At 32.7% G+C, this 72,089-nt stretch overlaps 3 protein-coding genes and 1 long non-coding RNA gene across 7 annotated transcripts in view; 3 read left to right on the top strand and 1 right to left on the bottom strand.

The window, feature by feature from the left end:
- The first annotated feature begins 6,367 nt into the window (after positions 1-6,367).
- Positions 6,368-7,432, top strand: LOC8274814. The gene is made up of 2 exons (XR_001535558.3): positions 6,368-6,880; positions 7,119-7,432. It is a non-coding gene; the product is annotated as an uncharacterized LOC8274814 (long non-coding RNA).
- A 396-nt stretch (positions 7,433-7,828) lies between these two features.
- Positions 7,829-12,141, bottom strand: LOC8274813 (3-hydroxyacyl-[acyl-carrier-protein] dehydratase FabZ). Its single transcript, XM_002524120.4, has 4 exons — positions 11,693-12,141; positions 11,548-11,608; positions 11,259-11,403; positions 7,829-8,356 (listed from the first exon to the last, which is right to left on the bottom strand). The coding sequence occupies exons 1-4, from the start codon at positions 11,946-11,948 to the stop codon at positions 8,105-8,107; spliced, it is 714 nt and encodes a 237-aa protein (XP_002524166.1). The 5' UTR covers positions 11,949-12,141; the 3' UTR covers positions 7,829-8,104.
- A 22,796-nt stretch (positions 12,142-34,937) lies between these two features.
- Positions 34,938-48,754, top strand: LOC8274812 (serine/threonine-protein kinase OSR1). The gene is made up of 21 exons (XM_015722372.2): positions 34,938-35,389; positions 36,398-36,652; positions 37,137-37,261; positions 37,814-37,858; positions 37,953-38,034; positions 38,133-38,201; positions 38,286-38,456; positions 38,549-38,614; positions 39,353-39,421; positions 39,514-39,639; positions 39,747-39,817; positions 44,322-44,561; positions 45,310-45,401; positions 45,546-45,643; positions 45,720-45,761; positions 46,835-46,957; positions 47,073-47,121; positions 47,210-47,271; positions 48,064-48,125; positions 48,220-48,271; positions 48,366-48,754. Exons 1-19 carry the CDS (start codon positions 35,231-35,233, stop codon positions 48,118-48,120), a joined length of 2,001 nt encoding a protein of 666 aa, XP_015577858.2. The 5' UTR covers positions 34,938-35,230; the 3' UTR covers positions 48,121-48,125; positions 48,220-48,271; positions 48,366-48,754.
- Positions 48,755-66,566: 17,812 nt separating this feature from the next.
- LOC8274808 (tRNA pseudouridine synthase A) overlaps positions 66,567-72,089 on the top strand; it is a 6,191-nt gene continuing 668 nt past the window's right edge. Inside the window, exons 1-9 of one of the 4 annotated variants that reach the window (XM_002524115.4) lie at positions 66,609-66,768; positions 66,887-67,064; positions 67,191-67,296; positions 67,700-67,881; positions 67,975-68,120; positions 68,752-68,843; positions 68,959-69,299; positions 70,400-70,463; positions 71,934-71,996. In XM_002524115.4, coding sequence (XP_002524161.1) covers positions 66,913-67,064; positions 67,191-67,296; positions 67,700-67,881; positions 67,975-68,120; positions 68,752-68,843; positions 68,959-69,299; positions 70,400-70,463; positions 71,934-71,996 — 1,146 coding nt within the window. In that variant the 5' untranslated portion in view covers positions 66,609-66,768; positions 66,887-66,912. Of the gene's footprint in view, positions 66,769-66,886; positions 67,065-67,190; positions 67,297-67,683; positions 67,882-67,974; positions 68,121-68,751; positions 68,844-68,958; positions 69,300-70,399; positions 70,464-71,933; positions 71,997-72,089 lie in introns of all 4 variants that reach the window. The other 3 variants (XM_015722377.3, XM_015722376.3, XM_015722378.3) reach the window with 3 other exon arrangements.

Genomic DNA, 72,089 nt, shown 5'->3' with positions numbered 1-72,089 from the left:
CATGTGGGCATGCTAAACAAGGCTTTGTATGATTTAAAGCAAGCACCAAGGGCCTAATTTGAGAAGCTTACTCTAGTTAAATGGGGTTTTTTAAATTTAAAGTGTGATACCTCATTGTTTCTCTTTAAAGATGATAAATAGGTTATGATACTCTTGATATTTCTAGATGATATAATTGTGACAGGAAGTAGCTTAAGGTTAGTTCAGCAGTTCATCAAGAGATTGCACAACTTGGTTGCTTTTAAAGACATGGAGAACTTCATCATTTCTTAGGATTAGAGGCCAGAAGAAATGGCACATAAATATATTTGACACAAACAATATACATAGAAGAGATCTTGAAGAAAGCGTAAATGAGTAATGCCAGGAACTCTCCAACACAGCAGAAACATGCAAGAAACTAAATGATGAAAAAAGTGAGTCCTTCAAAAATCCCACTGCCTTCAAGAGTATTATTGGTATTATTGAGGATCTTTGCAACACTAGACTAGACATGACCTACCCTTTTAACAAACTCAGCCAGCACATGTAAATCCTATTGTCTCTCATTGGCACAAGATCAAGAGAATTCTAAGGTATCTACAAGGGACTAAGGAGATGGAACTTCACATTAACCTTGTAGTAGAAAATTGACCTTGCAAGCTTTCTTTGATGTTGATTGGGCATGTAGTAAAGAAGACGTGAGGCCAAGGAACTGGTTATTGTGTCTTCTTAGATGACATAACAGTGTCATAGTCTTCAAAGAAACAAGTTGTGGTGTCCCTGTCAAGTGCAAAGTCTGAGTACAAGGCATTATCTAGAGCAGCATGTGAAATTGCTTGGATTCAAAGCTCACTGCAAAAGTTGAGCCTAAGCAACAAGATAACACCAATCATTTGGTGTGATAACATAAGTGCAAGTTCTCTAGCACAAAACCCAGTCTACCATGCTAGAACAAAACACATTGAAATTGATATTCACTTTGTTAGAGATAAGGTATTAGCTCAGCAACTTGAGCTGAGTGATCATCATAAAAAGGTTAAGTAATTTATAAAAGCCCACAGCTACAACCATATACCCAACACCCCCAAAGAATCTAGGAAAATTGGGTCTTTTTGACAGAAGCACAATCTTTTACACCATCATCGTTGATGTCGTGACTAGGAAAAGTGAGTAAAAATAAAAATGGAGAACACGTTGGATGGGATAAAACTAGTGAAATAAATGATGAAAGATCAAGACGAGTTAACCGAGCTAAACCAGGCAAACTTGGTGGAAAATCAGTTTAAATGAGTTCACTAAGATGTTTAATGAAGTTCTAAAATCAATTAAAGAAGAATAAGCATATAATCCAACTGAAATTAGTGGTGATAGATACTTGTATTAGTTGCAATTTAAGCTTTCTTCTTGTGGTGATGAGTAGGAAGGAGAACACTGATAGGGTGACAGGGTAGTGTTTTGGCAATGGTGGTGTTGATGATATTGAGAGAGTGCCACGTGTGCAAGCTCTACTAGAGATTTCAAATTTTTCTCATCAGGAGATTATTTTTGAAATGAAAAACATTGTGGTATAATTAAAATTTAAAACTTCTAGAAGAATTGGACAATATTGAAAATAAATTGAAAGCTCAGGATTAAATAAGTAACTAAGCCTTTTAAAATTGTAGTTTTTATAAAAAGTTTAATAAATTTTTTTCAATAAATAGTGTGGTAACATTAATTAAAAAAAAAAATTACATTTCTTAATTCTCATATAAAAAGAAAGTGGAATATCAATTTAGAACGAAAGAAATAGTAAAACTCTATCCCAAAGATTTGCAATGACATAATACTTCTCGAGCCACCTTTACTTGGACAAATTAGTCAACCAGCCCCTTCAACTTTAAAATTCATCCATCAAAGACTTTTACTTGCAAAATTAATAAAAAAATAAACACTCATTGTTTACCTGGCAATGCTTGTTACTTCAAATGTAAGTCCTCTTTAATCATCTGAGTTCTTTTGTTGTTTGCAAAGGCTTTAATTTCTTTCCCATCCTTCTTTATTTTCTTTGTCTAAATCATTTTTCTTTTTATTTTATTCTTTTAATTTAATCTCCTTGATACTGCATCTTCTCTTCCATCTCTATAGAACTCGCACCTTCCCTCTACTGCCTCTCACTATTTTCTCCGTACTTACCACCACTCTTCTCTTTACATGGCTTCTCTCTTTCCATGACTTCTTCTCTTATCTCCCTCTTTGATCAAACCTCCATTCTTCTCAACTCAGTTACAACGCAGCAAGTTATTTGGCCATAGGGTGACTATTCGACTTCTATTGAGTTATTAAACCTTCATTCTTCTCAACTCAGTTACAATGCAGCAAGTCATTTTGGCCATATGGTGACTATTCTACTTGTTTTGAGTTATTAACTGAATTAAGCTTATCTTCTTTTTATGAGTTAACTCCGGTTTAGAGAAAGTTGATGCAATTGGAATCACTTTTAAAAAAGATCCAATCCACTTGGTTACTCATACTCATGATGACTTTAGTTGATTAAAGGCAGTTAATTAACACTACGTTGGCTATGATTATTCAATCTAAGTGAGAGTTACATGCGACATGTTTGATAAAATGTTGTTTTAGAATTCGGTTGTTATGTCTAGGATGGCATTATGTTTCATTATACTTTATGAGTCATTATATTTTAAATTGTTAAAAGCTTGTGTATAATATGAACATGGGGTTTAGTGAAACATGTGGATGGGTTTGTTATGGAAATCAAATTAGTTTCCACCGACAAATAAGCTATTAAATAAACAATAAGAAAAGAAACACCAGAACTTTAACGAGGTTCGACAAAAATTATGCTTACTTCCTCGGACACTACTAAAATAATATTTCTTAATTCAATAGAATTACAAAGAAATATTAATAAGAAGAGAAAAAAAAGAAATACAATTTAGTCCATAGAAATATAAAGCTCGTTGTTTTTCTTGACACTTGGAAAAGGAGAGAAGGGCCACTATTTATAGATTTGGGACCACTTCTTCCTTTTCTTAGCTTTTCAATGTAGGATAAAGAAGCAAAAAATAACAAATCTCCACCTTGGCGACTTCCTAAGCCCAATCAAACATTCTCTATTTTCTCTCATAACAAATTTAGCAATGCCTCCAAATGCGCTTGAAGCGCCCATCTTCAAATTTTTAAAATATTTATCAAGTCCAGACAATGTTGGAACTTGACTCCAATTACTACTTTCGTAGTCATATCTGCAGGATTTTCAGCAGTTGGGATCTTCTGAAGAAGTATCTCATTTTCTTCAAGAATTAAACCACTCCCGGTTGGGATACATATGGTGGCTACAGCCTAAATCAATAATCTAAGCTCCCAAATTGTTGGTTGATGGCATCATTACTAATAAAAAATTAGAATCACATTCAGCTACATTTGTATCTGTAACAACTTTTCCTTTGGCTTTTTCTTTCAGCTTCGGACAATCTTTCTTCCAATGCCCCTTTTTCCGGTTAAAGGCACATTCGTTTTTGCCAACTCTAGACTTTGATCTTCCCTTCTTCCCTTTACTTCTTTTCCCCGAACGGCCTCTCACTATCAAAGCTTCCACTGCATTACTGGAGCTACCATTTTTATCTTTTCTCCGTAATTCATAACTGTATAAAGCAGCACAAACCTTACTGAGAGACACCTCAGCCTTCCCATGGAGTAAAGTAGTCTCAAGGAATTCAAATTCTTCCGAAAGAGATCCCAACAACATCAAGGCCAAATCTTCATCTTCAAATGTCACATCTAAATTCGTCAAGTCAGCAACAAGCTGATTGAAGTTTGTTATGTGATCATTCATAGTGGTATCAAGAATATACGTGAATCTAAACAATCTTTTCTTCATATGGAGTTTATTTTGACTACTCTTTTTCAAAAAAATTTCCTCCAGTGCTTTCCACAATTTACTAGCAGAAATTTCTTTACAGAATACATATTTTTGCTCTCTGGACAAGCACGATCGAATTATACCACATGCCAATCAATTAATTGTTTTCCACTCCTTCTCCTCCACACAGTCTAGTTTCTCATCTTCAATGGCAACATCTAGACCTTGTTGGAATAAGGCATCTAGAACTTCACCTTGCCACATACCGAAATGATCGGTACCATCAAATATCTCCACTACAATTCTGGAATTCGCCACTGCATTTCTCACTGAAATTGACGAATTTAGTGCTACTATTGTGGCTGGTGTAGAGGTACTTTCCCCGTCAGCCATTTCTGCTTCGATCTATATTTAATAGCTTTCAAATATAATGCGGAATGACCGAGATTCTTTTCTGATATGGAAGATCAATTTAAACTGCAACCACTTAACAACCTAGATCTGATGCCAATTGTTGTGGAAATCGGGTTAGTTTCCACCGACAAATAAACTATTAAATAAATAATAAAAAAAGAAACACCAGAACTTTAACGAGGTTCGGCAAAAATTATGCTTACTTCCTCGGGCACTACCAAAATAATATTTTTTAATTCAATAAAATTATAAAAAAAATTAATAAGAAGAGAAAGAAGAGAAATACAATTTAGTACATAGAAATATAAGGCCAATTATTTTTCTTGACACTTGAAAAATGAGAGAAGGCCCACTATTTATAGACTTGTGACCACTTCTTCCTTTTCTTAACTTTTCAATGTGGGATAAAAAAACCAAAAATAACAGGATTTATTACTGGAATTTAGTATTCTTAACAAAATATGTATTAATGTTTTGTTAATGGATTCTTATGGGAGATTTAGGTGTCTAGAATTCTAACTCTAGGTTTAATAAGCTTTACCGTCACTTTTACTTTTTTAATGTATTAATTTTAATATTTGTTTGTTATGAAAATTAAAATGGAGAAAAAAGAAAACCCTAATTTTGTCATACATGCGAAGTCAAGCTCAAAATAATCCTACTTACATGTCAAAATATTCAACGGATCAAAACGCGTACACATCACGAATTATTTTATTAATTTTATAAGTAGAAATGTTTAATTGATAAATTTTGAAGCTGAAGGAACTAGGTGACTAATATGTACAAATACAAGTGCCTTTAGATGTATTATGCCGATTTGGAATACACAAGTTACGAATTTGCAAGATTCTTGTTCACAGATAACAAAAAAACCCATTGCAATAGCAGAAGGCTAGATATCTCAATCAAAATGTCTCAAGGTTTGAATACCACTCAATTGTTTTTCCTTTCTAACAGAGAAGAACGCTAAACTTAGGAGAGGTGAATTATGAAAATGCAAAAACCACCCAGTTAACTTGCTCATTTTGATTCACGCTACTTAACAAGTTTCATAATCTATAATTTTGATGCATGGATGAGAAACATTCTCCAGTTCAAAGGACATTTTGCATCTAACATCAACTGAATGGTTTTCTTTCTCATCACAGCATGCCACCTAGTAGGATGAAATTAAGATAGGTCACGTATCCCTAGTCACTCTTCTTTTCTACTTGGATTGATCTAAAAGAAAAGGGAAAAGGTTTGCCCCTAATCTACGGTGTGAAGAGTGGATTAACCCTTAAACTATTTTTAGGTGCAATTGAATTCTTAAACTATAACGGTTCGTTTGATATATGAGATTGTTTAACTAAGCCATAATATTAGTAAAAAATGCTATGTTTATGATAAAGATTGGGCTTAACAATTTCAATAAATTAGTTAACTTATGAAGTAAGTCTTATCTAAAACTAAGTCTCCACTTTCCCCATGTCTTTAGTAAATCATATCTAGTGGGATTACTAATCTATAACTAATAAAATTTTAATTCCTAAAATAAGCCTTGAGTTTTTATTTTCTTTTATTTAAAATGACCTTAATTTGTTAATTTATTTCACAATTACCTATACTTATATTGATATACTTTAGAGTAAAAAATAATAGTTCGAGCCAAAAATTGATGTAGACTAGATAAACAAATTTAAAATACATTTTGAAAAAAGAAAAAAAATTAGAAAACACAAGTTTTATATATAAGACAAAGGTGTTTCAATAATTTAATTACTATAATAATTTATTTATCTAGTTAAATAATACTACCTAATGAATAGGCTAAATTCATCTTATGGACTAACATATTTGTGCCGAATAATATTTAAAATAAGTAAATTTATGATTTAACTAAATCTAGCATTAAGTCTAATCCTAAAAATTATGGATGTGAGCCAAATAAATTATAAAAAATTTATTGTTTAAGCCTATTGTAAAAAATATAATTAACGGTGGTTATATCTAGATGAGGTGGCAATAAAGTCGACTAATTATCAAATGAGTTGGCAAAATAACATGGGACCAAGTCCATACATTTATGACATTCCCTTTTTCTTTCTTTCTCTATCATTCCGTTTCTTTTTTCTTTCTTTCCTTCCCTTTCTTTTCTATTTCTTTTCTTCTCTTTCCTCCTTACCTATCAACAGTTTATAAAATCCTCCATTATCACTAAATCAAATCCACTTAAAAATAGAAAATCAAATCAAACTTCACTTTTTCACCTCACTTTTCAATCTCAAGCCCGCCATAATTACATCTTCATGTAACCAAAGGTTGTGTAGCCTTGGTTCTAGGATAGAACACCCCAGATTCCTGCACATGAAAAAGGGAATGTGACGAAAGGAAAAGCTATTAATAATGCGATGGTATCATCCATTTTTTGATATGCAAATTTAGTTCAATTAACATAATATTCACTATGCGACCAGGCAAGAGATGAGAAAATGCATGGCAATCGAAGTGTGGAACTAGAAACAAGCAAGCTAACAATATATGGCATTCATGTACAGCCAGAATTCTTTTCTTTTCAAATCTTTTCAAATGACACTTAACATGAAACCAATCCAGCTATATGAGTTAGCTTTTAAGGTAAAAACACATCATTAGTAATTTTTATCTTCATTTCTTTTACTTAATTTTCTTTTATCTTCTTTTCTTTTACTCATTTTTTTTGTTTCTAAATTATTTATGGGTTGGATTTTTTCTTTTACTCCAAATCAATCACTGATACTATTCAAATAAGTAATCATCGAAGCTGCTACCTCCTTATTTGTTTAGTTAGCTTCATTATCTAGCTTTATTTTTAGTTTATTTGATTTTCTAATAGGTGGTGATTGTGTGGTTGCAACTCAGTCCATCCCTATCGTTGCTCAGCCAGTTCCTACCGTCATCGAAGCAACAACGTTGCAGCAGCAATAACCACAGCATAATCTCATCTTTTCCAGTTCTTTAACAGCACTGTAATCTCTACAAATGGTTTTGTTAGATCAAATATATGAAATTAAGTGATTTTTATTTTGGGTGTTTTGTCAGCTCAGTGATGGTTGCAGTAGTGACGGGGGACGATTATGGTGGCGGGATGGGCGGTGGTGAGAGAGGATGTAAATTATTTATTTTATATTAACCAATAATTTATTGACACATCATCGGTGATGGGATCATCTTTTTAGTCTTGTAAAAGTAACTGCCACATCGTGGTTTAAGTCACTGTTAAGCGAAGAGCTTAAAATATAAGTTTTTAAGAGTTTAAGGGTTTAATGGCACCTGAAATTAGTTTAAGAGAAGAGCTTAAAATGGTTTAAATTGCGTCCAAAATTAGTTTAAGAGTTAATTCGCTGTTCGTATTAAATGTTTGGGCGAAATTGCACCTTCTCCCAAAAGAAAATGATATTGCAAGTCACCACACTTGCAAAACAATTTTTCCATATACCAAACCCAGAAAATTTAATTCATGCTGCTAGCAGTAGAGGTCGCTGAGAAAAAAGCATAGCTAACACCTTTCACAGGTTAAAAGAAAATAAATAAATAAGAACAAAATAAAATGAAACAGAAGGTATTGCATACTTGTGTGGGTTTTATCTGAGATGGAAATGTACCTTTTCTGGCATCAAACCAAATACTAAGTTTGCATCAAATCCATAGAAGTACCAAGTTCAAAGATAATGAGCTCTCTCCCCTCAAACCCCTTTGGTTTCTCTCCCCTAAAACCTTTCCTCCCTTTGATTTCCCGGAATAATCACGAAATGAGAAGAAAAAATAACACTGAGAAACAAGATAAAAGCAACAATTGCAAGAAATACTAAAACCAGTAGGTTACTCACTACCCATGGCCATCAAAAACTCTCCCTCACAAACTACATCACCTCCAACATAAGCTTTTCCTTCCATCTTTGCTATTCCAAAGCGTTTCTGCAGCTTCACAAGCGTCATTCTAATGACTAAGGTATCACCTGCAATTACCGGCTTCCTAAATCTTACTTTGTCAATACCAGCAAAGAAGAAATTGTCACGAGAACCTCCAACTTCTGGTTGCAGCATGACCAAGCCACCAACTTGTGCCATTGCCTGGATTTATCAAACACCAACAAAGATCACAACTTGGCTAGGATAGGAACATATCATAACTAAGAAAAAGAAAATATCACGACATGGCTATATCACAACTAAGAAAAAGAAAAAATTAATAGCTTTTGTTGGACCCTGAAATATATTCATGAATAAATTGTGGGTGAATGATGTAACTGTTTTGAGTTTTCTCTATTGTGCCAGCTGTGACATACAAATATTTCCAACCAATGAAATAGAATAGAAGCCTTGTGTAAAGAAAGAGATTCAAAATCAATTTTATCACAATTATCCTCATTCCATGATAACATATCAAGTAAAATGACCAACAGAATATGCATAACAGTGTAAGAGGGTCCAATGAAGACTAAATTATAAGTAATGTTTATAGTGAAACATGAGGTATGCAAGAAAAAAAGAGGTTGATGTATTATTCAAAAGAAAAATGACGATCCTTTTATATGTTAACTTCCTGAATATATAATTAACAGAAAAGCAAAGCAACTAAATTTATCAAATATTAAAATCTTTTGACCAAGAATACAAATGAAGACAGATCACAGAAAGTGCAGGCTGCAGAAAATGGCAGCAACAGAATTGCAACTACTTCTATTTTCTTTTCTTCTTCAAAAGAAAAGATTTATTAAAGAGAAGAAACGAAGAATCAAAGCTGGTCTTACAAAAGCCAAATAAGTATTGAATCCATGGTTTACAAGCAATATTGCTGAATATAATGCAAACATCATTCTCTAGAGAACATCTATGGCATGCTAACACCTACAGGACAGGGGAAATGATAACTACAGAAGATCTCAGGTAACAGCATAATTGCCCTTCCCAAATTTATAAAGTAAGAAATCAGTGAAGAACTTTGCAAGAAATACAGAAAGGAAAAAAATAAAAACTGCAGCAACTAGCTAGCAAACAAAGATACAGCTGAGATTTTACAAAATTATAAAAGAAATGAAATAAAATAAAATAGCTCAAACGATGCTATAGCACCAGCCAAGAAGAAAGAGCTGATAGGGCAGTGATAAGAGAACCAAAAACAGATTGTTACAATAAACACATAAACCAAAATCAGACTTGGAAGATGGAGATGAAGTTGCCAGTCAACACAAGAAGGAGCTCCACTGAACATGATAAAAAAAAGAGGGTTCAATTCTTGGTTTTGGGAGGCTGAAACTCCAAAGGATGAATGGGACCAACCCCAGGAATTGTAGTGAATCATTTAGGAACTTGTGAAATCTCCATAGAAGGACTACCGAACCAAAAGAAGAGAAAACAGCCAATGAATACAGAAGTTAAGTCAGGATGGCGTTTTAAAATTGTAGAACCACCCTGTTCTTTGGAAAACCAACTAGTTACCTCAGATTAAAGACAAATCAACATGCAGAAAGAAATCTGCATCACCAATGACAAATCCACATGCAAATAGGAAATGCACAAACAAATGAAAAATCAGCATCAGCATCCAAAAGAAAATCCAAAAATTGGGATAAATGAAGATATGGCCACTCAGTACTTAATATCACATAAGAACTTGACATCAGAAACTCCAAGAAAAATCACAGAAGCAGAGACTGAATTGCCGAGGAGACAACAAAGTAAATCTTCCAAACAGGAAAACCATCAAATAATAAAGATACAATAAATTTCAAGTCACAAAAGGAAGATCCATAGAGCAAATGCAAGATAATATCAAAACAGCATAATCTAGAAACCAGAACCATGGAGACATTCAAGAGCACAAAGGGCCTGTACATTGACCAAGGCAACCGCAATGATATGACTTCCTCTAATTTGTGACTGTTGTTTGCTGTAAAATATGTTACAGAGTAGCAGGCCTTTGGAGCATATCAAAATTAGAAGTTGTGAAGATTGGGAAGCAAGGTCTTGATGTTATCAAAGACTTGAGAATATAGGATCACGAAGGAATCAAGAAGTGCATAAATGTTTAGTACTGTACTGTACTGAAGTTTCATGGTAAAAAGAGAGTGTAAAACCAATTGAGACGAGATATGATTCAACCTTTTCTTATGGCTTCATTTCGAGACGTTAGCTTTCTTTCAAGAACCATCTTCCAGTTACTTCCCTGCCTGTTTGCCTATGATTTAATAGTAATATTCTCATCTAATGAACACATGTTCAACAAATAGTAGAACTTTCAACAGAAAGCATTAGACAAATAGCCAAGAAAGGCTCAAAAGTAATTTACCATGTATTTGTCTAATTTCCTACCAATCATAACTTGCACAGAAAAAAGCCCGTGCAAATTTCTTTCTCCTACTCACTTCCCTTAAGTTGTTGTTATTTCCACCTTCCTTGGTTCTTCTCCTATCTTTTCCCCCCTCTTACATTTCTTTTATCCTTTAATTTCTGGCCAGCCACCATCTTCACCACAGCTGCCCTTCTTTGCCAACCATTGTTGCCCAGCGACACAATTTTCCCCCGCAGCCCACTCTATACTACCAATACAACAACCACCTCTACAGCTGTACCACTAATCTACAACCCATCAAGCAGCCACGTTTGTCGCCTTACCTATCTTTACCTAAGTATGCAACAACCTAAGGGCACATACAGAGGAAAGAAAGTTGAAATGATAGTTGGATAAAGGTGCTTTTGGCAAATCAAAGTTACACCTCTTTACACCCTTATTTCCTAAATACAAGCCACGCATAGTGATATCAAACAAAATAAGTATTTAATATTTCAACAATAACAGCTCTAGTAGCATTGCCGTAGTATCATATGAGGATATTGAACTTTCTGACATGTATTATTTCGGAGGAAAAACATTTAGAAAAATTCAGCAAAATCATAAATTTCACAATTGCATTCATGAGAAAAAAAAAAAAATAACAGGAAAAGCAATAGCTGAGAGAAAACAGAATTATACCTCAACCATGAGGACACCTGGCATAATTGGTCTTTCAGGGAAATGTCCAGGAAAGAAATTGTCATTGATAGTGACATTCTTGATAGCAACAGCTGAAACTCCAGGATTGTACTCAATCACTCTATCCACAAGGAGAAATGGAAACCTAAAACAACACCAAGAAACAAATAAGAAAACCCATTGACAAATCAAAACAAAACTAATAAAAGTAATACCAACCCGTCTCCAACATCATGATTTCATTGCCTATAAACCCATAAAAACAAGATTAAAAAAAATAAAAACTTACCGGTGAGGTAAAATCTCGCGAATCTGATTAATGTCCATGACAGTAGGATAAGCCGGGTATTCTGCAAACAAAGAGATGCAAAAGAATATACTAAACATTGAGAAATTTGATGGGTATAATAAAAGAAAACCCAAATGTAACTTACTTAATTCAATAGGAGTTTCTTCTGCTTTTGGGTCTTTAGCAGCAGCAGCAGAAGCATCAAGAGAACAATAGGCAGTGAAAGAAGTAGAATTTTTCTTTTCTTTCAAATGGGTACAAATGGGAGGCGACCTTGAATTGGGAAATAAAATTCGAGGGAGAGCCAAAGCATTATTACTAGTGGGTCGAGAATTAATTGATGATGAAGAAGAAGAAGAAGAAGGAAGAAATAGTGAATTTGCAAAAGCTGTGCTTCCCATTGTGGAACCAGAACAAGAAAGAGAAACGAGATTTGCTAAAAGTATGGTTTTGAAAGATGAATTTAAAAGAAGAGGATGGGGAAAATGAGGCAGGCGACAGCAACGAGGTTTTAGAAGAGAATGGCGGAGAATTCAAAGAGTAGTTCCTCAACCAAACTAAACTTGCAGAGCTGGTTTTAAAACCCGAGCCCCAAAAAATGATCCACTTTGTATGTTTTATTTTGTTTAAAAATCAATACTTTACCCAAAACGAAAAATAAATCAATTGTATATACATAGTTCTATTAAGTACCCAAAAAAAGAATCATTCTATTATTTAATAATTAACAAATTTTTAGAGTTAAAAGAATAATTAATAATTTCTTTTAAAAAAATATAATTATTAATAATTATAGAAAATATTTTAATAAAGATTTATTTAATATTAATTATTTGCTGACAAGTTGCTCAATTATTTACTATAAAATATTTACTCGTGTATGAAACAAATTGTTCTATTCTAATTTATACTTTTTCTTAGCTATATAGTTACATCAGGGGGAAAGATAAGCTTCAAAAAATAGTAAATAATTTTATCGGTATACAAATGTATAATCCTTTAGGAATTTCAATTGCACTTATATTCATCACTTTAGGAATTAGGTTCAAGCTTTTCCCAGCCTCTTCTCATCAATGGATTCCTGACATATACGAAGGAGTGTGCCATCTTCTCTGAGATGCTTGAATTTTTCAAAACTCTATAGATGTGTATAAATAACAATTAAGGTGAAGCAGGGTCAGAAATAGAGAATCTCTTTATGATAAACATATTTGTATTGTAAGTTCCTTATTACGGATAGCTCCTATAAAAGATTGGACCGATGATATATAAAATATTCAAATTCTCGATATAAATGCTATATAGTTAGTTCTCGTCCTTCAAAGATTATGAATGTAACAAGAGCATCTATTGGCAAAAGATTATTCTAATATGATCATCTCATGGCAATTGAAATGAATCAAATTATGTATCAATCTTTCTCACTTGCAAAATGTGAAAGCCAACAGTACGTGCTCTTAGGACGGGAAGCTAATTGAGGACTAAGTCAAGGATGAAGAATATGCCAAAGTATCTCTCAAGCCATTGAAGTCTATAAATAGGCAAAGACCATCTGATGAGCAAAAACCCACCTAACAAATCAATCAAATCAAAACATATCTAGAGTCTATAAACTTTATCTTTATCTTAAATCTTTAGATTAGAAAAAGTAATCTTTAATTTAGTCAAGCAATCCTTAGCTTTAGTTTACAGTATGTTCAAAGCTCTCAAGTGTTCCACATTATTCAATTACATATATAAGTCATTTACTTTATCCAATCATTTTCGAAAGCTTTCCAATTATTATTTCAGCATTTATTTATTGCAATTAATTTCTTTAGCTTAGATAATTACATCATCACTCTTATCTTACAGAAATTTAGCCCTTAGCTTTATTTTTTAAGCTCCATTTTACATTTTCAGCTCATTAGTTACATGTTCATAACTCATATTTGCATGTCTATAGCTCAATTTTATATCATTAGCTCATTATTAGTTTAATCTTTAGCTCATTAATAAGTTATGCGTATTGATTTAGTGAAACTGCATCAGCTTAGCTAAGAACCCAAGATAATCTACGTCCCTTTATTACCTGCACAAGCATCTAGATTAAAAGTTAAACAGTTGCATATTTTTTACATTTATTGCACCTTATTAATTATTTGAGGTAATCAACATCTGACACACTCAGCAATCCATTGCATATGAAAGGGCTTAATACTTACCAAATAATTGAATACCCTATTACTTCATACAATTGTTTAAGCTTCTTATGCCATCTACCTTTCAATTTTTTTGTTCAAAAATATATCTTGTGGTTTCATGCATTTTCTCTTGAGAGATGAAGATATTTTTTGTATCAAAAGTATACCACGTGTTTTAATTTCTTAGCATTGTTTAGGTATTGTTTACACTCAAATTTAGCACTAGCCCAAACCCATTAAATTTGGCCAGACCCATACTGGCCCAGACCCATTAAATTTGGCTAGGCCATAGAGAAAGCCCATTAGATATTGATCTGAATCCTAAAGCCCATGGATTTTAACCCATATATGGAATCCTGACCCATGTGTAAATCCTCGACACACTGGCTAGGAGTTAATTTGATGATCCTTAAGGATTATTGACATGTGATAAATGAGGAAGCAAGAAGGTGGAAAGTAATTATAGAATCTTTTGGAAGCTTGAAGCACGTTCTTGAGAAGTGAGAAAGAAAGAATATAAGTGTCAACCAAAGAGGGAAAGGTGTGAAAGTGAAGCATATCTTTAGGAAGAAAAACACATTTATAATATTTGAGGAAGGAAGTTGAGCAAAAGCAGAAACTAAAGAGAAATAAAGTTAGGAAGTTGAGAGACGTAAGAAATTAGAGCAAGAAAGTTACATCATCAATATGTGCAAAATGTGAAAAGCAACAGTACATGCTCTCGAGGTGGGGAATTAATTGAGGACTAAGCCAAGGATGAAGAATATGCCAGAATATCGCTCCAACCTTTGAAAGTCTATAAATAGGTAAGGACCCCTTAGTGAACAAAATCCAACTAATTAATCACTCAAACAAAATAGATCCAGAGTTTATAAACTTCATCATTTATCCTTAGATTAGAAAGCTATCAGTAGATTAGACAACAATCCTTAGATTAGAAAAGCAATCCTTCGTATAGTTAAGTAATCCTCAACTTTAGTCTACAATACATTCAAAACTCTCAAGTATTCTTTCGCATTCAATTACTCTTATAAGTCAATTATGTTATACAAAATGGAGATTGCAGAGGTAGAGGATTGCAAAGAAAAGATAGGTGAACTTAAAGACACTGCCTAAGGATAGGATATCCAGTAAGAAGACAAGATCAGTAAGAATGGCAGAACATCAAACAAGAGTTCTCAAAGTAGAAGAAACTTTATGGAAATCCCATAAAATTGACATTCACCATCCAAAAGTCAGCTATAAAACAAGTGAGGAAGGCTGATATAGAGGCTTAGGGGACACTTTTCCTAATGAAAGAAGAAGGCTTTTGTCAAGGATTCACTAGTCTAGAAAAGGTGAGGATTCACAGGCCTTTTAAAAGAATACTAGAGGAAAATTCAGTAAAAGACTTCATCTCCATGAAAGAATTAATTTCAAAATTTAGTCAGGAGATATTCAAAATATGAAGAGCCCACACATTGAGATCAAAATTAGTAGTAAGTTTTTACTATACGCTAGCTCTAGTACTAACATTACTATCAGTTATTACGCCTTACTATGGAAAGAATGGGTTCAAATCACTACCAAAGAAAGATCACCACTGTGCTGTGGATATTAAGCCTATTCAATTTGTGAGCACGGATCAAAAGAAAGAATAAGATTAAGATTGCAGGTTGATACCACAGACATGGAATCAAGTCACTAATAACAATGATTTAGTATTGCATGAGTGATAGGCAGATTCTACAGCTAGATTTGACATCCTAAGCAGGCTGAATCAACAACTAGATTTGATATCCTAGGTTAGCTATATAGGATCCATGAATGAGGGTTGGCCTAAAGGCTAATTTTTTGTAAGTATTGCTAAGGATTCAATTCCTTGCCTAGTAAGAGCTCCACAAAATATGAGGTTAAAGAAAAAATGACAGTGGTTCAAATCACAAGGAATGGAGATGAAGCATCAGAATCCTTACTAATAGAGTAAAGAATAGGTCTAAAAAGTGAGTCAGGATTGAAGAAAAAAAATCTACAGAAAGTCATTGGCTTTCAAGCAAGATTTTAAAGGCATAAGAGTAGAAAATGCTACCTGAGAATGTGAAAAAGAGGCAGTGGCAGTGCTTCTAGTGGTAGTAATAGCAATGTCTGAGGAACATTGGTCAAGATTATCTTGTAAAGAGAAATTCAAGACATCAAGATAAGAAGAAATGCAGTATAACTAAATCAAGTTGAAAGAAGCAAAGAATTACCATGCTCGTAGCATTGGTAACTGAAGGATCTAGAGCATAAATATTTGAAGAAATTTCAATTGGAGCATAAGACGACATGCCTGACCGATGAAAGAAAAGTTAGGTACCATTTACAATTTTTGCATTTTTTTTTCCATACATACAAATTTGCCAAAATTTCATAGTCATTCTTCCATATTTTACATATTCCTTAAAGTCTCATATTTAATTAAGGAGTTTCTGGCATATTACTACTTGCCAAAATAAATTAATTAATCATGATTCTTTAGGTGCAAAATATCGTTCATGTCAAGAAATACCCATTTTATACACTTTCTAAACACATCCATACCTATTTTCACATTCTACAAATAATCTACAAGGTCGAATAACCTAATGTTATCTAGCAAAAAATTTCAGTATCTGACATATGTCGGATATATCAGTTCAACTACCACAAACACATCCATAAACACTTTTAAGCTAAAAATCATTCTACAAATATTATTTTCTAGTCATTTTCATAAAAACTCATTTCTGATTAATATTTTAGCACATATCGAAATTATTCAATAAATTCCATACTAAAATTCTAAATGCTAGGTATTAATTCTAACCATTCTTAGGCATCAAAATTATTGAGTCCAACCATTTTTCATTCACATTCCCCCTAATTTGATCCAAGGTCATGACTAGAAAATCTTAAAATTGAGTTTTTACTTAATTTTACATTTACCATCATGCTCGCGATAAAATTAGGCGGTATCTAAAAAAGTCACCTAAGCTTCAAAAGTTCTAGAACCATTAGAATATCACTCTCCATATTGATTTTAATTATTTTATTACTTTTAGTGATTTTATTTTGGCCTAAATTCTGTTTTTAGGTTAAATGCCAAAAAATTACTAAAAATAGTGAATAATTGAAATTAATTCACCAAAAATCTCAAAAATATCAAAATTTCCAGAAACACTGGATAATCATTCTCCATGTTGATGGTTTTATTTGTGGCCTAAATTCTATTTTTATGCTAAATTTCACAAATTATCCATAATGGTAAAAAGTTAAAATTAATTCATCCAAAATTCTAAAAATTCCAAAATTTCCAAAAGATCCAAAAAATTTGTCTTATATTGATTTTAATTATTGTATGATTTTTAGTAATTATATTTTTTACCTTATTCCTATTTTTAAGCTTAAATTACAGAATTGCTAAAAATCATAAATAATAAAATTAATTTCAATTTTTTTTAGAAAATTACACCATCATTCATTCATTATCACACTGCAATCCTACTTATTTTTACATTTTTAGTAGTGAATTTTGGCTTTAAATTCAATTTCTTGGCTAAAAATCACAAAATTGCTAGAAATATACACTAAAAAGCTCTCGATACCGCATTAGGTTAGGGGGCTGGGTTTTTCGCTTCTCTCCAACCAGTCGAGCTTATGTTAGTCGCCTCTGCATCCCTAAGCGCACTAACCTCCTAGGCATGCAACACTAAGTAATCCAAGCCAACCCACATTACTGACTAACGGCAAATAATCATATTTCTTACAGGTACTAAATACAACTCTATGAATGAGCAAAATGGAGGTTGCATTAATGATAAAGATCTCTAAGAAAACCGCCAAAAAAGATTAAACATGTGGGAGGATCTGAATGAATTCTTCTTTCATTTCCCTCGTATGGAGCACTAAGTTACTTACATTACGATCTTCAACAGGCGGGCTGCACTCTAGGGCACCCCCTCATGGCCTTCTTAATAACCTTCTTCAGCCTTTCCATGAGATAGGTGCTCTTTCTTCTTTAAGGAAAGCTATTTCTTAAAATACTACTCCTAAGATAGGAATTATAGTTAGCTCTTGCTTCTTGTAGCTATCCTTTTCTTTCCTCTTGGGGTAGTCCCATAGAAGATCATTAAAAGGCCTTAAAGAAGCCTTTCTCAATCTATCTTCTGGCCTACTTTTTCTTTGTATATAACTAACAAAATAGAATATGGTTAGTTCTTTACTCGTTGGATGGGTTAGCTCTATTCACTCTTTGTTCTTTCTTTCCTCGGAGTGCGGGTTCATCTCTCTGTAAAGGTCTTTTCAAGTGAAATCCTACAGGTAAAGTCTCAACAAGTAAGATTATTGGCCCTAACCATAAACTAACATGCATTTTTTGGGAGTAGCCCGCTTCCCATTACTCAAGAGGGCAATTGTCCGGTCTTCTTTCATATGGAATCATTTTAGATCGTACCCAAGCCCGCCTCTACTTTCTTATGTGAAAGAGGTCCCTGCTTTATGAGAGAAAAACCCTCTTGCTTCGATCGGAATACAAATAAGATCAGAAAGGCCATCATTAAGGCAAATGGTACAATAGCTTCGATTAGAGCAAATTCTAAAATGGCATAACCAAATAATTGTATAACTAAGGACGGATTTCGCGCCACGGAATGGATCAAAAAACTGAAGAAATTTCCAATACCGACAGCAGCTCCCGCCAAAGCAAAGATCTAGCAACATATTAATTATATATAGGTACAGATCATTAGTATTGGATGTGTCTTTAGGTTATGTCGAGTCAAATCTGCTCCGTTCTTTTCCATTGCATAAAAGAGATCCTTTCCCCCTACTTTGCTTTTCAAAATGATGAATATAAAGTCTGTGGGGCTGCAGGTACTATGGATCCTCTGACTCCCAATCGACTTGTAGGTCGTGATGTGCCTTGACCTTAAAGACTTCTTTATTAATCAGGAAGGTCCATGTTCAGTGGAGAATCATCTAGAATTAGATGTGCTGCCAGGAAGTCTGCAAGCATTGACTACAAGTTTAAATGCTTATCATAATGTTGTTAGTGGTAAATAATCATTCAAGAATTGGAAAAGAGTCTATATAGATATGATAAATAAGAGAAGACTCGTCATCTTGGTTTTGGTATTATGAGTAAAGATGATCATAGGCCAAATTAAGGTAAAATTAAAATGATAACTTCATGTTGATAATTTGAGAGTGAAATTTAGAGATTGTTGTGTGAGGGTGTGTGGGTTTGTTAGTAATATGTGGGCATCATATTCTATACTTGTGTAAACGTGTTTCTTTATTTTGACTAAGCTCAATTTTACAATGATAAGTTGCAAAATTGATCATAAAATAATTCAAGCTCAGAAGACGATGATGTAGTTTCTGAAATGCCTTCTAAAGCGTCTAAGGTATTAAGCGAGTTCTTAAAACTCCCTTTAGTCTTCTTATGTTTGGTTTTTTTTTTTTTGTGCTAAAATTCTCAGTTTTTCATTGAAACAAGTAGTAAAATTTATAATATTGAGAATGGAAGTTTCTACTTCCCCATTTAATTAAAGTACTCTTGCAGCACAATACAATTATGAACTTAACGAGAAAGCAATACCGCCAGTTATTCAACAAAGAAGACGCTTCAAAGTTATTTCTAAGAATGTTGGTATTGAAAAGGTGACTTAGGAGAATACTAACCTTCATGTCCATTCTTTTTTCTAGACAGGATATAACTCCATTTCTTTTTCAAATGGTTCTATTGCCTATATTGCAAAAGAGTCACATCATTAGATTCGTAGTTCTAAAGTTAGCACATTTTTGCCAACTGCCAAGTTGTTGGTTAGATTATTGCATTTCTAAATAACAATTTTTGTTTTCTAAGAGATTGCAACGTCACAAGCTTCAAAATGAAAAACAATCTATTTTTGAGAAAATATATTGAGGGCTTTCCAGTTTTCATTTCTTAAAACCAAGAATGAATGATTGGATACTCTTAACATTTGTTTTGTAAGCTAAAGCAATCCTAGAGTTCTTGAAGTATCACTACTTATACTAATGGAATTTTATGTATAACATTCTATTTGATGAACAAACTGCCTATAACCTAGTATTCTGCCTTTCCTTCCTTCAATATACTTTAGATTTAATGAAAGCCATTGCATACACAATCAAACTAATTCATCCTTTCAATGTCAAAATGTACTTAATATTCTAAGTTTGTTCAACTTCAAGTCGTTTCTTGTGTTTCTATTGTATATAATAAATCCTCTAGTGCAGCTTAATTTTCTCTACATTAAATTATAAGATGTGTGCCACAAAGATTTTATGAAGTTGCTGAACGGGTTGTCAAAACCCTTCAAAATAAATTACTGATTTTCCTAAACTAACTTGTAGAAATAGTGAAACCAGGTCGAATCTCAAGGGAACCAATGTGAATAGCTTCTCAAAGTTAAATAAAATAGCGGGATTTTGAATGTTTGAACCAAAATTATAAATAAATAGAAAATAATGAAGGCTGAATACTAAAGTAAATAAAAATCAATCTTAACACACTTTCAATTCAAGAGTGCTAACTCCATCCAATTATAATCATGATCATAGGCTTAAATATCAATTTTTTTATTCAAGTACTTAGTCTACTTATTCGGAAAAGCCGCAACAAGTGTAAATTTTCCTAATATAATTGACTCAAACCCAGCATCCAAATCAAAACTTACCATTAGTCAACTCGGTACGATAGCGTTCTATATCAACTCAATGATAGCATTAAAAATAATGAGAATGACTAAACCAATATTAATTAATCGAGATAGCTGTAATTGAATTAATCTTGTTCCTTTATTTTCCTAGAGCCTATTAAGCAAGCTATGTAATTCGAAAATGCCGCAATCATACACACGTGAGCCAGCTCCTTGCTACTTGTGTTTATCGTTCATGACAATTACGGATCACAAACTCAAAGTTTAACAATAGAAAAATCAATATCAAATTGAGTCATCAGTTCAATCAATATAGAAAAATTCATAAATAATAAAAATAAAAAATAAAGAATACTTGAATTAAAGAAGAATTCTATTCAGCACAAAGCCTCACAAAATCATAATTAGAATTTATTCACTCTTGAATCAGAAACTAAAAACTTAGCCACACATGGTGGAGTAAAAATTCACAAGAAAAGAATTGTAGGGAGTAGAAGAAGAAAAATAATAATAATCTCAAAGTACTCAGTCGTCCTTTACTTTGTAGAACTAGCCTCCTTCTGTAGGAAGTGAAACTTAAACCCTAATAAGATAATCCTTATCAAAAAAGAAATAAACTTCCTATATGATCTTAATCCTATAAGGAAGGATAAGATGAAGGATAATCTAAATAAATTAAAATTCTAAATAATATGGGAGTCACTTTTCCTTATCCAGCACTTCCAAAATAAAGAAAATAACATAAAAGTGGATCCACCACGAATTTAACTTGAAAATTCGAAATTTTTTTCTACAGATTGCAGCAGCTCACAGATTGTAAGGCGTGGTCACGCCTTATAGAAAATGACCTTCTCCATAAATTTTCGCTCTTCCTCCAAAAGCATTGGTTTTTGACAGGTGATGCTTTAAAACATGTCTTTAGGCTGAATCTCACTCAATCCTTGATATTTCACCACCTAGATCAGAATAAACACAATTTCCACAATTAAGCACATTATCCAATCAAAATGTAAGAAAATTAAAACACAATAAGTATAACAATTTATGATCTATCAAATTTGCCCATACCTAATCCATGCTTGTCCTCAAGCATACCTCAATTCAACATATTAATTCTCTCTCTACTTTCTTTTCATCTCTTTTAATATCCACAAATATCAAATAAGTTAAAGATACATCAATGAGTTGAATCATAATGAGAATCAAGAGAGTAGCACTCATAGGATAAATTTTATAAAAAGAACAAGTATCTCACTAATTCATCAAAATCAAAGCAACAAGACTTAACACCCTAGCATGGTTTCACTCAATACTCTCAAAGTGTTTAGAATGCTTTTACTCTCAGAATTAAAACGTAGCATGTTATTACCATAAGCTTGCTAATGAATCGAGTCTCCACCACTACACATGAATTAGATGCAAAAATCAAAAGGACTTCACAAGGGTTCTAATGGGGCTTAGGAAAGGGTATGATAAAAGAAAAAATTAAAGTGTTTCACAATCAAGACAAAAAGTTAGTTACTTGTATGATAACTATGCCATATAACCACAAAAGACACTACAAAAACTTTGAAATTTATTCCCACATTTTATATTAGCACTAAAACCTTTAGAGAAATAACATGTAACAATTCAATTCAATATATTTGATGAATACTTCTCTAATTATCCTCTTTCATGAAAGGAATAAATATCAACTTCTTTTTTTATTTCTTTTTTATTTCTTTTTTTCAAGATTTTCTTCCCTTGTTTTTCCTCTTTTTTTTTTTATTTCTTTTTATACCATGCAACACTTTCCCTCTTGTCTTGAGAAGGGTAGAAAAATAGGAATAACAAACGAAGGGTCTTGGGCTAAACAATATGTGTATTGGAAAAGAAAAAAAATAGAAAATAGGCTCAAAGTGGCTAACTAAAAGGAAAATCAACAAGGTAGGACTTTTAAGAGTCTAAGAATTGGTTAATCCTAATAGCCCTTATCATATTAAGGCATCAATCCAGAAATGCAGTCTTAACATGCATTCACAAGCAAGTTCTAGAATAAATACACTAAGTTTGACAACACTCAACAAAAATAACTAGAGCAAAATATAATGAACTGCTCTTAGACTCAAAAGCTCACTTAAATATTCAAATTTGTATCAAGTCTTGTGCATTTTTTAATCAATAAATTAATGAGATACCATCAAATAATTTTAATGAAACACTAATCATGCTTATCCCTTTCATGCGTTAAAACTCAAACCAAAAATATATCTCTAACTTACATGGTATTCTAGGTTATCAAAACAAAACTCAAGGTTGCAAAAGAAAAATTAGCACATATGAATTAAAGCATATCTAATTGTAAGCATAAAAAAAAAATTTCAAAAAGAAAAGGAAATCATTAATTATCATGTAATTAACAAATTCCTCCCCCACACTTAAACTATACATTATCCTCAATGTATCAAAAAGAAAATGGCTCACAAAAGAAATAAAAAGAAATATGAAACTCCCTTGATTTGCGAGCAACTTAGACTGAGTAGTCTATGGTGATGGTGGGAGAACAACTTTCCCTTTGCCCAAGCGAGATCGCTTGAATGGAGCATTATCGTCATCGCATGGGGCTGCTGCAATATGGAAAGAAAAAAAAATAAAACGTTCTCGCTTCTTTTTTTTTTTTTCTTTTTTTTTAACATAGAAATAAAAAAAATACTACAGAAAATAAAGTAAAGAAGTCAAAACAAATCAGAAAGTGGTTTGAGATAAGACATGATCACGGCTTATAAAAAACGATCTTCTGGAAAATAAAGTAAAGAAGTCAAAACAAATCAGAAGGTGGTTTAAGATAAGACGTGGTCACGGCTTATAAAAAATGATGTTCTGGAAAAAATTTGGTTGATGCATCTTGGAGAGCTGTAAAAAGGAGTGGTCACGCCTTATTAAAATTAGTCTCTTGCCAAAAGAATTGAACTTCTTCATTAAAAAAAAAAAAACTAAAAACTAAAACAAAATAAACTAAGTAAAAAAAATAAAAATTATAAATAAAAATAAAGAAAGCATTTGGGTTGCCTCCCAATAGTCTAATTATTTAACGTCGTTATGCTCGATGGAATAATGAAATATTTGAGTCATCCAAATAAGTAGGGTGATCCAAAGGAAAACTAATGAGACATGGAGCAATTTCACCTTCATGGAATATCTTCAATTTATGACCATTCACTTTGAAAATTTTATCTGAATCTAATTTTTAATTTCCACGGCATCATAAGGAAACACATTAGTAACAACAAATGGACCGATCCATCGAGAACGAAACTTACCAGGCATAAGCTTCAATCGAGAATTATATAATAATACTTTTTTACCAATCTCATAATCAATTCTTTCTACATTAGATTGTGCATCTAATTCTTGCTCATCATCAACACTTTCTTTTGCAAATACTTCCTACACAATTGGATCAATCACATCAATATGTTAAAGAGAATATACATCATTAGGATATTTCATTGCATCGAAAATATTAAATTTAACAATCTCTGCAAATACTTCCTGCACAATGGTCACGCCTTATTGAAAATGACCTTCTGCATAAATTTTCGCTCTTCCTCCTAAAGACTTGGTTTTTAACATTTGATGCTTTAAAATATGTCTTTAGGCTGAAGTCCACTCAATCCTTGATATTTCACCACCTAGATCAGAATAAATACAATTTCTACAATTAAGCACATTATCCAATCGAAATGTAAGGAAATTAAACACAATAAGTATAACTATTTATGATCTATCAGTTGCCTATAGTCAATTAAATCTAAAGTCCATCTATAAGTTATTTCTCATGTTTGTATGTACCATAAAAAATTTTAAAATCTCTTATTTTCGATTAAAGCTTTTGCAAAACCTTGCATGAGATTATCAGTCATTTTGTCTCCTTGCTCAAATGCAGGCAAAACCAAACACAAACTAAAAGATATATAAAGAGGAAGAAAATAAGTCAGGCTAGAATGTGATAGCATACGTTTATATTTATACAACTTCCAATAGGGGCAACAAGTTCATTTCCATATTTTCTTCCAGAAACCAATTTTTATGAAATGATGTTTAATAATTTTAAGAAAAATAAAGTTGTTTTAAATTCTTATGAAGAATGTAAGATATCTTACATGTCAATTATTAATGGTGTGGAGATTTGTATGTTAATTATGTTTTTTTACAATTATCTTTGCTAAAGAACACTATCTTAGATTGAGCAATTATGAAATATTAAACTACACTTTCCTTCACCCATAACTCATAAACATGCATAAACATGCTTGAAATAAGAATGTCTTCCAGACTATAACTTTTCTTGTCTTACGGCAATGCTTTTGTTTATTTAGGTGCTACACTAATATCTTGGGCATTCATTGCCAGCAACACCTAATTCCACATTATCAACTCCTTCTATCCATTCTATTTTTCCTCTTTTGAATTCCATTTTGTAGAATAACATTGTTCAAAGCGTGCATTATCATTTAGAATATTTCTTACCTTTTGCTTTCTTAAAAGTAATTGCTGATTTTTCATCTTCAGTCAATGTTCCTCTTACTATTATTCGGTCTTCAACCCTCTCATCAGGATAGCATCCTTAATATGATGAAGCAAGTGTTATTTTTAGCTCCTTTATCCCACATTGAAAAGCTAAGAAAAGGAAGAAGTAGTCCTAAGACTATAAATAGTGGGCCTTCTCTCGTTTTTTAAGTGCCAAGAAAAACAATGGGCCTTATAATTCTATGGACTAAATTATATTTCTCTTCTTTCTCTTCTTATTAATATTTCTTTGTAATTCTATTGAATTAAGAAATATTATTTTGGTAGTGCCCGAGGAAGTAAGCATAAGTTTTGCCGAACCTCGTTAAAATTCTGGTGTTTCTTTTCTTATTGTTTATTTAATAGCTTATTTGTTTGTGGAAACTAACCCGATTTCCACAATAATTGGTATTAGAGCCAGGTTGCTGAGTGGTTGCAGTTTAAATTGATCTTCCATATCAAAAAAGAATCTGGGTCATTCCGCATTGTATTTAAAAGCTATTAAATATAGATCGAAGCAGAAATGGCTGACGGGGAAAGTACCTCTACAACAACCACAATAGTAGCACCAAATTTGTCAATTTCAGTGAGAAATGCAGTGGCGAATTCCAGAATTGTGGTGGAGATATTTGATGGTACCGGTCATTTCGGTATATGGCAAGGTGAAGTTCTAGATGCCTTATTCCAATAAAGTCTCGATGTTGCCATTGAAGATGAGAAACCAGACTGTATGGAGGAGTGGAAGACAATTAATCGATTGGCATATGGTACAATTCATTTGTGCTTATCCAGAGAGCAGAAATATGCATTCTGTAAAGAAACTTCTGCTAGTAAATTGTGGAAAGCACTAGAGGAGAAATTTCTAAAAAAGAGTAGTCAAAATAAACTCCATATGAAGAAAAGATTGTTAAGATTCACATATGTTCCTAGTACCACAATGAATGATCACATAACAAACTTCAATCAGCTTGTTGCTGACTTGATGAATTTAGATGTGACATTTGAGGATGAAGATTTGGCCTTGATGTTATTGGAATCTCTTCTAGAAGAATTTGAATTCCTTGAGACTACTTTACTCCATGGGAAGGCTGAGGTGACTCTCAGTGAGGTTTGTGCTGCTTTATACCGTTGTGAATTATGGAGAAAAGATAAAAAAGGTAGCTCTAATGGTGCAGCGTAAGCTTTGGTAGTGAGAGGCTGTTAGGAGAAAAGAAGTAAAGGCAAAAAGGAAAGATCGAAGTCCAGAGTTGGCAAAGACCAATGTGCCTTTCGCCGGGAAAAGGGGCACTAGAAGAAAGACTATCCGAAGCTGAAAAAAAAGCCAAAGGGAAAGCTGTTGCAGATGTAAATGTAGCTGAAAGTGATTCTGATCTTTCATTAGTTATGATGCCATCAACCAGCAATTTGGGAGCTTGGATTCTTGATTCAGGCTGTAGCCACCATATGTGTCCCAACCGGGAGTAGTTTTCTGATTTCAAAGAAACAGAGGGTGGAGTTGTCTACACAGCAAATGACAACACTTGCAAAACTGCCGGAATTGGTTCAGTTTGGTTAAAGAATCATGATGGATCAATTAGAATTCTGACTGATGTCAGATATGTGCCGAGTTTGACAAGAAATCTTATTTTTTTGGGAGTCCTGGCAAGAAAGGACTTCACTATTGTCATTAAAAATGAAACTTTAAAGGTTATCTCTGGGGCACTTATTGTGATGAAAGGTGTTCAGCAAAGCAATAACTTGTATTACTATATTGGTGTACAACAACAGCAGTTTCTAGTTATAATCAGGAACTAGAAGCAACCAGTTTGTGGCATATGTGCTTGGCACATGCAGGCGAAAAATCCTGAAAACTTTTAGTAAATCAAGGATTATTGCAGGGAGTGGAAGTCTACAAATTGAATTTCTGTGAACATTATGTCAAAGGGAAACGAATAAGAGTGAAATTTGGTACTGCAATCCATGATACTAAGGGTATTCTGGATTATATTCACTTGGATGTATGGGGACCCTCCAAGACAGCTTCAATGGGAGGCAAACATTATTATGTTTCTTTCGTTGATGATTTTTTACGGAGAGTATGGGTGTACACTATGAAGACAAGGGATAAAGTGTTAGGAATTTTTCTCACATAGAAAAAGATGGTAGAAACTCAGATGGGCAGAAAGATCAAACGTCTCTGAACATATAATGAAGGAGATTATACAAGTGATCCTTTTATGAAAGTCTGCCAAGATGAAGGTATTGTGAGATACTTCACTGTCAGAAATACACCACAACAGAATGGGGTGGCAGAAAGGATGAACCGGACTCCACTAGAGAAAGTTCAGTGTATGTTGTCCAATGCTGGGTTGGGCAGACAGTTCTGAGCTGAGGCTGTAACATATGCGTGTCATCTCATTAATTGTTTGCCATCAACTGCTATCAACGGTAAAACACCTTTAGAGGTATGGTATAGAAAACCTGCTACAGATTATAATTCCTTACATATTTTTGGTTCCACTGCATATTATCATGTTAAGGAATCAAAGTTGGATCTGAGGGCAAGAAAAGTAATTTTCACGAGGATATCATCAGGTGTAAAAGGATATCGCCTATGGTGCCCAGATTCAAAGAAGATAATCTTCAACAGAGATGTTACCTTTGAAGAATCTATTATGGTGAAAAAGATAAAAGAGCAGGAGACAAATGGAGCTTCACAACAGGTGGAGCATTCTCCCAAACAGGTGCAGTTTGATGGTAGTAGAAGTATTGAACCAACAGTAGACCAGTCTGATAAATCTATTCCTATAGAAGAAGGGGAGTTAGAAGATGAATCAGGTGATGAAGTAGAGGTTCCAGCACAAGAACCCCCAGTACAACATGAGTTAATTGCATTAAGTAAGCCAAAGAGGAACACTAGAAAACCTACTCATTTTGAAGATTTTGTAACCTTTGTATCTTCAAATGTTGATGTTCCAGCCACTTATATTGAAGCTGTACAGAGCTCTGAGGCAGATAAGTGGAAAATGGCTATGGAGGAAGAAATGCAATCCCTTAAAAAGAAACCAGACGTGGAAGCTAGCTAGTCTGTCTAAGGGAAAGAAGGCAATTGGTTATAAATGGGTATTTGCAAAGAAGGATGGATTTCTTAACAAGAATGATGTTCGCTACAAGGCAAGATTGGTAGCTAAGGGCTATGCTCAGAAGGAAGGAATTGATTACAATGAAGTTTTTTCTCCAGTGGTAAAGCATTCCTCTATTAGAATATTGTTGGCCTTGGTAGCGCAATTGAATTTGGAACTATTTCAAATGGATGTAAAAACTGCATTCTTGCATGGTATTCTGGAAGAGGAAATCTACATGGATCAGCCTGAAGGATTTAGGGTTGTCGAAAAAGAAAATCTAGTGTGCAAATTGAACAAATCATTGTATGTTTGAAACAGTCACCGAGGCAGTGGTACAAACGATTTGATAAGTTTATGATGAGGCAAAGGTACACAAGAAGCAAATATTATCATTGTGTATTCTTGAAAAGGCTACAGGATGGATCCTTTATCTATCTTCTACTTTATGTTGATGATATGCTTATTGTATCAAAGCATAGAGGAGAAATTGAACAGTTAAAGGCTCAACTAAATCAAGAGTTTGAAATGAAGGATTTAAGTGAAGCTAGAAAGATTTTTGGTATGGAGATAAGCAGAGACTGAAAATTGGGAAGACTTTGTTTAACTCAGACGGAATATCTGAGAAAGGTACTGAAGCGGTTTGGAATTGATGAAATGACAAAAGCCTGTCGGTACACCACTTGCTACTCATTTTAGACTCAGTGCTTCTCAATCTCCAAAGAATGATGAAGACTGAGAATATATGTTGAAGGTTCCATATGCAAATGCAATTAGTAGCTTGATGTATGCTATAGTGTGCACAAGGCCTGACATTTCACAAGCAGTCGGAGTTGTGAGTAGATACATGCATGATCCTAGAAAAGGAGATTGGCAAGCTGTGAAATGGATCTTAAGGTATATTCAAAATACTATGGATATTGGATTAATGTTTGAGCAGGATGAGAAGTTTGGTCTGAGTGTGGTTGGATATTGTGATTCTAACTACGCAGGTGATTTGGATAAACATCGGTTAACTACTAGTTATGTGTTTACACTTGCAAAAGCACCAGTTAGTTGGAAGTCTACTTTGCAGTCAACGGTTGCTTTGTCTACAACAAAGGTAGAGTATATGGCAGTTACAGAAGCTGTAAATGAGGCAATTTGGCTTCAGGGGTTAGTGAAAGACTTGGGAATTGATCAGAAGTACGTCAAAGTGCATTGTGATAGTCAAAGTGCTATCTGTTTAGCTAAAAACCAAGTCTATCATTCAAGGACAAAGCATATCGATGTTCATTATCACTACGTGAGAGAAATTCTTGAAGAAGGTGAGATACTTCTTCAGAAGATCTCAACTGCTGAAAATCCTGCATATATGACTATGAAAGTAGTAATTGGTGTTAAGTTCCAACATTGTTTGAACTTGATAAATGTTTTAAAAATTTGAAGATGGACGCTTCAAGCGCATTTGAAGGCATTGCCAAATTTGTGATGAGAGAAAATAGAGAATGTTTTATTGGGCTTAGGAAGTCGCCAAGGTGCATATTTGTTATTTTTGGCTCCTTTATCCTACATTGAAAAGCTAAGAAAAGGAAGAAGTGATCCCAAATTTATAAAAATAGTTGCCCTTCTCTCCTTTTCCAAGTGTCAAGAAAAACAATGGGCTTTATATTTCTATGGGCTAAATTGTATTTCTCTTCTTTCTCTTCTTATTAATATTTCTTTGTAATTCTATTGAATTAAGAAATATTATTTTGGTAGTGCCTGAGGAAGTAAGCATAATTTTTGCCAAACCTCGTTAAAGTTCTGGTGTTTCTTTTCTTATTGTTTATTTAATAGCTTATTTGTCGATGGAAACTAATCCAATTTCCACAACAGCAAGTCTATGGTTGTGATACTCAAAGTTTTACTAATCCACTTGTTTCTTCTTCTTTTATTTTTTTGATGTTAAAACTGAAGGTTCTTACCTTGATGTTTTTCTCTCACTCTAGCCAGCCATGCTATTGATGAAGGATCCACATTATCAATAGCAGGTTCCATAGAAAAATATTATGTATGTTATAATAACCCTTTCATTGTTCTTTGGAGAGTCTCCTACCAAATTATCACGTGACTCTAGATGTTGCCTCCATTATATAAGCTGCTCCTATAAGTGCTAGATTATACTTTCTACAAATGATATGTGAAATACTGCATTATGCCTTTTTGTGTAAGAAGATTTTAATATTTTTTTCAAAAAAAATAAATAAATAAAGAGAATTTTTATCAAAGAGAGCCATATGAAATGCGTTTGTTGTGATTACATGCAGGTAAATAGAAACCTGAAATCCTCCATTACAGCTTCTTTTTTGGATCAATAACACTGATATTTATTTTTATGTGCTGATCATATTAGAAAATAACTACCTTGGTGATCTTTTTAACTCCTGAATATGTTTACCAGAAGTTAAGATCTAGATTGTGCTTATTTCTAGAGAAAGAATGTATGGTTTGTTGTTTGTTAAAACTTTTAGCCATCAAGTTCAAAGAGTTCTTTATAAAAGGAAACACTTCTAATTTCATTCAAGAGGTTTAATGTGGAAATTGATTAATTACTTAGTATTATAATATTTGTAAATTATAACTCTTGCATGCTATATGCAATCTGATCTTCACCATTGCTTTTGCCTCTTCAGATGATTAATGAGAGTAATAGTGGTTCTCTTGATAGGATACTGTACGTTTACTTCCGATTTTTGTGTTCTTGATCCTATCAGAGCTAGATCCTGTAACTTTGAGCTTACGTGTAATTATAGGTTAGGCCATAATTATAATCGCATCCTTTTTATTTAACAATGAAATCAGCTAGTCCATGTATTTTAAGTCCATTAAATCCTATTAGTTTTTTTAATAATCTTAGTATTAGTTAATACACCAAAATACATAATTAATAAAAATATTTTCAGTCTAGTACTTAAGACTTATCAAGTATCATAAATTCGATAAAACTAATTTTTTTATATTAGAGAAACATTTGAACTTTAGAAAAATATAAACTTAATTTCTAACAAAAGAAATTCTATCTCAATGGACTAAGAAATTTTAGTAGTTTAGAGAATATCTATACCAGTGTATTCTATTTTAGTCTATTTTTTATCCATTATTTTAATCTATTTATGGTTCAAGATACTTTGTTGGGAGGTAAAAGATAATTCTATTAACAGACAAAAGAAAAGAAAATAAAAAAATAATATAACAAATTGCTTAGCAGAAAGATGATTCAACCTACCTGTAAAAAGATAAGAAGAAATAAGAGGAGCACTGGAATTTGAATCTAGGAGCTTTTTTGATACTTAAGCATCTTGTAAATGGAAGATTGTGAAAAACAAGTAATTTTCCCTCCTTTGTGCTTATCTTTTCCTTTTAACATAATGTTAACATAGAAAATACTTTTAGCTTACTCTTCTATTAATGGATATAATACTATGATGATGATTATTAAAAGTTGCCTATTGATATATAAAGTTAGTGTATTTCATTAATGTTTTTTCTAATTGTCAATATTGACATGAAGACTTTGTTAGTTCATAATCTTGTTATATAGTCCGAATTTTAATTTATGTAGATTCGGACTAGATATTTTTAGTTTGGCAATCGTTATTTATTTATTTGCAGTGAATATATTTGGATATGTCATTTATGTGTATGTTGAAATTGATTTTTCTAATTTTAGAATTTAGACTTTTAATTCAGAAAAAATGAGTATTTTAATCTTTAAAATAAATAACAAGTATCAAGTCCTTTTACTTTCTGCTCCTTAGTCTATTCGTGATGTGATATTAATGGTTTCGATTCCTTTATTAAAGTAATTGCATGTAATACTCTTTTTAAATAATTTTTATCACGTCATTTTGTCTAGTAATTGACATTCTAATATCTTATTTTCCTCTCGATTTACCTATAATTTAGCTCTCAACTTTCATCTCCTCTTTTCTTCCTATTGTACATTCTCTCTCTATTTCTCATCACATCTCTAATCCTTTTAGGTCTATCATAATTCTAACTAGGTACATTTTGTCTTCCCTTTCTCTTTTACTTCTGTGGAATTATCTGTGGCTTGATCTATAAGAAACATGACGTTTACTTGGTTCTTATGTGTATAATAAAGGTGTTGCTTATTGTATTTTAGTTCATAAGCTTCCTCCTCCTCTTAGAAACTAAAGAAAACACTTATTACTTATTAAGGATGATTTGACTTTCAATTGATAAGTGATGTGAACCGAACTTTCTCAATCTCTACAGGGTAAATCATTTTTAGTAAACTTGCAAGAAAAAATAAGTTAGGGTGTCCATATGATGTGCATAAAGAACCATTCTGATGCTTAAATTAGTATTTAGTGAATATTAAAAATATAAGTATTTATAAGGTTATATTAGCATTATCTAAGGCTTGTGGTGTCTTGGAGTATTTGTAGTGATTTTTTCAGGATTAAGTCTGTTGAAAATAGGCTTTATGGAAATAATTAATGGAACAGTGACCTCCTATATTTTAGGAAGCGGTGGACATGGGGTTTGACTGTGTTATGTCAGATAGAGTGGTCATTTTGTCTATGGGCAATATTAAGCAAAGGAAGATCGGATAACTTGAGCCTAGTGGGCATTTTCTGATAATGGAAATGGCGAGCTCTGACTTGACTGGGGTGATCTGTTCATATTGAGGAAAGTATATACCTGATAAGAGAAACCCACTTAATAATAAGCAAAATTAGTTATAATCCTTATTTATTGGCTAGAAACTGGCACGTGATGCATGTTTTGGGTGAAGCAAATTTTTCTGCAGACTTTCTTGCTGGTTTAGCATCAAAATTTTCGGTTGCATTGGCTCACTGTTCCTCCAAGTGGATTCATCAGTTGTTACTTCATGACACAAGTGGTCTTGCTTACTCTAGAGTTATCTCTGTTTGATTTCCAGGTTCTTACCTCATTTTTGTACCAAAGAAAAAAGCAAAATTAGTTAGAATTTGCTATGGTGTGTATTTTTCTATTTCAGACTTTTGTATATCTTAATATCTTCTTAACTCATATTTGTTTATATCTTTCTACTTTTGCTTCTTGTGCGACTATATATATATATATATAATACTTTTGTTATTAATCAATATAGTATAAGACCTATTTTCTAACTCTATTTCTTAAATTTTCTATGGTATGAGAGCTATTCTAAAGCTTAATAAAGCTATTCTTTAAAATTACCGAAACAACCACTGCAAATTCATCTTTTTCATCTTCAAAGAAAACAATCATTGTTAACTTTCTTAAGAATTCATACGCTTTCCTCATGTTGCTAAAAGAGAGGATTTATACCTAAAGCTACTTATTAAAGTATTAATAATGCTCATGAAAATATAACATTCATCTCCACAATCCTTCAGTTATCATCAATAGCCAATAATTAGAGTTGGTCATTTAACTGTTATGGTTGATATTCTTAAATTTGTTATTTTAATTTAATTTATATCTAATTATGATTTGTAAGATATAAAATTTTAATGATTTTTAAATATTTTATTAGCCTTAATTATTGAAAATAATAATTTTTTCCTCTTCTTTAATTAGTCATCCAACCAACAAATTCTAAATTCAAGATTAAATTTATTATATCTTTTAAACAAAATACACTGTATTTTAAATTCAAATCCATACACTATTTGTATACAATTTAAAAGTATAGTCATTTGATAATTTAAAATAATAATTAATTATTCATTCAAAATCCTTAAATCTAATATTTTAAATCCAAATTTGAGTTTTAATTTGAATAGAGACGTTTGACATCCGATAATGCACAAAAATAAAAATGAGATGAAAAAGGAAAAATGAAAAATGTACTTTAGTTGAGAAGATTCACATTAAATTCTGCCAAATTTGATTGCCATGTGGAAATAGAAAACGTAATGAAATAGAAATTCATAATATTATATAAAACTATATTATTATTGAAACATATATAGCTTAAATTGTTATATATGGACCAAACAAAAGAAAATAGAAAACAAAGCTGAATTATCAGTCTAAAATAGACCATCCTATGCACGTGATTGTCAAGTCCCACAAAAAGACACATCTCCAAATTTAATGACTCTTTCATAAACAAACTCAAAGGTGGTGGGATTCGTGGAAACATATGAATATTAAATAAACATAATAAAAATAATAATTACAAAAGTGTTTATATAGAATATAAAAATATAAATAAGAATTATATGATAATTAAAAAACTAGGAATATATTAAAAGTTCAGTGTTTCTATTATTATCGCATAAAAGACTATAGTAATTATTCTAAAATTTATCTACTTATAAATTTTTAATTTTTTTTACTAATTTAATATATTTTAAATGAACTAACACATTATTTAAAAGTGTGTAGATGAAATGATAATTCTTTTTCTACTTAATTAAAGCTTGAGTCTGAATCTCAGGTATACAACTGTGTTAAAACTCTTAACGTTGTTCTTTATCAACTTAACTAAAATTTCGAATACGAAGCTGTGTCAAAATTGACATAGTTCTTTATCAAGAGGGATCCTGCCTATAATAAAGAAATAAACTAATAAATAGTGGAATGACATATATATACGAGGGATGAAAAGTATTAACTCTTAAAAAATAAAGATGAAAGTGCAGAATAAGATAAAATATTAAGGAGCTACTTGTAATTATCACCAAATAGAAAAAAAATCAAATATTAGTGTGTATATATATATTATAAAAAAAGGAATACAAACATGGCGCAAATGTTGAGCGGCTATCCAAGAGTCTCGCATTGTCTAAAATTCATAAGGAACAACACCAATATCGTGTCTCGTTGCCATCATCAATGCTCTCTTTCTCTCTCTCTCTCTCTCTCTCTATCTCTCTCTTTCTTTCCCTTTTATTTTCTTTTACACTTGTTCATGTGATCATTTCTTTTCCATTACTTTTATTGTTTTTACTTCATACTAAATGGATCATAACAATTATAGTAATAGTAACTTAATAACAATAATACCACCACCACCACCATCAATGATCATTTTTTTATTCCTTGTGCACATGAAATAAAACCCTAAAGATTTAATCTATTGTTTGTTTGTTTAGGATTGTGATATTTATATAAATATATATTTAATTCTATTTGGTTTGTCGATTTATAAACAAAAAAAAAATTAATGGAGAAGAAGAAGTATCCGATTGGAGCTGAGTTTTACGTGTTGTATGAAGAGGTTGGACAAGGCGTCACTGCATCTGTGCATCGAGCCTTGTGTATTCCTTTTGATGAGATTGTTGCTATCAAGATTCTTGACTTTGAACGCGATAATTCTGATCTGGTATTGCTCAATTTTTCTTTTTTAAGAAATATATATCTTTTAGGTGTTTTTGATAGCTTCATGCATTGAAATGGTTGGAAGTTTCAGTTCTTATATAGGCAAGGGATAAAAGAAATTGTTAGTGAATGCATGTAGGGGATGAGATTGTGCTAAAATTAAGAATATTGAGAAAATATAGATTTTGCAGGAAGAGTTGTGATTTTAGAAAGATAAAAACTTGTTTAGCAGTAATTCTCATGATTATAAATGATGAGCTTGTTTTAGCTTCCAACAGTACATTATAATAAACTTTATGGAAATGTGGTGGTATTTGTTGTAATATATGGTTTGAATGATGCAATTTTTGGACATCTAAATAGTATTGTCCTTAAAATGGGAAAGAAAAAAGCATTTATTTATTAGGCCGAAACATTAGACTTTATTTTGTTGGTTGAAGTTATGCAACTATCATCTTGAAAGGGTCATTAAGGAAAATTGGAGCTATGATAAAAACTAAACTTATGGAGCTATAAAAAGGCAAAGAAAATTGTGCTTTCTAAGTACATAGTAGTACTATGAACATTAACAACAATTTACTTTGTATAAACCATTGCTAACAGAGATAGGGGCTTTTTAATTTTGACAATGTTGTGGAAGTATATTTGCAGTATTTCCCTTCTATTTTAGGATCTTTTATAGTTCGAGTAACTTTTAAGTGTTGTTAATTTTTACTAGATTGAAGTTGTATGGTACAAAAATTAAGAAAGAATTAGTGATTTTTCTTTCATAAAATATTTGCATATATCTTCCATTTCCTTTTGTACTCAAATTACTGATGTATCCTCAATGTCATTGAGAATTTTTGAAATAAGTCAAATTTTTATCCATAATGATGGAATGGTTTTGCATCGATTCTCATAGTTTTGAAGTTATAGTAATTTCTTACGCCTGTTCTGTCATGTTTATTTTTTTAAGATAATTTTTTTGATGCTCATGTTTGACCTCCTTTAATTATGTGTTGTTTCATAGAATAACATTTCTCGTGAAGTACAAACAATGATCTTGGTTGACCATCCAAATGTTCTCAAATCACACTGCTCCTTTGTTAGCGATCATAATTTGTGGGTTGTTATGCCATTCATGTCTGGGGGCTCTTGTCTACACATATTGAAGGCTGCTTATCCAGATGGTTTTGAGGAGGTAGTGATAGCAACAATACTTCATGAGGTATTAAGAGGTTTAGAGTATCTTCATCATCATGGGCATATACATCGAGATGTTAAAGTAAGTAATTGATATCTTCTTAGTCTCAAGTTACTTTAACAATCACATCTTAATATTTACTAACACCACACTAAGTTTCTTATTAACTACATTTTCTTTCAAGTAACTCAAGATATGCAATTGTTGGATATTTCATTTTATTTTTTTCAACTTCACATTTATAGGCTATGTAATAGAATGAGTAGGAATAGGTGAAGGAGACTTTAACAAGGAGTTGGCATTGGTTTCAACCATGTCTAAAGGCTTGAAAAATGGTGCTTTAGTTTGTATAAAGCTAATATATAAGAGTTTCTCATAAGATAGGGTGTAAATTAAGTTAATCATGTTGCTATGTTAAAGGTTTATGTGCTTTGAAATATGTTGCAAAAATTATTTATCAATTTAACTAATTGAATTATGGGATTGCTAAAAGTTAAGAGTATTTGTAGAAATATGAGTAATTTATTTCATTTGTTTTATAATGATTGTCTTTTGATATTTAAAGGCGGAAAACATTCTAATTGATTCACATGGTGCGATCAAGTTGGGAGATTTTGGTGTTTCTGCTTCCCTTTTTGATTCAGGTGATAGGCAACGCATGAGGAATACATTTGTGGGGACACCTTGCTGGTATGCTTCTTTTTAAAGAACTCCCAAACATTTTAATAAATATAAATTTTTATTCTCATTCAACAAAACTTATATGTTAAATATAGACAGACTACTGCCTTTGTTTATGATTTGTAAAGCTTAAAATTTGAAATATTTACTCTTGCTGTTTTGTAAAATATTTTAAAATATTAGATATAGGCACATGATAAAGCGCATATTGTTAGGGAAGCTAGCAATATTTACACATAAAGCAACAAGAGTAGAAATGAACTTCATGCTATTACTAAAAAGAATTGTAGTTTGGCTAACTTGAATATTTACGGTCACATTTAGAAAAATATAGAGGAAATGGACTTTATTAAAATTTATAAATCTTACAAGATAGGCAATTGGTAAGAGACGTAGAAATTTTGCATTAACATCCATCTAAAATGTTGTAACAAATTGATACTATTCTTAAACCTTCTATTTGGAATTGATAATATTAAATTTTTAATTGTTTTAAAGTTTCAACCATAACTACTATAAAATTATATAGCTTCTATTATTCCTTGTTATATTCTTTTGCAGGATGGCACCTGAGGTCATGGAGCAGTTGCATGGTTATGCTTTCAAGTTAGTTTATTATTTTCTCTCAAGAATTTCTCGATTCCATTTTGATTAGGTAGCATGATCTTGATTGATGTTCTCTATCGAAATTTTTCTGCAGAGCTGATATTTGGTCCTTTGGCATAACTGCTTTAGAGCTTGCACATGGACATGCCCCATTCTCAAAATATCCTCCAATGAAGGTGCATATATAAATTTTTCAATATGCGTGCCATTAGCATCATTTTTTCTATAATTATATTTTTCTTATTTCTACCTAAAGCCAAGTCTGCCTTGAAAGGTGTTGCTGATGACTTTGCAAAATGCACCCCCTGGTTTGGATTATGAAAGAGACAAGAAATTCTCTAAGGTTTGCTTAAAACAAACTAATAAAGATAATATTCTTTTGTTATAATTATGTTGTATGATGCATACCTTTTCTTTCTTTCTCTAGTCTTTTAAGCAAATGATAGCTAGTTGTTTGGTAAAAGATTCTTCAAAAAGGCCTTCTGCAAAGAAGCTGCTAAAGCATTCATTTTTCAAGCAAGCAAGATCAAACGATTATATAGCAAGAAAACTTTTAGAAGGATTGCCTGCTCTTGGTGATCGTATTAAGGCATTGAAGGTTAGTGAGCTAAATTTGGTATATAGCTTCTAATATATATACTATTGTCACTTGTATCATATTCTTAGAATTTTATGTCATTTAAAATATAGAGAAAGGAAGAGGATATGCTAGCGCAAAAAAAGATGCCGGATGGGGAGAAGGAGGAAATATCACAGGTTGTTTTTCATTCTTTGGGACGAATTAAATGTGAACCGAAGAGAAAAAAGATTATTTCATTTTAAGAAATTTTATTGTTACATCTTAAATTTTTTTCCCTGAGTCGATTCTATGAAGAAATAAAATGTTGTTTTCAATCTTTTTTATCTATATTCTATCTTGATTTAGTTTGTTATTTGCCTTTAACCTTGTCTTGTTCATATACTAAATAACAACCCTAAAAGTTATATCTCTCTCTTTAAATGTGCTTGTGCTATGTCGTTTACAGTCTTTTCAGTCTTATAAGAGTAAACTGTAAAATGGAACTCTTCATAGAAGATCATTAATCTGTAAATACTGCCAACAGAAAAAGAAAAAGGAAATGCACTCTTAAGTTTTTTGCTACTATTTTGATCTATGTTCAACGATCTTTTGAACATCTTGAGATTTCAATTGAGACATATGACTATATTTAGGAAAAAGATCTTTTACTATATAAATAATATCTCTATCATGTTGTTGGCGTTTTCATGCTTGGATCAGAAGTTGTATAAGATATGTGTTGGTCACTACTATCTTTTATTATCTTCATGGTTTCTACACTTGGCTGTATGTTTTTTCTCACATGATTATTAGTATTTTGTTATCGGTAACCTAATTTATGTCATTAATCTGTTATGTGTATCATATCTACTACTTAGTCTTTCTTGGTATCTCATTTTAACTAGCTCACAATATTACCTTATGTACATATGCAGAATGAATATAAACGAGAGATTAGTGGTTGGAACTTCAATCTTAAAGATATGAAGGCTCAAGCTTCCTTGGTATGCCAATAGTCTATGTTGTTATCTGTTATGAACATTTAGTTGAAACAATGGGTAGAATTTTCTTGATCATACTATATCTATCCTATCAGATACATGATGAGGACCTAATATCTGATAATAATCTAGGAGGAAGCTCAAGTTCACTGTCTATAATTGATTCACTTGAAAAGCAATTGGAGTTTCAGCACTCTTCCTTGGGGCAAGTTCCAGAAATGGTATAATAATATTCTGATTTTTGATGCTTGTAGTTTACTTGAATTTTTAATCAATATTTTTCTTTTCAACGGGCTTCTTTGGTTCCTTGTGATAATAAATTTCACAGGATGAGACTGATCTGATGCAATATCAACCCACTCATCTTCAATTAGGCAACTACTCTATGAATATTTCAAAGTATGCCCCTAGCCAATCTTTCTATCTTTAATTTATTATTTCTTCATTCGTAGAAGTAATTACAACATATAATGTGGGTGCTTTATAGAAGATTTGATTTATTATTTATCTCCTAAATAGTATATATCTCTTGTATTTATCTCTTACCATATATGTTTCTATCTTTTAGGAATATTTTATTTTCTTTCTAGTTTGTTTTGTAATATGAGTCTTGTAAAGAAGAGTCTATCTAAGTCCTTGTACGTAAGTAATTCAATAAGAAAATATATGGAATGAAGTTTCTTCATGGTATCAAAGCAGGTTATGTAAAAACTCCATTAGAAAAACATGTCTTCTTCTCCATCTGGAACCCCCACTAAATCAACCATTGTACCATTATCATAAATTATTCATGTTTCCTCTGAAAATTTTGGCCTTAAAGCAGATAACCCTTACTAAAACCAATTATGACACTTGGTATCAAATCATGGAGATGCACATTGTTGGGCATGAGAAATTAGATTATATTATGGGAGATTCTCCTCAACCCGACCCCGAATCAACTGATCCTTCTTATTCTAAGTGGTATGCTAAAAACCTGAAAGTTAAAAGCTAGTTACTCATATCAATGATACCAGAAATCATGAAAAGGTATCTTTGTATCTGAACAGCCTGTGAAGTCTAGAATGCTCTTGCAAAAGCATTCTATGATGGATCGAACGAAATAAAGATTTTTTCTCTTAATCAACGAACATTCCTAGTCGGTAGTCTGGCATATCTCTTTCAACTTATTATGGGGGGTTAATTGAAATATTCTAGAAACTTGATCATCGGGATAAAGTAAGAATGAAAGATCTTGATGAAATCGCTATGTATAAAGTAGTTGTGGAAAAGTTGAGAATTCACATCTTCTTAAACAGACTTGATGCTGAGCTTGGACAAGTGAGAGTAGAAATCCTTCGAATGGATCCAAGTTTAGATCTTGAACGAACATATGCATATGTCCACCGAGAAACAAATCGAAAAAAAAAATCTTAACTAGCAAGGCTTCCTCGGAGGCAACTGCATTGCTCGCCAAAAGAAATAACTTGTCTACTAACCAAAATACAACTCGGAGCTTTGACATTGGTAATAAACAAACCAATTCAATAAAGTAATGTATACATTATGGTGCAACAAGACATACTCAAAGCAGATGTTATAACCTGATTGGATATCCTGAATGGTGGAATCCTTCTAAAGCCTTGAGATGGAAGTCTAAAACTACATAAGTATCAACAGTTGCAGCCCAGCAACCTTTCTCGCCTGATGTTTCTGCTTTACACATATCCTTAGAACCACCAGGTAAATATTTTTATAATTCTGCTACTGTTTAGGTCGTATACATGAATGATTGATTCTAGATCATCTAATCATATATCTGTTAACACACTTATTGAGATAAAACCATCTAAACAATTTGTTGTGTCTACAGCCAATGGTATAAAAGCTAGTGTTACTGGTAAAGGGTCATTTTTACTTGATAACTTAAATTTAAAATCTGTTTTGATTGTTCCATCTCTAAATTTCAATTTAATGTCTGTATCTCAACTAACCACCTCTTTAAATTATGTAGTAATTCTTTAGCCCGATTATTGTATTTTTAAGGACATCAAGATAAAGAGTACTAGAAAAGGGAAGCTCCATTATCTTGACCTTGCACCATCTAGCTTCAATGCCTTGACTGAGTCATGTTCGGGGAATAGTAGTTCAGTATCCTGTATAGAAAATACAATCTGGTTATGGCATAAGCACCTTGGACATGCATCATTTAGATATTTAAAGTATTTATTTCCTAAGTTGTTTTCAAAAACATCTACTTTGAACTTCAAATGTGAAACTTATGAACTAGTAAAAAGCCACCAAGTCCTTTTTCCAATTAGTTTAAATAAAAGTTCATCACCATTTATGGTTATACACTCTGATGTTTGGGGACCCTGCAAAGGTACGGACCTTAATTGGAGCTTGTTGGTTTATTTCTTTTATTGATGATTATAGTCGTATGACATGGATATACTTAATGAAAAGTAAGCAGGAGGTTTGCTTATTATTCAAGAAATTTTATTTGATGGTGCAAACTCAATATAAGACTTCAGTTCAAGAACTTCGGACAGATAATGGAGGTGAATTTATTAATCATGAACTCATGCAGTTCCTCCAACAACATGGTGTAATCCATCAAACCACATGTCCTTATTCTTCTCAATAAAATGAGGTTGTAGCAAGAAAAAGCTGACGTCTCTTGGGAATGGTACGAGCTATACTATTTAAAGCCAATATGCCTCTCCAATATTAGAGAAAAACTTTATCCTTAGTCTCTTACCTCAGAAATCAAATTCCATCTTGTACTCTAGACTTTCATACCCCACTTAATATATTAAATAAAAGCCTTACATCACAATCATTACTGAACTTACCTCTTAAAGTCCTTGGTTGCATCGCCTTTATTCACCTTCCTCACCATGTACGCCACAAGCTCCAACCTCATGCTATTCATTGTATCTTTGTTGGGTATGGTCTTCATAAAAAAGGATATAAGTGTTATCACCCTCCAACTCGATGAATGTATATCAGTATGGATATCCAATTTCATGAACATCATATGTATTTTCCAACTGCAAGTAAGGGGGAGAGAAATATTGACTTGTAGCACTCACATCCCGACCTTCTTCCACATCCTGATCTTAGACACTTTCCTAAAGCCGAACTTCCCCAAACACAACCCAACTGTCCACAAATACAAATCGACCTTCCACAAATCAAACTTTTCCAAACACAACTCGACCTTCCTTAAACACAACTCGATCTTCCAACAGAAACTCCCGACCCATTTGAACAGCCCGAACAAGAACAACCTGAGCATTATTCTCTTGATTTTGGAACAATCGAGCATTTCGAACTTGATATTTGGGGTCAAGGTAATAGAACTGAGCTTGAAACACCATAGTCAATATCACCTTTACATCAATTTGATGTAAAGAATGCTTTTCTTCATGGCAATCTCCAAGAGAAAGTATACATGGAACAAACCTTTGGGATGTAGACTTTAGGTTGAAGGAAGTAAGTAAATTTGTAAGCTGAAGAAGTCTCTGTATGGATTAAAACAATCTTCAAGAGCTTGGTTTGGAAGGTTTATAAACTCAATGAAGTCCTTTGGCTATAAATAGAGTAGTTCCAATTATACTCTTTTTTAAAATATAAGGAGGGAAAAACAATTATTCCTATCATATATGTTGATGATATGATTGTAACAGGAGATGATGTTGATGAAAAGATAGCCTTACAAAATTATATTTTTAAGAGTTTAAAATGAAAGACCTTAGTGATCTTAAGTATTTCTTAGGAGTTGAGGTACTACGATCTAAGCAAGATATATTCTTGTCTTAAAAAAAGTATCGAACTTGGTTAAAAAAGTCGATATGCTAGCATGTCAACCAGTTGATACTCCTACTAGTGAACATACTAAGCTCAACATATTTTCTGATAAAGTCCCTACGAATAAAGAAAGATATCAAAAGCTTGTAGGTCGGTTAATGTATCTTACACATATTAGACCAGATTTTTCACTCTCTAAGTATAATAAGTCAATACATGCACTCTCCAAGTGAAGATCATATAAAAGTTGTTCTTCGTATCTTGCAGTACTTGAAATTCTCTCTAGGAAAAGGCATATATGTTCACCAAAGGGATGACTTTGTCTATTGAAGGCTATACTGATGCTGATTGTGTTGATTCTATTGATGATAGGCGATCAACAACATGTTACTTAACCTTTATTGGAGGAAATTTATTACATGGAGAAGTAAGAAGCAAAGTGTTGTAACTCAATCGAGTGCAGAATCTGAGTACAGAGGAATGGCTAAAGGTGTTTGTGAGTTACTTTGGATCAAGAATTTACTACATGAACTTCGAGTTCCACATGTTAGTCCTATGAGACTATATTGTAATAACAAAGCTGCATGTGATATAGCTCATAATTCAGTTCAGCATGATCGGACAAAAGATGTGGAGATAGACAAATACTTTATTAAGAAATAATTAGAAGCCAAGATAATTGAAGTCTTTCATATTCGATTTGAAGATCAACTTGCCGATATTCTTACCAAAGCAATATCAAGTAAATTTTTTACCGAGGATTAGACAAGTTGGGCATGGAAAATTCCTATGCACCAATTTGAGGGGGAGTGTAGAAGACTTGATTTGTTATTTATCTTCTAAACAATATATATCTCTTGGATTTATCTCTTACCATATATGTTCCTATCCTTTAGGAATATTTCATTTTCTTTCTAGTTTGTATTATAATAGGAGTCTTGTAAAGAAGAGTCTATATAAGTCTTTACATGTAAGTAATTCAATAAAAAAATATATTGAATCAAGTTTCTTCATGCTTCTGCAATGAAAAAGCTAATGCTCAAAGGTTTATATTGAAGTTGCATCATTATTGTTTGTATTCAATTGTTAATGGGAATGATTTATTTTGTAGAGTTGGATTTGAAAAATCTGATGATGACTTCAACATTACAAGCCCATCCGGTGATCAACATGTTTTACATAGTTCTTCACCTTATCTTAATGATAATATGGAGAACAATGTGACAGAGAAATCTATATTTGAGATCAATAGAAAACCAGTAGAGGGCATAGCTTTGCAACAGAAAATAAGAGGTCCATCAGATGGCTCTAATCCACCAGAAAATATAATTCCTTTTGATAAAGAAGAAAGGTTTGACACTAAATGTTACATAAATGGCAAATTTTTCATGGATGATGTGGTTCTTGTAATGCTCTCCTTGTATTCACCACCTTTTACATTTAACTGTTAAAAGCAGCAAGTATTGCTTTTAAAAAGTAGTCATGCATTCAGTCCAATCTTTCTTCCAATGATTAAACTTCAGAATCTTTTGCATATTTTATGGTGAACTGCAATATTGGATCTTTAACAAGTTGTTATTGCATCAAAGCATTGAACGTTTGAGCTTAGTTGGTATTTGGTAGGGAAATCAACTAGAGTTCAGGAATGGATGGATAACTAACATGTAACATTGGTAACCATCACTAAATGGATGAGTTATTATATTTTGAAAGCATGTTAGCTTGTTCGGCTCTTATATTTAATCCTACTGCTAAATTTAGGGAGCTTGGAAAATAAATAAGTCCGGACTCGTTGACTAGAAGTTTAAATATTTATCATAATATTGTTGGTGGTAAATAATCTTCAAGAACTCGAAAAGAATCTTTTATAGAAAAGGTGAATAAGAGAAAACCGGCCATCTTGGTTTTGGTATTATGAGTAAAGATGATCATTGGAAAAATTAAAGTAAAATTAAAATGATAACTTCATGTTGATAATTTGAAAGTGAAACTTAGGGGTTGTTGCGTGGGGGTTTGTGAGTTTGTTAGTAATATGTGGGTCTCATATTCTATAATTATGTAAATGTGTTTCTTTATTTTGACCAAGCTCAATTTTACAGTGATAAGTTGCAAAATCAATCACAAAATAATTCAAGCTCAGAAGATGATGATGTAGTTTCTCAAATGCCTTTTAAAGCATCTAAGATATTAGGCAAGTTCTTAAAACTAATTTCAGTCTTCTTATGTTTGGTTCTTTTTTGTGCTAAAATTCTCAGTTTGTCACTAAAACTAGTAAAATTTCTTATGCTAACAATGAAAGTTTCTATTTCCCCATTTAATCAAAGTATTCTTGCAGCACAAAACAATGATGAACTTGAAGAGAAAGTAAAACCGCCAGTTGTTCAACAAAGAGGACGCTTCAAAGTTACTTCTAAGAATGTTGGTATTGAAAAGGTGACTTGGAAGGATATTAACCTTCATGATATCCGTTCTTATGTCTAAACATGATATAACTCCATTTTCTTTTCAGGTGGTTCCATTGCCTATATTGCAAAAGAGTCATAGCATGCAGGTTCGTAGTTCTGAGGTTAGCACATTTGTGCCAACTGCTAAGTTGTTTGTTAGATTGCTATTTGTCTAAACAACGCTTTCTGTTTTCCAAGAGATTGCAATGTGACAAGCTTCAAAATGAAAAACAATATGTTTTTGAGAAAATATATTGAGGGCTTTCTTGTTCTCATTTCTCAAAACCAAGATTGGATACTCTTAACATTTATTTTGTAAGCTAAAGTAATCCTTAGAGTTCTTGAAGTACCACTACTTATACCAATGCAATTCTATGTATAACATTCTATTTGATGAACAAACATCCTATAACCTAGTATTCTGCCTCTTCTTTCTTCAATATACTTTGGATTTAATGAAAGCTATTGTCTAAGTTTGTTCGACTTCAAGTTGTTTCTTTTGTTTCTATAATATATAATAAATCCTCTAGTGTGGCTTAATTTCTTTTCTACACTGAATTATGATATGTGTGCCACAAAAATTTTACATAGTTGCCTATAGTCAATTAAATATAAAGTTTATCTCTAAGTTGTTTCTCATGTTTGTCTGTACTATAAAATCTTTTCAGAATTTCCTATTATCAATTAAAGCTTTTGCAAAACCTTCCATGAAATTACTAGACATTTTGTCCCCTTGCCCAAATGCAGGCAAAATCAAACATAGCCCAAAGGATATATAAAGAGAAAGAAAATAAGTTGGGCTAGAATGTGATAGCATACATTTATATTTATATAACTTCTAACAGGGGCAATAAGTTCATTTCCATATTTTCTTCCCAGAATCCAATTCTTGTGAAATGATGTTCAACTCTTTTAAGAAAAACAAAGTTGTATTAGATTCTTGTAGAGGATGTAAGATGTCTTACATGTCAATTATTAATGGTGTGGAGATTTACATGTTAATTATGTTTTTTATGATTATCTTTATCAAAGAACATTGTCTTAGATTGAGCAATTATGAAATATTAAACTACACTTTCTTTCGCCCGTAACTCATATACATGCATAAATATGCTTGAAACAAGAATACCTTCTAGACTATGATTTTTCTTGTCTTACGGCAATGCTTTGGTTTATTTAGGTGCTACACCAACATCCTGGGCTTTCTGTGCCAGCAACACCTGATTCCACATCATCAACTCCTTCGGGCCATTCTCTATTTCCTCTTTTGAATTCCGTTTTGCAGAATAACATTATTCAAAGGGTGTGTTATCATCCATAGTATTTCTTACCTTTTTCTTTCTTAAATATAATTGTTGATTTTTCATCTTCTGTCAATGTTCCTGCTACTGCTTTTCGGTCTTCAACCCTCTCAATAGGATAGCATCCTTAATCTGATGAAGCAAGTCTGTGGTTATGATACTCCAGGTTCTACTAATCCACTTGTTTCTTCTTCTTTTACTTTTTTGGTGTTAAAATCGAAGGTTCTTACCTTGATGTTTTTCTCTCACTTTAGCCAGTCGTGCTATTGATGGAGGATCCACATTGTCAATAGCAAATTCCACAAAGAAATCTTTGGTATGTAATAATAACTCTTTCATTGTTCTTTTGGAAGTCTACAACCAAATTATCATGTGACTCTAGATGTTGCCTCCGTTATATAAGTTGCTCCTATAAGTGCCAGATTATACTTTCTATAAATGACATGTGAAATACTGCATTATGCCTTTTTGTGTAAAAGGATTTTAATATTTTCAAAAGAAAAATAAATAAAGAGAATTTTTATCAGTGAGAGCCATATGAAATTCCTTTGTTGTGATTACATGTAGGTAAATAGAAACCTGGATTCCTTCATTACAATCTCTTTCTTGGATCAATAACATTGATATTTACCTTTATGTGCTGGTCATATTGGAAAATAACTACCTTGGATATCTTTTTAACTCCTGAACATGTTTACCAGAATTTAAGACATGGATTATGCTTATTTCTAGATAAAGAATGTCTAGGTTTATTGTTTGTTAAAACTTTTAACTATCAAGTTCAAAGAGCTTTTTATGAAAGGAAGCACCTTTTAAATTCACTCGAGGGGTTTAATGTGGAAAGTACATTAATTGCTTAGGATTATAATATTTATAAATTATGGGTCTTGCTTGCTATATGCATTCTGATTTTCACCATTGTTTTTGCCTCTTCAGATGACTAGTGAGAGTAATAGTAGTTTTCTCGATAGGGTATCGTACATTTACTTCTGATTTTTGTGTTCTTGATCTCTATCAGAGCAAGATTTTGTGACTTTAAGATTATGTGGAAACTTAACTAATTTAACATTTAACTTCTAAGCTAATACTTTTTGTATGACATTTCCAGCTAGAAGCAGCTCATGACAGGGAGAAGGAGTTGCTACATGAAATAACGGAGTTGTAATGGAGGTATTCAGAATATAATGCAGATTTATATGCATCTAAACATAAGCATGTGCATGATCACACTATAAAAAATCTAACTATATCTTGAAAAATATAGGCTTTTATGTGCTCAAGAAGAACTCAAAAAATATAGAACAGAAAATGCCCAGGTCAATTTTCATTTATCCTTTACCTATATGCTCACTTATCTGTTGTTTATTCCACCATTATTATCTAACACTAGAATTTTAGGTATGTTTTCAGTTTTGAATCTACAGCAGGATGAATATAGAAAAAATTTCACAAACTGCACTACACAAACGAATATTATAAAGAGAGACGAAACGAAATACAAGATGATCAGAAGACAAGTGATTAAATATGGGTAGGCTATTTTTTATTTTTAGAGTAGATAGGCTTATTTTGGTACAGTTGTAGGCAAGAGAAACATATTGCTGGATTTGTGTTGATTCACCAATGATGCTATAAGTGTACATGACTAGTATTTTATTTTTTAAGTCAACTTGGGAGTTGTAGACACCTGGAGCTTAATATATTAGGCATTTATTCTCTACTTAGCAATGTGGGTCTAAATTAATTCAATTTCTCAACAAGAATTTGACTCTAGTTAAATAGATAATGCAAATTATATGTGTGTTTGTGTGGTTATCTGCTTTCTTTTACTTAATTTTTTGCCCGATTTTGGTTGGTTTCATCTTTTACATACACTTTGGAGTGTTCTTCTTGCAATTCCTTTTGAGTTTTATTAAATGTTTTTAAATGGAAATACAACCTTTACTACTCTGCTATACCTGAGATTTGTGATCTAACACAAGACCTCTCTCAACACCATGGCTTCGAATTTGGCTTCTCCGCTCCTCAAACAGGCCCTCTAACATTTTTGAACCACAATAAACAAAACCACTCACCTCATCTCTTATACTCTACCTAAACCAATCTTAGTTTTCTATGTAACAAAGTTGTTTCAATGTTACACTTCAAATAATTTGCAAGAGCAGCAAAGGCACCCATAGAGTTGTCCCTATTTTTTGCACATGAAACATGCCCTCTAACATTTTTGAACCACAATAAACATAACTACCCACCTCATCTCTTATAATCACACCTAAACCAATCTTCCTTGCTATGTAACAAAGCATTTCAAATAATTTGCAGGAGCAGCAAAGGCACCCATAGAGTCATCCCTATTTTCTGCACATCCTTATTCTTAGCATTCAACCAGTCATAGAGAGTTCTAATAGCTGCTTAAACATATGAAGAAAAAGACTTGATTTTCCAATTATAAATTGACAAATGGACTAAAATATTATTCATATTTATAAATATTTACCAAAATAATATATTTTAAAATTAATTAATTAAATTAAATTAAGTTTGCTGCAAAACCTAAATATATAGTTGCTCAGACAACTCTAAGAATATGATATTATTCAAACTTAGTGAAATTTATTTTTTCTTTATTTTTAAAGAGTTAGAAACAATAATTAGATAATAAAAATAACACCATACAAGTCAAGAATAATTGAAGCATAGAGTAAGAATATAAAGTTAAAAAAATTATTTTTTGTTTACCAACGATAACATAACAATATATTAATAGTATGAAAGTCACTCCACTAAAAAATTTACAAAACCAATACATAACATTTGAAGTTAACTATTTCGGTTTATCATTTTTAGTACTTTCTAACTTAATTAAAAAACTTAAGCCTAATCTTTATTATCTTATAAACCATTTTAAGAGTATAATTGCTGAAAATTTTAATTTTAAGTGATAGGTTAAATTATTACAACGCCCACAGACTTTCATATCTATTGACAGGCAATTTCTACCCTGAATTACACAAAATTATGAGGTAGGATGATAACAAAGCACTGGCCTTGTAGGCTATACAAGTATGATTAACACAAGCTTTTCAAAAGGGACGAATGATATGCACATGGACATGGTAAATCAAAAGTAAAATTTATAATTATAATGATATTATTTAATTTACCACAGCTCCACCAACAAGGCACCCATTTAAAGATGAAAGCTCAATAAGACATGGTCTAGCATACATGTTGTACACACGCTATCCTAAGCTTGATTATTAAAGAATCCAGTAGCAGTTGCATTTCCACTACCAAGGCCTCTTTGCTCTAAGAGGAACAGTATTAGATCCTGAAATCAATGATCGATTGCCAAAGCCTCCTCGCCCTCTAGTGCGAAAACTACCACCAGAACCTATATACTCTAGAAAACATTATGTACATTATATTAATACTGCATCCAGATACAATTAAAGCACCAAGCATTTACCTCCTAGAGAACCGGCAGACCGACCCAAAGCAGACAATCCTACTGGCACAATCTGCCTTGCTTCCTATAGAATTTTGATAAGATACCTAGCAAACTTAGCATTTGCATGCATGAAAAAGGTAAATGCAGTACCCCTAGCCCATGCACGACCAGTTCGGCCGATCCTATGGACATAATCCTCAAGACTAGAAGGAAAATCATGTTGATCACGCACTTTATGCCTTTCATATTTGCACACAATAGAGATATTTGTTAAGTCAACAACCCATCATACATGAGGTACAATAACTGCAGTAATTGTAGGAATTTAAGGTAGCAAAACCAGTGAAGTCTCATGATTGATTCATTAGCCTTCAGCTCATTAATAAAATAACCAACAAAAGATTTCTCAGCTATTAGGTCTTTCATTTCTCAATGAATTAACCTACTTAATCAGTTGTCAGATCTTCTATAGTTTTTTCTTATTAGCTGCTAGCTTATTTAATTATTTATTTATTTATTTGGACGACATTATCCTTATTAATACTTATTGATAATAAATTACTCTAGGTTGGTATCATATAATTAATTTTTTTATTATTCATAATAAGTAATCATCATTTTAAATTATATAGTTAAATATTATGATATTTATAATTATGACATTTGAAATTAGAAATCTTTTTATTAGTGCTAAAATAACTTTTATAAATGATAAGTACAATTGAACTAGACAAAATTAACAATAATATTTTATTATTTTAAATTATTTTTATTAGTTTGTATTATTGAAAATATTATAATAAAATACAATATATTTAATCTCCATGGTCATTTAACATGTTAATAGCAATAACTAATAAAATTTACCAAATAATTTAATTTATCAGTCACCAGCTACCAGCCATCAGCTATCAGCCACAAGCTACCAGCTGCATTGATCGGTCGAACCAAACAAGCCCTTAATATAATTCTTGGAATGAAATCTATTAAAAATATAGTGGATGAAAAGACTTCATCTTATAATTATGAAAATAATGTTCTAAACATGTTCTCTTTCTTACTTGACAATTTGTATGAATTTAAACATTATTTATCTAAATTGTGAGAAATCTTAATCCTATAAAGTATTAAAATATATTCAAGTTAAAATCTCTCATCTGCCATAAGAGATTTAAGCTATTAAAACTAAATTAGTATCCACTATTAATACTCATATTTTTATTTCGATTAAAATAATTAGTGCACACAATATTCAAAATAGACTTTTCACTACTCACTTGTTTTTTCTCTTTTTTTTTCTTCTTTTTTCAAATTATTTAAAAAATATAAATACATATTTTATTTATTTTTATCTATTTGTTGAGATTGATGATATTATTTTTAAGAAATTATTGTCTAAGCTTAGTGTATGTTCCACCTATATACCAAATCGATAGATGATTGACATATATTCATTAGTTTTAAATGATGAAGTATGTGTCAATCATCCAATAACAAAGTGTAAAACACTCATACATACGTGTCGCTCTCCTATTAATTGTGTATACACCAAGCCTAAGTAAAAATCTACTATAATTTTTATTTATTTTTTAGGCTCCAATACTTTAATCCATTTATAACTTTTTAATGCAATTATTATTATCATATGCTTTTAGTTTAATCATCTTCCGATTGATAGTCATTCAACTTGAGAAAAGTGAGAAGAGTTTCAATTTCCAATATTATGGTCTTGACCTTCCTTTCAAGAGACAAAAACTGTATTTAGTAAGCAACATGTAATTTAATTGATTCATCTATGAAAAATATAAGGGATGTTTGTTAAGGTTGCTTAATAACATTATGGTGTAATAGAGTATGAAAAATTTAACTTTGTAGTTTAAATTTTAATATATATTTTTCCATTTAAATTTCAGTACATATTTTTATATTTAAGTTTATTCTCCATACGTTTAATAATTTAAAAATTAGGTATATTATTATTTTTTATATTGCAATTTGATTGATTAAAACTATTAATTTGTTTAAAACTTATTTTATGAAATTCTATGAGAAGATTAAATATTTATACTTTTTAGTATACAGAACTATGTTTTATTAAATAAACATGAAAATTAGTTGCATGAATATTAAAGAATTCATTATAAAAAAACTAATGGCTTTCATAAAAATGACTATTAATATGTTTACTCCAAGTAATGAGCTTAAGAAGTTGACTCTACTCTTTTAAAGTTGTCACGACCCCACCCGTGGGCCCGTGACCGGCACTAGGAAATGGGTAGGCGTAAGGCCACCGAAACCCGTAGTAAGCCTGACACTCACTGACTTAAACAAATTTCATCTCAAATTAATATTATTAAAGCCACAAATTCTTAATAGCTACATTTTACATAATTTAATCGGTCTGCCAGAAGAACTAGGCGAGACCCGAAACTCAGAAAAATACAACTGATACATCCACTAATTACTACTGCGGAGAATCTAAGATTTACCAATTTACATACCAAATCAAATACATCACCCGATGATGAAGGAGTCGGGTTACTGAATAAAAGTCGCGAGAGGACTAACAGTCACGAATCTGGAAAAAAAAATAAAAATGAGACTGTCAGTCTCGAGAGTGAGTTAAAATCAAATAATCTGGGGACTATTGCATTCTTCTCAGAAAACATAGATTATTCAAATCAGTATATCAAACCATGCACATAAATACCAATCATACCCTATTACTTTCTTCACAGAAAATATTAATCATTCGAATCAATATATCAACCATGCACGTAAATACAATCCATATTATAATCATACCATAATAAATAAATAAATGAATAAATAAAAATATATTTTTACTTTTACGGGACGAGTGGCTCAGTAGAACCCTAACCCCAAATTCTAACAGCTATTTTGGCTCTCTTAATCCAATAAGACTGGCGCCGAGAAAGCAATGCTCGACCAGGGACCTTACCTCTAGTCTGGTCACTTAAGCATCCAAATAAGCCGGCGCCCAGAGAGCAATGCTCGACCAGGGACCTTACCTCCGGCAATTTACTCAAATCAGCCCAGAGAGCCATGCTCGACCAGGGCAACCCATAAAAATCTGATTACATATCCATGATCATTACCGGTGCGCACGCGGTCCTGATGTAACCCATCAGGTGGCATGTTCTACGAAAGCCACATCCCCAAATCGAAATCATCACATATAATAAATATCATTGTATAATGAAATCATTCAACCATATCAAAATAACAATTAACAATTAAGAGTAAGACATCAGGCAACTCATGTGGAAAACTGATTATATTTGGTATTATTATAACATTACTATAATAATACTTATATTATCTTCATTAATTAATAATCCAGTAAAATTATTTACATTGCGATACTAATAACCAAATTAAGCATAAACTTCCAAAATAGCATATTAAAATCAAACTTAGCAATAGTGCAATGATTAAATGACTTTAACTCACAGAATTGGACGACCTCCTAGCTCAGCTCCGGTGCCTCGGTTGGAGCGAGCCGAACAGACAGATCATCTAATCACGGAAAACAATTTATCAAAATGCTGAAACAATCGATCATTAATCCTAGATCTAAACTCCTAGGACTGACTGTCTAAGAATCTCGACTCAGGAGAATTCTACCGAAAATCTGGCAGAACCTCCCCTACAAAGACGAACATTACCCCCGTAAAAGCGGGTCCAGGACTGCCGGAAAAACACTCCAAATATCCAACAATTTAAACAACGGGAGTCGGGTCCCCAAACTTCACTATTTCCCGACTCCGCCACACAGCACAAAATACGAGGCAGGCAAACTGACAGACAATTATTTATAACTCACAAATATCATCAAATACTCAATATAATCCAATAGACACACAATTAAACCAAGAATTCCAAAATTACGGGCTAGAGAAAAATTACCGAGACGCTTGATCGCTCGGTCGACTAGCCTCCAGCCGCCGAAGTCCGATCGACGATTCGAACACACCATCGGACTCACAACGATGCGCTGACGACGATCCCCGCTTCTGATTTTCCGATCTGACACCCAATCATCCGGAGAAATTTACGGACGATCACGGCCGTCGATTTGCAAATGAAGTCCGATCGCCACGAAACCGGTGCCATTGCGAAGCTTGAGCTGAGGAGAGTCGAGATACGTCCTCCGATCGTCCATAGCTCACCGGAGCTCGCCGGAAAAATCTAAAAATGTCGGCTGCGTCCCCAAACTTCACTTTGTCGGATCTCGCAATTCCGGCCACCACAGGCATCGCCGCTACTGCCGAAAGAAAGCTCTCTTCGAGGGGAGCCGATCGCCACCAAGATCGGCCGAAAAGGCCGCCGGAAAAGGCCGGAACGACGCTCGGAAGCCGCTGCCCCACGTCGCGCGATTCCACTGACTGCCGCCATCAAGACGCCGCAAAGACCTCTCTCTCTCTCTCTCTTCCGACTGCACTCTCTCCCTCTCTTCCTCTCTTCTCCCCCGATTCTTTTCCTTTCAATATCGACATTGGGCCCATAAACTTTTCCTTATTACAATTTGGTCCCTCAACTTTCTTAATTACTTACAATTCCATCCAGTAAAATTCCAATTTAACCCCTAAACTTTCCTTTAGCCTTTCAATTAAGCCCTTAACTAATTAATTTGGGCCAAATCCGAATTATTGAAAATACACAATTACAAAAATACTCCTGACCGACATATTTATTTACAAAAATACCAAACTCAGAAATTTCCATTAAAACCCCATATTAATGAAATTATACTTTTAATCCTCATCCAAAAATAATTCTCCAATTTAGTCCTAACACAAAATTAATTTAAATAATAAATTTCTAACTTAAAATTTAATACTACTAATCAATTAAAATACCAATTTTTCCCAAAATCCTTTTATAAACATCCTTTACAATTTCTACCATAATTTTTCCAATATATAATTTTATTTATATATATATACATTTGAAAAAATTTTGAATAACCAAATAAAAATATAATTTATTCCTCAAATAATTTATTTAATTAACTCCTTAAAAATCAAACTAATTGGATATGGAAAATAACTCATTTGTTTGTCTAACATTAACATTCAAAATTTGTATTTAAATCATTCCAATTAAACCGAATAAAAATAAAGCTAAAATTAACTTAAATAAAGACTCATTATTAAATATATAAAAATTTCGGGTGTTACATTCTCCCCCCACCCCCTTAAAAAAAAATTCGTCCTCGAATTTAAAAGAAAAAGGGTTTCACACTAAGATTAAAACTAATTAGGATCCTCTCATCTCCACTCGGCTTCTCGAGAACTTTTCCTCGGCAGAAAAATAAACTAAACCACAAGATTTCTCCTTGACTGAAATCCAGAAGCCTCCTTTATTATTTAACATGGGGCCTGCAGCTCCACAGACTTACTCTCTCAGCAACTCAACTTGTCATCCAGAGAATTCCCAAGCTATCACAATTTACTTTGAAAAAATTTACTTATTTATTTACCTCATAATCATCACTGATAAATGCTTTATTATCTTGGAAAAATACTTTTATAAAATCATAAAACTCTAGCCATTTCTTTATATAAAATTCTACAATATCGCTGCACTGCGGTGATGATGCCCCTATCACCAAGGGTTGCAATGCACGATGTATGATGCATGTCCTAAAATGAATTTATGTATGCCTAACGTTGAAATGCCATATGCATTCTTACTGGATCAAGTAATATTGTGTTTTAAAACACTTGTTCTACTTAGAAAAATAAATAATGTTCGCTTAAGTTTCTCTGGATTTCCGAGCATCCGAAAACACTCCTGCCACCTTTCTTAAGCTTCTTACAATCACCAACTCAACCATAACAGCTGACATCCGCTCGACTTCCCAGGCACTACCTTCGGCGCTACTCAATAAGACGATGCCTGATGCGATGACGAGGCAGTCCATGACACGACTACAACCTAGCTCTACAGTAAAACTGACTCCGGTGCCCACCATCGAAACACAATCAAAGCTTCCAAAGGCGGACTGCACTAATCACTTGAAGAAGCAGCACGAGTCTACCATGCTTCAGATCTTCCAATCGCTACAACGCTCATTTTAACACAGCACCAAAGACAAGCGTACGAGAAAGGAAAGACTGACTCTCTAACAGTGAAGGCTGAGACACTAGAGTCAATGAAAACAACAAGACAAACTTGATCCTAACTCCGCAGTACCAAGAAAAATCTCAACTTAGATCGAAGGAAATCTAAACCTAAGCTCTGATACTAACTTTGTCACGACCCCACCCGTGGGACCGTGACCGGCACTAGGGAATGGGTAGGCGTAAGGCCACCGAAACCCGTAGTAAGCCTGACACTCACTGACTTAAACAAATCTCATCTCAAATTAATATTATTAAAGCCACAAATTCTTAATAGCTACATTTTACATAATTTAATCGGTCTGCCAGAAGAACTAGGCGAGACCCGAAACTCAGAAAAATACAACTGATACATCCACTAATTACTACTGCGGAGAATCTAAGATTTACCAATTTACATACCAAATCAAATACATCACCCGATGATGAAGGAGTCGGGTTACTGAATAAAAGTCGCGAGAGGACTAACAGTCACGAATCTGGAAAAAAAAATAAAAATGAGACCGGTCTAGAGTGAGTTAAAATCAAATAATCTCGGGGACTATTGCATTCTTCTCGGAAAACATAGATTATTCAAATCGATATCAAACCATGCACATAAATACCAATCATACCCTATTACTTTCTTCACGGGAAAATATTAATCATTCGAATCAATATATCAACCATGCACGTAAATACAATCCATATTATAATCATACCATAATAAATAAATAAATGAATAAATAAAAATATATTTTTACTTTTACGGGACGAGTGGCTCAGTAGAACCCTAACCCCAAATTCTAACGACCATTTTGGCTCTCTTAATCCAATAAGATCACGGCCGTAGAAAGCAATGCTCGACCAGGGACCTTACCTCCGGTCAGTCACTTAAGCATCCAAATAAGCCGGCGCCCAGAGAGCAATGCTCGACCAGGGACCTTACCTCCGGCAATTTACTCAAATCAGCCCAGAGAACCATGCTCGACCAGGGCAACCCATAAAATCTGATTACATGTCCATGATCATTACCGGTGCGCACGCGGTCCTGATGTAACCCATCAGGTGGCATGTTCTACGAAAGCCACATCCCAAATCGAAATCATCACATATAATAAATATCATTGTATAATGAAATCATTCAACCATATCAAAATAACAATTAACAATTAAGAGTAAGACATCGGGCAACTCATGTGGAAAATCGATTATATTTGGTATTATTATAACATTACTATAATAATACTTATATTATCTTCATTAATTAATAATCCAAGGTAAAATTATTTACATTGCGATACTAATAACCAAATTAAGCATAAACTTCCAAAATAGCATATTAAAATCAAACTTAGCAATAGTGCAATGATTAAATGACTTTAACTCACAGAATTGGACGACCTCCTAGCTCGCTCCGGTGCCTCGGTTGGAGCGAGCCAATGCATGATCATCTAATCACGGAAAACAATTTATTAAAACACCGAAACAATCGATCATTAATCCTAGATCTAGACTCCTAGATCGACTGTCTAAGAATCTCGACTCGGAGAATTCTCACCGAAAATCCGAAGCAGAACCTCCCCTACAAGACGAACATTACCCCCCCGTAAAAACGGGTCCAGGGACTGCCGGAAAAACACTCCAAATATCCAACAATTTAAACAACGGGAGTCGGGTCCCCAAACTTCACTATTTCCCGACTCCGCCACACAGCATAAAATACGAGGCAGGCAAACTGACAGACAATTATTTATGACTCACAAATATCATCAAATACTCAATATAATCCAATAGACACACAATTAAACCAAGAATTCCAAAATTACGGGCTAGAGAAAAATTACCGAGACGCTTGATTGCTCGGTCGACTAGCCTCCAGCCGCCGGAGTCCGATCGACGATTCGAACACACCATCGGACTCACAACGACGCGCTGACGACGATCCCTGCTTCTGATTTTCCGATCTGACACCCAATCATCCGGAGAAATTTACAGATGATCTCGACTGTCGATTTGCAAACGAAGTCCGATCGCCACGAAACCGGTGCCATTGCGAAGCTTGAGCTGAGGAGAGTCGGGATACGTCCTCCGATCATCCATAGCTCACCGGAGCTCGCCGGAAAAACTCAAAAATATTGGCTGCGTCCCCAAACTTCACTTTGCCGGATCTCGCATTCGGCCACCACTGCATCGCCATCGAAAGAAAGCTCTCTTCGAGGGGAGCCGATCGCCACCAAGATCGGCCGAAAGGCCGAAAAGGCCGAACGACGCTCGGAAGCCGCGCCACACGTTGCGCGATTCCTGCTGCGGACGCTGCCGCCGCCACTGCCGCCGCGCCGCCGGTCGTCCGCGGAAGGACAATGCCGCCGCAGCACCTCTCAAAAATAATTCCTTTAGCCTTTCAATTAAGCCCTTAACTAATTAATTTGGGTCAAATCCGAATTAGTGAAAATACACAATTACAAAAATACCCCTGACCGACATATTTATTTACAAAAATACCAAACTCAGAAATTTCCATTAAAACCCCATATTAATGAAATTATACTTTTAATCCTCATCCAAAAATAATTCTCCAATTTAGTCCTAACACAAAATTAATTTAAATAATAAATTTTCAACTTAAAATTTAATACTACTAATCAATTAAAATACCAATTTTTCCCAAAATTCTTTTATAAACATCCTTTAAAATTTCTACCATAATTTTTCCAATATATAATTTTATTTATATATATATACATTTGGAAAAATTTTGAATAACCAAATAAAAATATAATTTATTCCTCAAATAATTTATTTAATTAACTCCTTAAAAATCAAACTAATTGGATATGGAAAATAACTCATTTGTTTGTCTAACATTAACATTCAAAATTTGTATTTAAATCATTACAATTAAACCGAATAAAAATAAAGCTAAAATTAACTTAAATAAAGACTCATTATTAAATATATAAAAATTCTGGGTGTTACAAAAGTAATTTAAAAATATTATATATATGTACGTAGTAAAAATTTAAGAAATTATTAAGCAACAATATAAAATATAAAGTGACTGAATTCAATTAAAAGTTAATTTTATTGTAAATATTTTTATCTGATTTTATTATGAAAAATGTATCTTTTAAAACTATCCTTTTTCATATAATTAAGATTATATAGATTGATTATTTAAATTTTTAATATTAAATTAAAATTATTAAATCAATTCCGCATATTGCTCAAGCTAATGTCTAGTCAAAAAATAAATTAAAATATAACATTGTTCTTCTCCATTCTACATGACATGTTATGATTTTTAAGTTAATTTTCTTAATTCACAAAGAATTAATCTATTTTAACATATTTTTTATTATTTTAAAGAGTATTTATGTTACAGAGTCCAACATCTTAATTATGATTTTTAATTATTTCATATTCCTTTAATCTTTTAAATTCTTCTTTACAACTTCCACTTTAGATAAAATTTTTTCAAATATCATATTACAATATGAAACATCTTAATTATTGTCACGACCCCACCCGTGGGCCCGTGACCGGCACTAGGGAATGGGTAGGCTTAAGGCCACCGAAACCCGTAGTAAGCCTGACACTCACTGATTTAAACAAATCTCATCTCAAATTAATATTATTAAAACCACAAATTATCTTAATAGTTACACTTTACAAAATTACTTCGGTCTACCAGAAAAACTAGGCGAGACCCGAAGCTCAGAAAATTTACAACTGATACATCTACTATTACTACTGCGGAGAATCTAAGATTTACCATTTTACATACCAAATCAAATACTTCACCCGATGATGAAGGAGTCGGGTTACTGAATAAGAGTCGCGAGAGGACTAACAGTCACGAATCTGAAAAAATAAATGGAGACTGTCAGTCTCGAGAGTGAGTTAAAATCAAATAATCTAGGGACTATTGCTTCTTCTCAGAAAACATAGATTATTCAAATCAGTATATCAAACCATACTATAATCATACCCTACTATTTCCTTCACATAAAATATTAATCATTCGAATCAAAATATCAACCATGCACGTAAATACAATCCATATTATAATCATACCACAATAAATTAATAAATGAATAAATAAAAAATATATTTTTACTTTTACGGGACGAGTGGCTCGGTAGAACCCTAACCCCCAAATTCTAATAGCCTTTCGGCTCTCTTAATCCAATAAGGCCCCGAGAGCAATGCTCGACCAGGGACCTTACCTCCACCGTCACTTAAGTATCCAAATAAGAAATCTAGTAGCCATTCGGCTCTCTTAATCCAATAAGATCGGGCGCCCCGAGAGCAATGCTCGACCAAGGACCTTACCTCCGGTCACTTAAGTATCCAAATAAGCCGGCGCCTGAGAGCAATGCTCGACCAGGGACCTTACCTCCCGGCGAATTTACACAAATCAGCCCAGAGAGCCATGCTCGACCAGGGCAAACCCATGAAAATCTTATTACATGTCCATGATCATTAATGACGCTACCCGATGTAACCCATCAAAGTGGCATGTTCTACAAGCCATATTTTCCAATTCGCAATCATCACATATAATAAATATCATTGTATAATGAAGTCATTCAACCATATCAAATTAATGATTAACAATTAAGAGTAAAACATCAGGCAACTCAGGTGGAAAACTGATAATATTTGGAATTATTATAACATACTAATAATAATATTTATATTATTTCAAATATTAATAATCAAGTGAAATAATTTATTTTGCGATACTAATAATCATATTAAGCACAAATTCTAAATAGCATATTAAAATCAGACTAGCAATAGCGCAAAGATTAAATGACTTTAACTCACAGGATTAGCGACCTCCTAGCTCTGCTCCGGTGCCTCGGTAGGAGCGAGCCGAACGAACTGACAATCTAGTCACGGAAAACAATTTATCAAAACGCTGAAACAATCGATCATTAATCCTAGGTCTAGACTCCTAGGACTGACTGTCTAAGAATCTCGACTCGGGAGAATTCTACCGAAAATCCGGCAGAACCTCCCCTACAACACGAACATTACCCCGCGTAAAAACGGGTCCAGGACCTGCCAGAAAAATACTCCAAATATCCAACAATTTAAACAACGGGAGTCGGGTTCCCAAACTTCACTATTTCCCGACTCCGCCACATAGCACAAAATACGAGGCAGGCAAACTGACAGACAAATATTTTTGACTCACAAAAATCATCAAATACTCAAAATAATCCAATAGACACAATTAAACCAAGAATTTCTAAAATTAACGGGCTAAAGATAATTACCGAGACGCTCGATCGCTCGACTCGCCTCCAGCCGCCGAAGTCCGATCGATGATCCGAACACACCATCGGACTCACAACGACGCGCTGATGACGATCCCTACTTCCGATTTTTCGATCTGACACCCGATCGTCTGGAGAGATTTGCGGACGATCTCGACCGTCGATTTGCAAACGAAATCCGATCGCCACTAAACCGGTGCCATCGCGAAGCTTGAGCTGAGGAGAGTCGGGATATGTCCTCCGATCTTCCATCCTCCGAAACTTCGGAAAAGCCCAAAAACGCCGCCACCATTTTCTCTCTCCACCGGATCTTCCGTCTTGGCCACCACAGCGTCGCCGCTTAAAAGAAAGCTCGCCGAGAGAGCCGATCGCCACCGACTAGGAAACACGCTGAAGCCGCCACATGCGCGATTCTCGCCACGCCACGCCTGAGCTGCTGGCCTCGCCCAAGACGCCTCGCGCCCGGAGCTCGCCAGCTCCTCTCTCTCTCTTCCACACTCTCTCTCTCTTCCTCTCTTCTTCCCTCGATTTCTTTCCCTTCAAAATCGACATTTGACCCCTGAACTTTTTCTTATTACAATTTGGTCCCTCAACTTTCTTAATTACTTACAATTTCATCCTGCAGAATTCCAATTTGACCCCCAAACTTCTTTTTAGCCTTTCAATTAAGCCCTTAACTATTTAATTTGGGCCAAAACCGAATTATTGTAAATACATAATTACATAAATACCCCTGACCGACATATTTATTTACAAAAATACCAAGCTCACAAATTTCCATTAAAACCCCATAAAAATAACATTATACTTTCAATCCTTATTCCAAAATAAATTTTCAATTTAGTCCTAACACACAATTAAATTAAATAATCAATTTGTAACTTAAAATTTAATACTACTAATCAATTATAATACCAATTTTCCCAAAATTATTTTATAAACATCCTTTACAATTCTACCATAATTTTCCAATATATAATTTTACTTATATAAATATGCATTTGGGAAAATTTTGAATAACCAAAATATAATCATTTCTCAAATAATTTACTTGAATAATTTCTTAAAATTTCAAACTAATTGGGTATAGAAAATAACTCATTTATTTGATTAATATTAAATTTTTCATTAAATCATTTTAAATTAAACCGAATAAAAATAAAGCTAAAATTAACTTAAATAAAAACTCACTATTAAATATATAAAAATTTCGGGTGTTACAATTATAAATTTTAAGTATTTTATAGTCTTTTTTTAAAACTTTTTTTTATATAATTTCAACTATTGATTTGATCTTTTAACATTTTATATTCTCATAGTAGAATAATTATCTTATTATTTTAAAAATTATTTTTTTTAATCATCATATCATATATTAATACTTATTCACACCCTTATATCTCTTGCATTTTATTTTAAATATATTCTATGAAAATTAGTTTGATATGGTTCAATTTTAAGTATAAAACTCAATTGGTCTAATTACCTAAAAATTCTTAAACTTTTAAGGTTTTAACAATTTTAACTAATACATACAACTTTTCTTAGAAAGTATCAAAGTTTTATTTTTATTTCTAATATACAATCCGACAATCTGGTGCGGTGATTTTTTTGCATACTGAAAAATTAGGTGACAAAAAGGGATGGGTCAGCAACACCTGCTGACGTGTAATTTTTTGTTTTATTAAAAGAATGAGTAAAAAAAAAACCTGTTGACTCATCAACACTGGCAAAACACATCATTTGGTGTTATACCTTTTTTCCCTACTCCACCTGTTCTTGTTTTACCACAATCTCCACCACCTCTTGTTTTACTTGCCTCCCTTGTTTACTCTCCACCTCCTCTACCAGTTTATTCATATCATCACCCTTTTCCACCTCCTTGTATAGAACCACCTTTATCGCCATTATCAAGTGTAGAATATTTTCCACATCCACCATCGCCATCACCACTGTCAGCAACACTTTATAAGCTTAGACAACACCAAATCAATGGCGGCGGCGACGACTACTAGAAATAGGGCTCTAATCGTTGATGGATCTTCCTTCAATTTTATTTTCATGTGTCTTTTGTTGATGAAGCAGTCGAAGGCCAGATTTAAAGAAGACTCAAAGAGAATCTTTTATTGATCTTTGAAATTCGAGATAGTGCCTTCACCTCATATCTAATAAAATGAGACTCGATCCTCTACTTCAAGTTCTTTTTAACATCAAATTATGTTAATTTGTTTTACCAAAATGTTAAGTATTTCTTGTTGAAGCAATTCTGTGTAGTTGAAGAATGGTGGGTCAGTCTCGGTTGGGTTAGAGGAACCAAGGGCAACGATCGATAAGTCGTTGTAGTGGCAGCATTTGCAATAAAAAGGAAGGTGAATGTAAGTTAAAGTCGGAGAGTGGTTGTGTTGATGAAGTGGATTTGTGGTTGGTACGGTAAGTGAGGCATTTTGGGGAACTAGGTTGTGGGGATTGTGCGAATGTGTTAGTTATGTTAAAAAGGGTGGGAATTTCTAGAGTGTTGTAAAGGGTTTGGTGGGAAAAGTTGAGAAAATGGGAATAAAGGTTGATTTCAACATTGTTGGGTTACAATTACCAATACGATGAATGTGTTAGTTAGCTTTTTTTCTTTCTATAGATTGTTCTTGTTCTTGATTAGGAGACCCAGGTAACATCCCTCCCACTCCACCATTCTAAGTTGTTATTGCCCATATCTTTTAGTACTTATATCTATAGAAAAAGTGATAATGTGGTGCTTTCTATGGAAGTCTCGTTGCCGCTAACACAATTAAACATTACGCACGTTGCGATTTTTTGTAGAGATAATGAGTTCTGTTGTGAGAAAATTGATGAGAGAAATTACTGGTAGCTTGGTGGTTTGGTGTTGATAATGCTAGAGGGACTGGTGGTATCCATCGTTGTTTGAGGCTGTAGATTGAGAAAAAGAGGTGGCGGTGGTTTATTTTTATTTCACGACTCTGTTTTCTCCTTATATCATATAGTTGTTGTTTTTTTGAAATTAATAAAAGAGCAATATTTTGCTGACTCATTCTTTTTTTTTTTGTGCATAAAAATAACACGTCAGTAAAAACTACTATTTTTTTATGGTCGAATTGTATTTTAGAAATAAAATTAAAACTTTAGATCTTTTTGTAAAAAACCTAAAAAATGAGTTAAAATTATTAAAACGTGTAAAGTTAAGACATTTTTAGAACTTAATTTATTAAAGATTAATTTTTAAATTAGATATTTTACAATTTAATAAGTTAAAAAATAAAACAAGATATTTTTACTTTCATACATCTAAAAGTAAAATAACATTATTGAATTATATATCTAAAAAAATTTAAAATATTGAGTCAGCAAAAATGTTTGAAGAATAAATAAAATATTAATTTATTAAATCAATTTATAATAAAATAAAGTAATCTTATTTTATTTCTTTTATTAAATATTTAATTTATTTATGAGATATGCCTCTTTATTTAGTTTTATATAAATTATATGAATACAGAAAAATCTAAAAAATGGTGCAAACTATAAGAGAGTATTAAATCGTATTGAAAGAGAAAATAAACTTCTATTAGTGAATGATTCTATTATTATTAAAATTAATGAATAGTTAGAAAATTTATAAGGATTATAATTGATTAGTTATATTTGTTTAACATTATACATTTATATTATTTATGATTAAGTAATTTAAATATTTAATTATATAATTTATAAATATTCATAGTAAAACGTTATAATAAAATATTGAAATCAAAGTCTAAGCTTGCTCTCCTTTTTTTCTTTTTCTTTATTTTTTTACTTTCACAGATAATTATCTAAATTTTAAGGAATCTTTCCTATACTTTATATTTTTTTATAAATTTTATTATTTTAATGGCAAATAAATCAAATAATTCATTGCTAATTAATTTTATTAATTGTTAAGAATTTACTAATATTAAATAATGAGTTATGATCGACTATAATTTTAAGTAGATTACTCCATTTTTCTTTCTGGATTTTTCAATTTCTAATTATTTTGTTTTTAAAATTTTAAATAATACTTTAAATATTTATTATTATACTTTAGATTTTTAAAAGATAACTACAAATATATTTAGAAATTAAATAATTTAATCAACTTTTGTATGAAATTTGAAACTTTTTATTTAAATCTAACATATGAAATAACTTCATTGGTTATTTGTATTAAATTTGTAGATGATATTATATGATTATTGCTAAAGTATTTTTCTCAAATAAGTTTATTTGTTCTGAATATTAATAAATTCTTTTTATTTATAGGAGACTTAATGGATCGTGAACTATACAACGGGTGTAGCTATTTCTTACATTTGCTATAAAAACAAAATCTCACTATACACAACGGGAGATAGCTATCGCTTGCACTCGCCATAAAGATAAAATCTCACCTAATGAGAAAGCTAAATTTTGAATTCAAAACCTTCACCTCTTACCAGCAATTGTTCTTACCGTTTGAATTAAGCCACAAGTGTCATATTAATAAATTTTAGACTTACGTCTTATATCACATATAAGTATAGTTGTTATTACTAGGACTAACTATCCTCACATTATTAGTGTTAGCAATTGAGATTTAATTATACCACTATGTTTTTTCATAATTAAAAAATATATATCATTATATATCTAATCCTGTGAGAGATTTTTATTAAGCTCGATGGATGGCTCAATTTAGAACCCCCTCTTTTCTTTCACTAAGATTTATAAAAAAGATAAGCTTTAATAATACTATTTTTAAAAGTACTCAGAATTTAAACAACAGAGATGAACATATGAGGTGTTTAATTGATTTTCCTTGAAGGGCTTTCATTTTTGTAACTTTTGCCTCTATATATTTTTGGTTGAAAAATGCACAAGCAACCAGGAAAATTGAAGCTAATAACTGCTGTTGGCGACTCTGCTTATTACTTGCTGTAATTTCTTCTCTCTTTCTTTCTGCTTCATTTGCCCTCTTTCTTTTCTTCTTTACTATTGACAATTGCGATTATCAAATTTGAAAATTGATTAGACATTTCCAATCTGTTAACCCAGTTTTGAATTAATCGAAGAAGTTGGGTATGATAAAAAATTTGCAATGCCCGGCTAAACCACTTGCTAATAGATACCAACAGATGGAGAAACTGACACAGACAGAGACAAAGACACAGAACAAAATCTATTTTCATTACAACCACACTGATTCTTGCAAGTCTTTTAGATGGACAGCCAGGTCTTTTAGTTACTTTCTTTTCTTCTTTAACTTTTTTTTTTTCTTTTGGTGGGTTTAGTTTCAATCTATGTTACAACATTAGGGTTTTTTTGCTTTTTCTTTTTTCCTGAAAATATTCTGTGACAGGGAAAGCTTTCAATTCATGTATGCAAGGCCCTGGCAAGAAGTCTCTGATTTCTATTCGAATGTGGTGAATGGCCGCTTGTCATTTTTGGAGTTATTTCGAAGTCAGGTGATTTCCCCATATTTCTTTTTACTTTTTGTTATTATTTGGAAAATGTAGTGTTAGACATCTTGATATTGTAGTTTTGAATCATTTTAATTAGGAGAATATTAAATGGATGAGATATTGATACGATCATTAGTGGGAGTTTACTTGCTCGCAAGAAAGAAACGAACTGTTTCAATAGTTTCTCTACTAGTTCAAGCTTAGTATAATTTTTGAAAAGATGTCTACGTGCAACCAACATGAATATAGAAGGGTTTTTTCTTGGAAAATTCAATCATGTTCCTAATTGATTGATTAATATTTCTAATATATTAATCAATAAATTAGGAACATAATTAACTAATTTCTACTCAAATTGATTGATTAATATTTCTAATATATGTGTTTAAGATTATTTCTTCCGCAGATGCATTTTGTTCGTGATGATGCCAAAATTCAAGAGGATTCTAATAAAACTGAATTAGAGCATTTTTCAAATGAAGATAGGTTTGGAAGGTGGGCAAGAGTAAATTTCAAGATAGATCTTTCTTACCATGGTGGATCATTTGATGGGTGGCAAAAACAGCCTGGTTTGAACACTGTTCAAGGGTAAGTTGTTTCAGTTAACTTTGCAGTTTAACACCCTCTAATGTGATTTTTGATTAATGTTCTTGCATCCACGTCTATACTTCTTTCTTTCAGCTTAGTGGAAAAGTCACTTGGGAAATTTGTTGATGAGAAGAAAGCTCAGCAGCTAAAAGAAGCATGTAAGCCCCTGGAAGGTTGTGCTGTTGTAGCGGGGCGCACTGATAAAGGTGTCTCAGCTCTTCGACAAGTTTGTTCTTTCTGTATGTTCTCACCTTGTTCTCGCTTCATTTCTTTCATTTAAATTTATAGATTTTGCTTTCAAAATTCTTAGCTATATCACCTGACTTTCTTATCATTTTACTTATTTCCTGACTTATTCAGTAAATTCTAGTGTGACGTGCTTTGTAAAAGTTTTTGATGTTTATTTAATTTTTGTCAAAGCAATAATTTCTTTTGGGTGCTAGAACCGCATGAAAATTATGAATGCAGTTTGTTTCTTCATGATCCGCCACTTTCATGTTCAATAGAGATCATACTAGCCCATGATGGACAAAATGCATCGATTGCCTGTTAAAAACTACAGTTGAAGTGCAACAGCATTAGTTACTTTTGACTGATTTTTTGACGGGTGATGTCAAAGTTAGTGGTACCTCGGAATCTAAATGGCAGATGGCATTGCTATCTTATAACAAAATGGACCAATGGAACATATTGTATTAGCCATAGCTTTTATTAATACATTATCTGATGTGTAATTCCATAGGGCTTACTTCTGCACTTCATTGTCAAGCAAAGATGAAACATCTTGTTTTGCCGGACCTGCATACAAAATTTACAAAGAAGTTTGATAATGTTTATATTACTTGGTTATTTATTGGTTGGATTTTATAGATACTTGGAGAAAGGATGTGAGACCTCATGAGATTGAAGATGCAATCAACAGTTCAGCACCTGGGAAAATAAGGGTTATATCTGTTTCTGAGGTATCAACTGCTTCAGACTATCAAGTACCAGATTTTTGCTCGAGAACAGCCACTAGGAAACTGTGTTTAATAAATGTTCATTTTCCGATACTAATGAAGTTGTAACATATTATAGGTTTCACGTGTGTTCCATCCTAATTTTTCTGCCAAATGGAGGCGCTATTTGTACATTTTTCCTATTAATGATGGAGAAGATAGTGAGCAAAGCTTTGACAGCGAGGATCTTGAAAATCTGAGATCTTATGAGAAATATGACGAGCAAAGAAATGGTTGCGCTGAGCTTACTAGTGAAGAGCATGTTGAGGAATTAATTACTAGTGATAAGGATGAGCTTGAAGGTGCAAAGAAACCTAGGATTTTCAGTATATGCAGGGTTAACCAGCTTTTGCAACAACTAGAAGGAAAGTTATTGTCCTATAAAATATTTGCACGGGACACCAAAGCTTCAAGAAATGTGTAAGAACTAAGAAGAAAAGGACTTTATTTGTGCTTGAATAGCTATATTGTCCATCAGCAGTTGTTCTATTCAAAGTAAACATAGTCAAAGTTTGCTGTTAGTAGCATTTAAAATTGGATTTATGTCTCTTCCTATTAACTTATTCATTAGACATCAAATTCAGACAGAGAAACCATAATTTCTGGTTTGACATATAAGATCATATCATAAAACATCTTGTCTGACTTTACTTTCATGCATGCCTATGCTGTCACTGTGCAAGAAGGTGCCTTGGATTCTGGTATGTGGTAAATCCTAAACCCTGTCATTTGAGGGTACTCAAGGAATGCTTACCAAACCTTCAATTTGGAGCTTTCTTCTGCTAGGTACCATTTGGGCCTTGTACTTGCAGTTCCACCGGAAAACATGATACCTCTTTACTAGTCCAGCTGATGCTTTTAGTTGGGTATTGAAAAACTATTTAACATATTGTTTAAAGTCTCATATTTCTCATGTATCTATCTGTAGCTCTGCAGATGCATCTCTTAATATCTGGGTACTTGTCTGTCATTAATTTATCTGTTGAGATTGCCAAACTTATGATGTTCATAATTACTCATGATTTACATCACAGAGTTCACCAAGTCAAGTTTTTTCTGTTTATGCAGGGTTAGATCTGGGTTGTCATTTGATTTTTGGACTGTAACTATGTGCTTGGCTGAACTTGATCAGTTGTTGCTAGTGAAAACTCTCCCCACCTCTCTCTCTCTCTCTCTCTCTCTCTCTCTCTCTCTCTCTCTCTCCCCAGCCCACACCCCACACCCCACACCCTCCTTCTCGCTGCCCTTACCCCTCAATATTTTATTAGACTCCTTTACAACTGAAGATGTTTGGTATCTAGTATCTGTTCATCTAATAACAATCTAACTTCAACTATTCCAACCTTGATGGTCACTAGTGAAAAATTTGACCAGTACATTTTTATGTTGTAGATTGTTTTTGGGATTTTCAGCTGTTTCACTGTAATGTTTGGTTCATAAGACTGCTGCAGATTTTTGTATTTTATTATGGTAGTACTTATTCAATTTGATTGCCAACAGTATATATCTTTCTGTTTCAGAGGTCCACCAACAGAGTGCTTCATTTATCATGCTCGAGCAACAGAAGCCAGATTACCATGTCCTGTAAATATTTCTTTCTTTAATTGTTATTGCAAAATCTATATTTTCCCCTCTTTCCACTCTAGTGTTACATGGCTTAGAGGTCAAGTATCCTTGAACTGCATCAGTACACGTACACTCTTGTTCGAATGCGTGTGTCTAGTCTCCATGGTTCTTGTGTAAGCTTTGTGTGGTTTTATGCAAGCTATATCCTGAAATGTCACGGATTAGGTTTCTTCTGTGGTGCCTTGTATGCATGATGTTTTCTTTTTATATAAAAGAAATTTTATTATAGCTAAAAAGTGAAACAAAATCCTAGAAAAGAGCACCTCATGAAATAGGAGAACCTTTGACAGCCCCGGCAAACTCCAAGAAAGAAACATCCTGAAGTAGAAAACACAGAAGTTCCTACCAAACAGCCATCACAGCTGCAGACAGGGGGACCTGATAAAAACAAAAGCTCAAGATGAAATGATTTTGCTGAAGTATTTAATTATAAGGCAGAGAACAGATGATGGAACTGTTGGAAAGGGTTTATATATATGGTTGCAACCAATCTCTTTTATGATAGACCAAATGGAACCTAAGCTGTACTCTTCAAAATACAATTCTTGAATAAGTTGCTGCATACTGCAAGTTTTATAAAAAATTCCTTTAAAACAAATTGCCTGTTATATTGGTTTTTGAGGATAGCACATATAGGAAAGAATGATATAATTTGTTCCATTCAGCAAGATTTTGTGATTTTACTTTCTAGCTCATGATATACTTATTTCTTTACATGCTAGGAAGATGCGATTTGGAATTTAATTGTTAGTTATAGCTAAAGCAATTTGGGATCCAGAGATTGTTTACTGACTTGCAAATTAATTTGGATGTCTGGACTTCAAAGCAACATTTTTAGGAATCACAGATTGTCTGATAATTCATTTAAAAATAAATACTGAATTCCTTCTGCTTCACATGCCTTATTCTGAAATTGGACATTGATGTGATTATAAAGCACACAAAGGAATTGTGGAAACTTGGGAAGAAATGAGCCTGTACCTGTTTAATGAGATAGTGAGTGAAATTTGTATGATGTCTATTTCTCAGAAAGCTTGGGGCATGTAGCAATACATAGGATGCTAGACTAGTAATTCTCCAAATTCTTTGGTGTAGGGCATTTTGGCTTTTCAGATGAAAGTTATTTTTGAAACTTGGCCTGACATGAAGTAGAAAAAGAATGCAATTAGTTTAGTTTTGGAAGGAGAAATTTATCTGGAAACGACAAAGTGAAAAATAAAAAAATTTGGTGAACTGAACTCATCAGTTAATTTTTTGGTTTTCATTTTTACATTTTGTTGTTTGCTGAAAGCCTACTGTTAACTAAGCCACCTCCTCTCTTATTTGATGCAATTAAGGTTAAGCTTGCTGAATGGAAGGATTACATCAAGACTTACATGTGCTGATGGTTGCCACTCACTGAAAGCACTTTCTTTTTTTGTTTTGTAGGACCATGGGGAAGGAAGAAAAGTTATGTGTGTTGAGCTGGTTGCTAATCGCTTCCTACGCAAGGTTTTTACTTGTTCACTTGTCGATGTGTTAGCAATTTTTTTTAATTAACCATTAAACCTTAGCTCCCAATTTGTTACTTTTATGTTTGGTAAT

The sequence above is a fragment of the Ricinus communis genome, chromosome 2 (assembly GCF_019578655.1).
Source record: "Ricinus communis isolate WT05 ecotype wild-type chromosome 2, ASM1957865v1, whole genome shotgun sequence".
Classification (NCBI taxonomy): domain Eukaryota; kingdom Viridiplantae; phylum Streptophyta; class Magnoliopsida; order Malpighiales; family Euphorbiaceae; genus Ricinus; species Ricinus communis.
Note: the sequence above shows the minus strand (reverse complement) of the source record. Positions and strands in the feature narration are given on the sequence as shown.

Excerpts from the sequence above, each read along its gene's own strand:
- LOC8274812 (XM_015722372.2), top strand. The coding sequence starts at position 35,231 with ATGGAGAAGAAGAAGTATCCGATTGGAGCTGAGTTTTACGTGTTGTAT. Across the intron at positions 45,402-45,545 it reads TAAAGCATCTAAGATATTAG|CACAAAACAATGATGAACTT; the intron begins GCAAGTTCTTAA and ends GTATTCTTGCAG. Across the intron at positions 46,958-47,072 it reads AGAATAACATTATTCAAAGG|GATAGCATCCTTAATCTGAT; the intron begins GTGTGTTATCAT and ends CCCTCTCAATAG.
- LOC8274813 (XM_002524120.4), bottom strand. The coding sequence starts at position 11,948 with ATGGGAAGCACAGCTTTTGCAAATTCACTATTTCTTCCTTCTTCTTCT. Across the intron at positions 11,609-11,692 it reads AGAAACTCCTATTGAATTAA|AATACCCGGCTTATCCTACT; the intron begins GTAAGTTACATT and ends CTTTGTTTGCAG. Across the intron at positions 8,357-11,258 it reads CAGGTGTCCTCATGGTTGAG|GCAATGGCACAAGTTGGTGG; the intron begins GTATAATTCTGT and ends TGATAAATCCAG.